General features: G+C 30.6%; 3 protein-coding genes across 3 annotated transcripts; 1 reads left to right on the plus strand and 2 right to left on the minus strand.

Moving 5' to 3' along the window:
* Nucleotides 1-2,528: 2,528 nt before the first annotated feature.
* Nucleotides 2,529-5,934, minus strand: LOC148554789 (uncharacterized). The gene is made up of 3 exons (XM_088490496.1): nt 5,716-5,934; nt 3,150-3,298; nt 2,529-3,081 (listed from the first exon to the last, which is right to left on the minus strand). Exons 1-3 carry the CDS (start codon nt 5,932-5,934, stop codon nt 2,529-2,531), a joined length of 921 nt encoding a protein of 306 aa, XP_088346622.1.
* Nucleotides 5,935-6,106: 172 nt separating this feature from the next.
* On the plus strand, nt 6,107-7,875 carry LOC110263211 (uncharacterized). Its single transcript, XM_088492163.1, has 5 exons — nt 6,107-6,173; nt 6,387-6,756; nt 6,888-7,115; nt 7,335-7,436; nt 7,804-7,875. The coding sequence occupies exons 2-4, from the start codon at nt 6,673-6,675 to the stop codon at nt 7,380-7,382; spliced, it is 360 nt and encodes a 119-aa protein (XP_088348289.1). The 5' UTR covers nt 6,107-6,173; nt 6,387-6,672; the 3' UTR covers nt 7,383-7,436; nt 7,804-7,875.
* Nucleotides 7,876-16,626: 8,751 nt separating this feature from the next.
* LOC148554790 (uncharacterized) lies at nt 16,627-17,441 on the minus strand. Its single transcript, XM_088490497.1, has 4 exons — nt 17,343-17,441; nt 17,054-17,251; nt 16,872-16,952; nt 16,627-16,782 (listed from the first exon to the last, which is right to left on the minus strand). The coding sequence occupies exons 1-4, from the start codon at nt 17,439-17,441 to the stop codon at nt 16,627-16,629; spliced, it is 534 nt and encodes a 177-aa protein (XP_088346623.1).
* Nucleotides 17,442-52,642: the final 35,201 nt, after the last annotated feature.

Genomic DNA, 52,642 nt, shown 5'->3' on the forward strand with positions numbered 1-52,642 from the left:
TCCTTTGGACATTGTTGCTGTATGTGTAGCTGGAAGAACGACCTGTCAAGTAAGATAAGTTTTGGAATCATATCAACAAAAATGAGCCAGAATATGTGAATCAAATAGTGAAGACCTTTATGCATTTGGTATAATTTATTTTCTCTTTTAGTCAAAGCAATGGATTTAGATAATATATCGACAAAGGTGGAGTCAAGTATATAAAGATATGCTGGACAATGAATTAGCTTATGTTCTGAACGGTTAATATTTCGTATCATGTTTTGGCTTCTTAAAGCAAATATATGTATTCATTCTGTTTTGGAATTTGGAATTGGTGTGGCATTACGGGCAAAAGCTTTTGTGGTTAAAGTTGATACGGTTCTGCTAGTAGGAACTATTCTTTAGAAACTACTGGGTAAGTAAAGCTATTAAGCAGTTTCACCTTATGCAGTTGTGTTAATATAATCATGTAATATCTCAAAACATAACTAATAACTGGATAAATGAATTTGCTATGTCAAAAATTTCAGCGGATCATTTTATGACTTTTATGTGTTACTTTTATATAATTTGCGTGAACCCTCCAGCTAAGATATTTATTTATTAAACAACATTGCATAATGACTGTTACAGTACTAAATTTGGTAACTTATCAAATAGGTAGATTCTAGATATGCTATGAATATCCTTATTGTTCTCTTGGGTGCAATGTTGGCTGCAGCTTATCCTCTTTCATCTCGTCAACAATATGTGTTGTCATGGTTAAATACTTTGATTTTAGTTGAGGACATGATGGATGCATATCTGTTAAAAAGACAGTTCTAAAATAACCTCTGTAAGTGCTTCTACTCATCTACCAAATTTCCTAATTTGTTAGGAGGGTTAGTTAAGTTGAGATTGACTGCAAGGTAAAATGTGTCTAATTTCTTTTTTACATATTTGGCTTGTAATACTATGAACGGCTATAAGTTCTTTGTGGATGTACCTGATTTTGCTCCTATATGCAACTCGGATATATAGATGCGAACCTTATTGGCCTGGAATAGGTTTGATATATGTTCTATACAAAAGGTGTATCTTATGGCTTAAATAAATTATTTTTAATTTGTCAATAGACTAATATAACTGACTGTTGGATGAAATAATTGCAACTTGTAAGTACTATACTAGCAAAACTTATCTTGCAACTCACTATAGCATTTCGAGAGCGTCTGGTATTTAACAGGAAGGAACCTTTTTTACAAAGATCATATACACAAAAGCAGTGTCTCTATCTTATTTGCCCACCTGAAGCTGTGGAAGGTAGACACTATATTTATAAATCCCAATTTATTTTTTGCTAGAGAATTAAAATTGATACGATTTCGCTAGTAGGAGCTATTTTCCGAAACTACTTGGTGAGTAAAGGTATTAAACAGTTTCACCTTATGCAGTTGTACCAATATAATAATCTAATATCTAAAACCGTAACTAATTACCGAATAAATGAAATTGCTAGGCCAAAAATCCCAAATGAACATTAATTGACTTTTAGGTGTGGCTTCTATATAATATTTATGAACCCGCCAGCATAAGATATTTGTGTAATTGATAGAATACGGAGTTGGATACCCAAATCTCCCGGGTAATCTAAATCCTTATCTTAATATTTCTAAGTAGTACTTCTACAAGGATTATATGATTCCAATGGTTTGTGGTTAAATGTGGGATTTAAAATTGAGTTGCACCAAAACTCTATACTATGTTGTCAATTACAAAACATTTAGATGCTTTTCTACTATTGAATTTCACGCCTGCTGATAGAAGATTAATAAAAGGATATGTTGCTTCAGATTGATTATTAATTAATAAGGCTATGGTTGTAAACTAATAAATTTTTTTAAGACACTTCGTGACTAGTTTTTGGCTAATGATTATTGGTTTTTTCAGGTCATTCGGGATAGGATGTTAAGAGATTCCAAATTTTATGGAAAATCATTCTACCAGGTAAATTCTGTCATATCAAATTAAGATTTAAATGATACATGCCTAAAATAGTTACTTAAATATCATAAATGTGTCTAAAGGTTGCATAATTAAATAGTCTACATTGGAGCAAAAAGAGTACCTATTTGACGCGATGCTTTCGCCTCGGTTTAATCCAAAATTAACACGGAGCTAAGCAACTTTCTTGTTGTAAGATGCCTTTTCAACAAACATTCCTAAAAACTTCTTTGAATACGACATTGTCTGTCTCTATTCGGTTATCAGCATCATGGCACAATAGTATCTTCAGTCCTTGCCTATTTGTTACTTTAGATACTGCGACATAAAGTTGGCCGTGAGTAAAAACAGGCTTTTTGACTAATCAACCAACCTTTGACAATGATTGCCCTTGGCTCTTATTTATAGTCATTGCGTATGACACCGTTATGGGAAACTGTCTCCGTTGGAACTTGAATGGTATTCGATGATCTGACGGGCTTAGAGTCATCCTAAGAATAAACACCTTCTGACTTTTGTTCTTCCTAACCTTGCTACATGCTTCGAAGAGGTGTTTCCCAAGCTTAGTGATAACCAAGCGTGTACCATTGCACAATCCTGCAGAATAGTTCTATATTCCTCAGTAATATTATAGGAGTTCCAACCTTTAATGTCAACTCATGATTTGGAACCCCTGAACATCTGATTGTGTTTAGGAATTTTGGTGTGTGTATGGATGCCAATAAGTCATTGTTGGATTCTGTTGGGTATGCCTTGTCTGAGCTGTAATATGTTTGTGATTCAATAGGGTTTAAGCTCATCATGTAGTTGTTTATCTCATAAACTATTTGCAATGTTGGCGCTAGTATCGCTCTATCTTCAATATGTTCATCAATATTTTTCCCGCAAAATAGTTCTGGATATGTTACCTTACAGATCGTCTCTATTGGATCAGCCCAATCCTTAACCTGGATGTCTTCTGAGATTTCAATCCTCTCACCACAATTCCTTAGTGTTCCGTGGCTACCATCACCAATACCTAGTATCCAGTCAACAAACTCTTTTAACTCGGATGAATTTGTGTGGGAGTCACCTGCTTTCAATCGCATGTTTTTGGCCAATGACAACAGCTTGCAACTATCCCATATGTACAATGAGTTTATAGTAGCGTTAACAATTTCCTGTCTAGTCCCTTTAGGAATTACTGGGAGAATCTGTCGAAGTCACCACCGAAGACCACTGTTTTTCCTCCAAAAGGCTGATCAAGCCTGTTTGGATTGCTGAATCTTAATATGTCACGCATTGTCCTGTCAAGTGCTTCAATATAAAATCTATTCACCGTAGGAGCCTCATCCTAAATGATTAGCTTAGTTTTTATTAACAAATCAGCTAATGCGCTGTCCTATTTTATATTGCATGTTGAGCATTCATTTAAATTGAGTGGGATTACAAATCGTGAGTGTGCTGTCCGTCCACCAGAAATTAGAAACTTATTTATTATCATTTTAGTTATCTAAAAAGTTATGTACAAAAAATTTTATTGTTTAAAAATTTCACGCATTGCGCGAGTCTAAATTTAGTTTATATCAAGTTGCGGTCACCCCTTAATTGGAAGCAGCTACTTAAAACGCCAAATTGTGTCTTTAATTTCTAGTTTAAATAATAATACTAATAGTTAATTTATTGACTTGATTACTTGTAAAACCCTATCATTGACTTGGTAATTATTGATATGCTTAACATTAAGAGTAAAGTATTGTTTTTATCCCCAACATTTGGGGTAAATTCTAAAGTTGTCCCTAACGTTTCAATCGTCCTATTTAAGTCCCTAACGTTTTAAAATTGACTCAATGTTGTCCTGCCGTTAGGGATCCATTAACAGAATTGACGGTGGGACAAAATTGAGACGATTTTGAAACGTTAGGGACTTAAATAGGACGAAAACCTTGGGGACAAAAACGATACATAGAAATAAATTTTAATTTTATCCTTCAACAATATCAATTTTTTACTGTACATAATATTCAATTAGTGACAAAAACGATACTTTATTCTAACATTAATATTTGCTAGTAACACATTATTCTTATATATAAAAGGAAAATTGATATATCTATATGAAAATAGGTGGTCCTTTCAGTTAATAGGTTTGAGGGAGAACTGCATTTGAGTTTTTAAGAGATATAGCATCCTCCATATAGCATTTTTTTCATTTCAACTGCATTTAACAAACTCATTTGTGAGGTTCCTCTCATATGTATTGTATTGAAATTACATTTGAGTTCTTAATCTGAATTACCCATTTAATTCTTTAAAAAAATGCCAAGTTTTATTTTAGCTTTGATATACTACTAAATCATAGTTTTAGAATAAAAAATATACAAAAAATTTAACAAATAAAATTCTCAATATCATAAGCATGTATATCTTTATATCATTCCAGTAAGTATACTAACACTCTATAACTTTTATATGCTTAGCTGGTAGGTAGGACTTAATTGGTGTCAATATATCTCTAGATTCTGTAAAGTATTTTCTGATAAAATAAATCCTCCTAGAAGCGTATAAGTAGTTAATTTATATTAGATAGTACATAGAACCTAAATCAATTAGTTTTGCACTTCAAATCCCATATGTTAACCATTTACCATACAAATTAATGGATTTCTTAGACTACATCAATAGAAAATTGATATCCAACCTATTACATAACTTCATGATATCCAAAAAGCATAAGCCTTAACATACCTAGGGAGACACTGCGTAACATAAATTTTGCCAAAAACAAATACAACACAAACAAAACATCATGCAAATCAAAAGATAGGATTAGGAAAACATCGTGATATTAAACTAAACCATGTAGAGCCTTTCGACATGCAATGTGATTGTTTTCACATTAACATGCTCCTGCCATGTGCGGTGGGCCAAATTCTCTCTTCTTCCTTCCATGTACCTGAGTCTTGAGAGCACAACATCATTACCTTGTGTGTCATTTGAACAACCAACACCACTCCTAGCCTCCATGACTGATAAGATATCCTTCCCAATAAACAGTATTGGCATGTAAAGAATACCAAAACTTGAAACTTTTATCATCTTCTCCCATTTTATTTCGTTATCCGAAACACCTTTCATTTACCAAACCAGAATCTGTCTTGTAAACCCAGCATTGAAATATGAAACGTAACCAATGCCGTCATTGAAATGAGTAAATGAGTTGTAATTGGATTTCACTTCCGCGGGTATCTCGGCCTCGTGAAACATTCTCTGACGAAGATTGAATTTCATTACTGTTTGTGGCTGGAGGAAGTTAGGACCTCCCCACCCTATCCAGTACAAAATGTCGTCGTTCACAACATACTTGGGACCGATTTTGTTTACTTTTGTATCATATGTCCCTGCGTGAGTTCAATCTCTTTCGAAAGATATATAAAGAGACCAGGATAGTGTTTGTTGAGAATAATGCTTCTTGAAAATATGAAGAATCTGATACTCAACTGTGTCCTCCATAAATCCGAAAGCATATATCGAAACAGCATATCCTAGGTGCTTGCTGGCTTCCACTACAAGATTTATATATATTTGTGAGTATTTTTTAGTGGGGGTTTTTAAAAACCTCTTCAATATATTTTATATGTGGCATTTTGATAAACTCCCACCAAATACCTAACAATAAAATCCTACTGTTATCAATTATCACATAATTAAAATTTCTTTCAAAATCCAAGAAACACTCGAAAAGAAAGAAGGGTGAGAGCTCACTAAAACCCTAAAGCTCTCCATCGCCATCTCCATCGCCACCATCGCCGCCGCTAAAGTTAATCTCCTTTCTGCTTCTGCCATAAAGCTATTGAAATCGAGCCAAGGCGCTTCCTTCATCAACGCATTTTCAGATCTAATTGCAACGCCCAAGCCTCTGAGATCGAGAGAAATCGCTTCTTCGGTTAACTCTCCTTGGCCAATGACGCTCGTGTTTTCCATCGACATTCTATCCTTTCTGTACGCTCTTCTTTTCACTCATTTTCAATTTCTAGTTCTCCTTCTCTTTTTCCTGTTTATTCATTTTCTTTGTTTTTAATTCTCAGATTCTGAATGATTTGTTATGTGATATAACATTTGATGAGTTTTATTATCTCTTGGTTGATAACATTGTTTCAAATTCTCAAGCACTCCAAGTGTTCGATGAATTGTTTATTCTCAAGCACTCCAAGTGTCATGAAAAATAGGTACAACCGGGTAACTAAAACTTGTGAATTATCTGCAGATTTTTTATAACTAGTATGATACTAAATTGCTTGAAATAATCAAATTCAAAGTGTGTTCATGAATAGATTCAGTAATAATATTGTAAGAACTAATGAGAAGGTTCTTATTTATAACAATCATTCTTTTCCACCATTTTAAATGTGATATTGCACTGATGTGATGTCATTTTTCAGGAGAGGAATGAGAGGCTATTTTATAAGCTTCTGATTGATAACATGGAGGAACTGCTTCTTGTTGTTTACACTCCAATTGTTAGAGAAGCCTGCCAGAAATATGGAAGCATTTTTCGTCGACTGCAGGGTCTATACATTAGATTGAAAGTGAAGTATGGTTTTTTATTTATATTTATTGTTCTGTTTTCATCATTTAGCCTTTGAGGTGAAAAAAAGAAAGAAAGAAAGAAAGATAAGAAGAGATACTAAGTGTTTGAGACTCTACAGAGGCTAGATCCTTGAAGTAATGAAAAACTGGCTAGAGAAAAACACTCAAGTTGTTGTCACTAATGACGAGCAAATATTAGGACTCGGAGATCTTGGTTGCCAGGTAAACATAGATACTGATTGTGGTTTCTTTCTTATTTAATTTGAAGTTTTTTGTTTGAATTTCCCATCATCAATGCATCTCTATCTAGTTTATTTTGATATATTAGTATTTGTATATATTTTATTTTGCAGGTTGTTGTTTTCACAGATATTAGTCTTGAGAAAGCTATTGAGTTCAATGATTTTTGCCACACTCATCAGCTTCCTATTGCTTTTATCAAAACTGAAGTTAGAGGTTTTTTTGTAGAGGAAAAGCCAGTTCTGGACTCAGAACTTTGGCATGCATGTGCTGGTCCCCTTGTTTCTTTACCTGTAGTTGGGAGCCATGTGGTGTACTTTCAACAAGGTCATAGTGAACAAGTATGTTGAAATATGATATTATTATTATTATTATTATTATTATTATTATTATTATTATTATTATTATTATAAAGTGATGATCATTTTTCTGGGCTTGAAGATTGTTTCTTGCCTCTTGTCGCTTTATCTTGTATTCTTGTTGCCTTAGCTTAGCATGATCTGATTTAATCCTCTTGGAAGCTCTAATTTAACTAGGCTGATTTTTTCTAATTTTTTCAGGCGAAGTTTCTAATATGTTTCAACTCAAAATATTTTCAAGTTGGTTGATATTTCTGAGTGTATTGAGGCACAGTTATCTAATCATAGATCTTGATGCGGAAGGTAATTAATTAAATTTGTCCACCTAAGTTAAATTCTAAACGAAAAATTATTAGAGTTCTCAGTATATATTATAACTCTTACACTGATGTATTAATTGAATTACAAATTATTAACGAGTTATAATAAAATTATTTTAACCTATGTGGCATAAATTGATTGGAGTTATGTTACTCTTAGAACACCTAATAACAACTCATTTTCCATAAAGATACGATTAATTCATCCATATTTATGTTAACACTTATCAAGTTTGGATGTTCATATATATATATATATATATATATATATATATTCTTTTTTTTTTTTGTTCCCTTTCTTTTTCTTATTTGGTTTTGAGTTTTGACAATGCATTAGTTGCTTCTTGTAGGAACTTGGCATCAAAAGGATTTTCTAGAACACTTTCTCCCTCAATTGCCAAATTGAAATACTTGGTTAGCTTGTATGTTGTTACTGTCATAGATTCACATTTTTTATGAGATTTGATAATTCTGATATTGTACGAATCCAAGAATCAAATTACCATAACTTATCTCAAGTAGATTAATGGTTTTAGCTCTTGAATTTGCAAAAAAAAAATGATTATTTGATTTAGTGCTCTTGGCTAATTTAAGACTGTGCTAATGCAGAAGATGCCTTGCTTCCAATTCCTAAGGTTTCTATGATCTTCTGAGAAAGAGAAGCATTTCAAGACTCTTCAGACAAAAATACAGCAGATGGTTTGTTTCACTTGATTTTATTTATTTATTTATTTATTTGTTGTGTGTGAAAGTGGTTTCCTTTTAGCTGGTTATTAACTTAAACCCTCCCTTTCAGTTTGGTTATTTCTTTATAATTCTTTCTTCATTTTCTCTATAGGAAGATATTATTCTGAGTTGGGTTTGTAAAGATGATTGATCCTTTTAAGTCGAGGTGTTTTCCACAACTTGCTCAGTTTAGGGCATTGCATTTGGCAGGCTATTGCAAAGATTATTTTGTTGATTGTGATATCAATGATTAGTTGATGAATAAGATAGATGCATGACATACATTATTCATCAGTAAGATGAAACAACTTTGTTTTTTCAAACATTTTTCCATTGCTTTATTCTGTGATTCAATTGACTTAAGTGAGTTTGAAATGTGGGAACCCTTCATATATCACTAAATGCATTTATTTTTCTAAATTGATCCCAAATTGCAGAATGGAAATCCTTATCTGGCCCTTTATATGAGGTAATTTACAACACTAGTATTGCAAATATTAACCTGAATATTCTTCTTGCTGCCTATATTTTCTTTTTCTCTACATGTTCTTTTGCATATTTGTGGATGTGTCTGAGCCTAAGAGCCGAAAAAGAAAGAGCTCAATTTCATTTATCATTGCTTCTAATAACCTTTGCTCTTTGTTGTTTTTGTTGTAGGTATGAGAAGGACATGCTTGTATTTATTGGCTGCAGTCACAATGTGACTATAGAAGAAGATGAGCAACTAAGACAACTGAAGTCAGTCACTGGAAGGAGAAAGAGATTAATGGGACTGTGAGGAGATTGCTTGGAGGCTTCCCGTTAACTCCTAGATTCCCTGTTACTTAGAGCACTTGGTTAATGCAGGATGAATTTTGTTAAACTTGTTGACCAATTATATGATATTTTTAGTATGGTTGAAAAATACTCCCTAAAGGTCTTCTAGGATTGCATTCATATTTTCATTTTGAGATTTTTATGTAATTAGATGATATTGAAATATTGAAGTTGTTTTATTTTACTTTTTAAAGAAAAACAATAATAGTTATGTAGAAGAATATAATATGGAATTATGTTTGAAACGATTGATATTGCGAATTTTTTTATATATAAAGTTATTTCTTATATTGAGAAATTATGTTATAAAAGATTTAGTTTTTAAATTTTAATATTAAAAAATAAATTTTTAATTTGAGAATATGTAAATTAGATGAGATTAATGAATGATTTGAAATTAAAAATAAATAAATAATTACAGGGTTGTGGAGGTTTGAAACTCACACAATAGTTTATTTTTGTTAAATTATAAAATCAATTTATGGGGTTTTAAACTGTCACAAAAGTGATTTAAAATTGTCACAAAAGTTTAATATAAAACCCCCCACTAAACACACACAAAACCCCCCACTGAATAGATTGTGGAGGTTTTTAAAAACCCCCCACAAAAGACCTCGTGGCACTTCAAATTTTGGGAGTTTTAGAAACCTCCACAAACTATTTGGTGGGGTTATAAACCTCCACAAATAGGAGAAAAAACCTCTACAAATAAACAAAAATCTTGTAGTGTTCGTCTGTTGCATATCGCCTCTTATGGGTGAGAGGATTCCAGATGAGTAATCTTGTATTTAAGCCACCTATTGAAATCCTCAAGCAGATGTTTCCATGGTTGGAGTCGATGATTGCATAAAATCCATATTGGTTAATGTCCATGGGTACGCTGAATGGCACCTGACGACCTGAATCAACAAAAACTCTAATGAACCAAATGAAGTTCTGATCACTGGGGGGTTAACCAACCCCAATGATCACACTCCTGTCCCGTTGTTTGTTGTGTTGATCATTTTCCTTCACAAAAAGTGGAGTACATAACCTGAAATTTCAAACTTTGCTCAAACTCCTGCACCTCCTCGGGTTTGCCTTCACAAGAATTTTCCAAATGAGATTTTCACCAAGATGAGAAAGATGATCTCTCATGAGTGGAATGTCACTCATTATGGAGATGTAGTTGATTTTTTTGCTAATAGCCTTAAGTGAAATGGAAAATATGCTTCGTTTTGTATTTTTTTTTTTTTTTGTCTTTCATCCTATTTATATATTAAATAAGGCAGAAATGACTCTTGGACAGGTGTCTATTTTGCATACTAATCTCAATTATACACAGAAATTGATGGCACATATTCATAACGCTACATTGCATTCAGATTGGATATAATTAAAAAGTTTAGCCCTTATAATTATATATAACTAGAATGAGATCCGCGCATTGCGCGGAATGGTAAATTAATTAATGATAGTATATAATAAATATTAAAAATTATTATATTTTGTAGAAATAAATTAAATATGTGTAAATTAAAGTTAAATTTAAAAGGTATTTTATTTAAAATAATTTATAGTACAAAAGATTTGAATGTTAGGAGTTGTACAAAGTGACATTTTTATTTGGTGGTTTGATTTTTACATTTATTTTAGTTGATGGACTTAGTCTTCTTATGTAGTGCTCATCTTCCTTTTTCTTTATTGGTTATTGTTAGAGTTGTTACTTTCTTCTTTCTGTCGTAGATTCTTGTGAAGGCATGTTCTTTATGAATTGTTGAGTTGGATGCACTTTTCTATTGTGTTGTTTGTTCCATCTTTGCATATATGTTCTTCTTCCGAAGATATGTCTTGAATTTGTATGGTTTTCTTTCTTCTTAATCTCTTGATGGAGTGGTACTTCAATGTCATTACTTTTCTAGAGTGTCATTAGATTCGAAGCAATTGTGTCCAATAATTTTTTTGCTTCGCCATCAAATAGTACAAAAGTTATTGTAGCACTTTAATCTGAAACATTTAATTGAATTCTGAATCTAAAATAAGTATTGGATTAGTAACTAATAATTTGATAGATAGAATTACGAGAAGTATATAGAGTTACTTTATTGTTGGATATTGTCAGGGACGGTTCCAAGTATATTGGTGTGGGGGTAAGCGCCCCCACTAAAATTTGGAATTCTTTTGAGTAGTATATGATAATAATATTTATTTGCCCCCATTAGATTATAAATTTGACACCACAATAATTTTTTACTCAACTTTTGGTACTTAATCGTCAATTTAAAAATTTTATATTAGATATTCGTTAGAATGATCAATTCTCAGATTTAAACGAAATTAGTGTTCTTTTTTAAAAATCAACTCAAAAGAATATTATTTATCTTCTTTTCAAATTAGCTTTAATTTTTGCGTAGCAATTATATTAATTGAAAGAACTTTTTTAATTATGAATATCAATAAGAATCGGCTTCTAATTGTGTTGGAAAGTGAATTTTTAAATAATTATTTATTAATATATATGGAAAGAGAGAAAATTTGATAGTAGTGTTAAGAAAAAAATTACTTAATTTTTTAAAAATATAAAACCTAAAATAATAGAACTTTAAATTATATATTATTATTTAAATTACTATTTTAGTGTTTTAATTTGTATATTAGATATTTTGAAGATTAATCATATTTTACAATAACAAAATATAATCATAACAATAATCATGCTATATGTACATAAAAAATAATTATCTATATATAATAAATATTAAAATATAAAATACACATTGAAAATAAGTTAAACAATATATGTATTTATACATAGATATATAGTTGTTAATAGATAATTTAATATTTAATTTTTTATATACACATATTATTTTAATTATAGAAATTATTTTCATGTTATATCAATTTTGCCCCACTATCAAAATTTTCTGGATCCGTCATTGGATATTGTGGTGTTTGATTACATGTGCCACAAATGTAGTTTTTTATATGCTGTTTTCGGACACTTTTCACATTCAACATAGTTTTATACAAATTTGTCATCAATTTCGTTTATAGTTGTTAAAATTGTGAAGATCTTTTCCTATTCCAATATTCAATTTATGTATTCATTAGGTATACGGTATTTGAGTAAGTATGAATGTATGATGCATGTTGTGAGTTTTTTTTTTCATACCTGATCATCATATTCTCGTTGCATGGCTATTAGATCTTGGATAGTTATTCGATTTTTAATCATTTTGCCTTGAAAGAATGATGCTCCATTGAATAAGTTTGAGATGTCTAATTCAGAAATAAATTTTTTGCGTTAAATTTGATGTTATTTGAAAGAATAGTGGTATGATACTTATATAAGTAGTTCAAATAGTATAGAATTTGAATACTTGTAACGTAAAATTTATTATAATTAATAATATTATTATGATATTTGTAATATGGATATTTATTACCTTTAGTAACTTATTTATAAAAATTAATAAATTAATTGTTGAGATTATAATTGTTTATAACGGTAAGATATAATAAATATAGGAATATGGATTTAATGTATTGGTACGTTACAAATTTATTGTATTGTATTTTTTAGTTTTCTTTTTTGTATATTTTATTTTTTGTTGATTTGGAAATAATAGTTGATTTGACAAGATTTGAGTGGTTGATTCTAACATTTTGTCAAGTAAGCAATATTGCTGACATGGCGTTAGTAAAAGAAGAAAAATAACTTCAAAGGAATGTTGGTAAACCTTATGTACCTACTTTTATATATTAAGAATAGATATCTTGAAACCACAACCTATACTTTGACCCACTACTTTAATTTGATATATCTCAAAGGAATACCTTCTGTGTAATAATGTATAGTAGTTACTACCTATGAAAATTACTTTTTAACCATCCGATCTACATGTATTATATACAATTTCTTCAGCTTTCTTATATTTGTCCATTAAGTCTATTTTAGCTAATAGCTTTAACAATTAATATAGTGGCTTCATTTTGCACTTTCTTATTTACCTTTCAACCTAACTATATATTAAATATAGGGTATAATTGACTCTTGCACATGTGCCTATTTTTTATACTTCTATCAACGTGAAAATACAAACTGATGCCACCTACTGAGAACACCACCACATTGGATTCAAAGTGGACACATATAAAAAGTTTAATTCTCATAATCATATATATAATATGTTGAAACCATAGTTTATATTTTCACCCACTAATTTATTTTGATATATCTCAATAGAATACCTTTTGTGTAATAACTCATAGTCATTACTATACCCAATAAAAATATTTTTTTTTATCATATGATCTACGCATATTATATACTATTGCTTTAGCTATCTAATACTTCTCTTTTAAGTATATTCAGATTAATCTTTATACATATTTTCACAACTGCTTGCATAATTATGATTTGACGTTATTGCACCAAAACATGTCTAATTACTGTTAAAGGGGTATTTAATTTCTATTCAACTAATAATACTACATAAAAGACCACTGTGAAACTAATAATTAAAGTCTTTATCTAGACTTCCTTAGCTTGGTTAACATCAAATCACTGTACACCTATGCCTGGTTGCTAAGATCGCCAAATATTGACCTAGGAAATAACTACTCATTAAAAAAGATATTTTTAACCAAAGTCTACCTGATGTGACTTTATGTCATATGGACCTTATCCTATAATCAGCTATGTTTGAACTTAATATTCAATAGAATAAACCAAAATTATTTGCTCTAAATCCCCCAATAGTTCTAGCATATGTCTAATTATTGTCCTTGTATGTTATATATATTAGTGCAAATACCTACTAATATATAGGTTAATTTTGCTAATATCTATAAAGATATTAGTATCTCCTTGCTTACAAATTGTGATATAAAGAAAAAAGGCACCACTGATCCTGCGTCGTATCCCAGCTCAATTGCTTTATTATTAGATTTTTTCCATGCTAGTTGTATTGGAAGATCTTTTCATTCTCCAGTTACGGGATCCTGTTGTTGGTGATGAAATTTAGTGATCAATCTACTGATAAAGAAGTTCCCTTAAGACTAAAACATGAACCACTATAGAAACGTCTAATAAATTCATAAATCGAAAAGAGGCTTCGTTTTGCACTTCTTTGTTTATCTTTCATCCTCCTTATATACTAAATAAGGTAGAAATGACTCTTAGACATGTGTCTATTATGTATATTTGTCTCAAGTATAAATATAAATTGATGCCACCTACTCAGAGCACTACATTAGATTGAAATTGGATACAACTAAAAAGATTAATCCCCATAATTATATGTAATATCTTAAAATCACAGTCTATACTTTGACCCACTATTTTAATTTGATATACCTCAATGGAAAACCTTCTGTATAATAATATATAGTAGTTACGATCCATGAAAATTACTTTTTCCCGTCCGATCTACGCATATCATTGACTATTTCTTCAGCTTTTTTATACTTGTCCATTATGTCTGTTCTGGCTAATAGCCTAAAGTGAAATAGAGTAGTTGCTTCATTTTGCACTTTCTTATTTATCACTCAATCTACTTATATATTAAATAAGATATAATTAATTGTTGCACAGGTGCTTATTTTGTATACTTGTTTCAAAAATACATAAAAACGGATGTGATATTAGCAAAATAATTATTTGAATCACTCCCCATTGGAAACTATTATTTTTGGTATTAGCCAAATAAATTTTTTATATAGCCATAAACTTCACTATACATAATAGATAATGTATGGAATCCTCCCATGATGCCCCTTTTTTTATGATAGGTTAATTTTAAAATAGGCAACAACAAATTACATTTTTTGATATGGCATTAGTTTTAGTTGGTACTCTTTCGAATAGTAACCTATCTTGCCATAACTTAATATCTATGTGATAAGCATGTTATAAGAGTTGGAAAACCTTGAATTTTGTTGAGTAGTAAGTCAACTTGTCTGATATTACTTGTCCTCTTGGTCACAACACATTTCTAGGAAACCTCATGAGATTTAGAATTAACTAATTCATGGAATGTATCTGATGGGCATACCTTTGAAGGAGATCTCCAATTCATTTTTATGTCAATAGGTCAACCTGTATCGTATCTTTTTATTGTATACTGGTCATACGAATATCAATAAATGATATTGACAACTAACCATTTAGTATAAAGAAACTTTTGAATTTACACTCATATGAATTGGTTTTTATTATTTTGTGCTATAAGTCAAAATAGCCCGCATATATTGATTGTTGATTGTGAACAATATCCATATCTCACATCAGTCCTTGTAAGTTATACAAATTAGTGTAAGCACCTACTGTTGTATAGGTTGTTATTGTATATGCTTTTTTAAGTTATAAACACCTGCTTGGTGACAAATAGTGTATCAATGAAAAATTGCAACCGTTGTCCATGCATGGCTGTTTCAACTCTTCTTTCATAGGATTTCTACCTTCCATGTTTCTTAGGAAAAATCTTTCAAACCCACAATTAAGGGATCCTGTTGTTGTTGATGTAAATTAGTCATCAATTATAGTAAGACATGAGTATCATCGATATAAAATCAATACTCATTATACTCCTCCTTGAATAACTATACCGCCAAATAATAACACTCACTCTATTAGTCAAATCAATAAAAATATAAAATTTTAGTTTTGGATATCAATCAACTAAACTTTAGAGATAGACAATATTTTTAACATACTTAATTTATAATTATGAATGGATTCCTTCTATGTTAAGTCTCGCTCTTATTTGTGATTGACTAAGCTATTTTTTAACATATATAATCTATATTAAAGAATGGATTTCTCCTATGATGATTCTCTTATTTGTGATTATTTATTTTTTTGATATTCACTTAACAGTTGGCATTTTATTAAATATATGATATATGAGGTGTATTATGTTTATATAATTTGTCCAGGTACTGCATCCACTACATTATACACCTACATGCAAGATATCGTCATTTAATTGCTCGGATAATTTCACAATGTTCTTGATACTCTATCATACTTATCAAGTCCATATATGACTTTGGGTTATTGTGAATCACATTATTTGTTAAATACAAACCTTTAAATGTATAGTGACAACAAATTTAAGAGGTGTGACTCCATGGTATTTATATAAATATTAAGTTCAGTAGTTATGCTTTATGTATTATTATGATTATACACAATTCAACTACATGTGTCAAACATCAATTACTCTGCTTCTTTTGAAAAGTCCAATATTGGTGTGTGCTAAAGCATGTGGATAGTTTGGATGTTGAATGTAAAGTACTTTCAACTTAATTTAGATTTTACTACCACCGGATAGAAATAGGCTACTATTAAAAAGTATTGCATTAATCCATCAATAAAGATTTTTTTCTATCAAACGTCTAATAGTTAGGTATATGCTGCCATCCTCCTAATATTAGCCCATTAAATTCATAACTAAATTATTCATCAAACTAAGACAAACCAAACAACTACTCATATCCAAAATATATAATCCTCAATACATTATCATGTTATCTCCGGACATGATTCACAATTCCTTTGATAAAAATAAAACAACTACCCAAATCTAAAACATATTAGCACAATTGCATTAGGGTCAATTTTCAGTCTCACTAATTTGATTCTTCTACCTCTTTCCATTCTTTCGAGTGAACTTGTTTGTTAAAAACCCCATTTCATCTTCATTATCATGGTTTATAGGCAGAGCTTGCTTTGTCCCGATAGAAGCTCTTTTTGCCGGGATTTTGCATTTTAAGCTTGTGACACTTTCTTCCACACCATCCTGTTCATATATATCGAAATTTTTTTGAATTAAACAATGTATCCAGTCAAGACAAATTTTTAAGGATAGTTACTTAAGTCTAAACTCACCAAAGAAAGCATAGAATTAGTATCATTCTTGCGGTTGACCACAACTGTCGACATGTCAATTGAATCACTATACCCAGTCTCCTACAAAGAGGCACATGTAAATCCTACTTAGAATTTACACGCCACCCAATAACATAACAATTACGTAGTTTCTTTGCACTAAATATAACCTAAACACATACAGTTATAGTAGCAGATGTGGCATTGTGCATTTCCTTAGAGTGATTCATCTCTACGATCTCTTCATCATCGCAGATTTTTATGACTGTATAAACCTGGTTATATTGCTTGATGTTGGCAGTTTTGATATTAACCTTGAAAAGTAGCTTCCTATCCATCATGCCATCTAGGGTTGGGGGGTAACTTTCCGATTCTTTAGCCTTAGCAAATCCCAGTTAAAAATCAATATCTTTTTTTATGTATATAGATAAACAGTTGTTAAACTAAAAATTAAAACACATTGGAACTTACTACTTCATTTTTGATCTGGTTAGCTTGCTTCCCACATAGTTGAACGTTTTCCTTATCCCACTTTAGCAAAGTTATACTTCCTGTTCCATCGTATGCCATTACCTCAACTTTATACCTGAAATACTTGGTAGGAAATCAATACAATTTAAACAAACTTACTCTAAAATATTTAGTATTTAAGAACACACCTAAGTGATGCACTTGCATGAGTGTGGCCACAATTTCCGCACTCATATCTATTACCAATTGGAGTTTCTAATTTTTTCGGATATTTTTTACATGATTTATAAAACCAATCATCATTGCCAGAGTTAATTGAGACAATAGTACCAGCAATTCATATAGGTCCTTCCTGATCATATGAGTTGAGTAGCATTGAGTTATTGTTTATGAGACAATTGTATCAAAACATAAATATATGATTCTGGTAATTGTTTAAATTGTTTCTTGAATATATTATACTTGCCTGAGTTGACTTCAATGCGTCTTCTACTATTTTGACCACCACGTCACCCTTTTTAAGCTCATCGATACCGGAACTCGGACCATGTGAGAAAACCTGAATAATTCTAGCTGAGCCAGATGGTTTTCCAGAAAGCCGCCTGCACATTAGCATGGTTTTTAGGTTAGACAGTGTCATCAAAATATTGTTGTAATTGCAAAATCGTACATGGTGAAAGTCACACCAACCTATTATGGAAGTCTTTAACCTCTTTAATTCAGGATTAATAAGTAGTCTTGATACATCAAAGTGACTCTGCACTGATGTTTTTTCTAGAATAAGCATAAAAATATTGTGAATCATATGTACTTTACCAAGTTAGGAACATAAAACTGCTCATATTTTAAAACCTTACCATTCTACCTTCTGGGTCTAAAGAACTGCGCAATTATTATCAGTGGTTCGACCCTTTCTTCTTCGAGATGTGGGAGAATCTGGTCTACCATTTCTTCAAACAACACACACCCAATACTGTTGTTTCTGAAAAACACGTAGCAAGATCAGTTTGTATCATAATGAGATAACAACAAAGCAAGACTGACATTTGATTACACATTTTTATGAACTTACTCAAGGTCTTCTATTAAAATAGTCAAACGCTTAGTTTCCTTTCCTTTGCTAGTTATCATTTTCCTTGAATCTTCCTTTCCAACCACTTCACCTATGACATCTACACCACATCAAGAGATAAAAAGAAGTATAAACGTTAAGCTAAACCCTTTTTTGGCTATTTTTTATTGAGAAATTTTCAGAAATTGAAGCCTAACCTATTAAGATTGAGTCATCAAGCTTGTCAGCAGCCAGAAACTCCGAAATAGGCTGAAAACAAAATGCTTCAAGTGGATAGCTTGGATGAACTATTGGAAAAACTCTGGTTCTATTTGAAAAGTTTATAGTCCATCTATTAGTTGTTGTATTGACTTTCTCCATTTTATCCACCACAATGAAGTTGCTCATGACATACATGTTGAATTGCACAATTTTTTCTCTCTAGTTCTTAACCAGATGTTTGGGGATTGAAGATTGGATCCTCCCACCCTAAACAATGAGAAAACATCATGCTTAGAAAGCTAAGTTTAAAACAACCATAAACTAAATAAAAAAAATTAACTACAACAAACTTGCCTTAATATATTGCAAAATCATATCTATGCCATTCATCTCATTTTCTTTAAACTTGTTTGGGAGTTCCCATAAATGGACAACATAAACCTCAAATGTCCATCCAAGTTTCCTTGGATTAATATCCATTAACATATCATAAACCTCAGCCATCTTTATGCAGGTATGGAAAGCTAAACAATCAGTTGAGAGGACTCCACTAACTTTTGTAAGGTAACCTTTCTCTTCTCAACACTTTCTGGTGTAACAAAAACTGATATGACAAAGGTTTGGGTACCTTTATATAGAGAAGTTTGAAATTAAAAGTTCCGGGGAGAATACTTTGTCACGCTACTTCAACGTTGTTTATTCACAAAATAGGCAGTAGTAATTTAGTGCCATGTGTCACTTGATGAAATGTACCACTTGTCGAATGTATACAGTTGTACGTGTCAAGCAACTAACCCATTACTACTCTCCTATTATATATTAATAGATTAGATAAAAAAATTTTTAGGTATATCTAATAATAATACTTAGAATAATAATGAAAACTAGAATTATATTTTACATGTTTTTTAATTTTATTAGTTATTGTTAGAAACTAAATTATATTTAGTGTTATTGGAGATTAATATTTAGCATTTTAAAATTATGTTATTATTAGTGGATATGAGACTTAGGATTTTCGGGCGCGGTTGTGGATTTTTTTCTAATACAGATTTAGCATTTTTGAGTAATTAATTATTGTAATAATATAGGGTAAAATACACTAATAAATTATTTCACCTTTAAAATTATGTAAATGTCCTATTTTAATTTTTGTTATAAGTATGTCCTTAATGATTTTATGTAAATCGGATAAATTAGATTTGATTTACATTTTTTCAATGTAAATCAAATCAATTAAACTCGATTTAGCATGTATATGTTGTATAAGTAGTAAATTAAATCTAATTGATTCGATTTACTAGTTGTACATATTATTGACATTTACTTCATTTAAGTTAATTATATTAACTTTAAATATAAATGTCAATATGAAAATACCTCCATTTGGATTCAAATAAAATATCAAAAAAATAAAACGACTAAGAATAGAAATCTAACTTTTATATTTTAGTTCAAATTCTAGAAAATCTACATTTTTATAAACTTATAAATTTAAGATGGAATAATAAACGATTTCTAAAAGTTCATTAAAAATCATCTTTTGACTCATTAGTATCTAAAAAATCATTACCGAGACTTTTGACATTAAAAAAGTATTCCGTTAATTATTTAACTTTGACCTCATAGTGGAACTACATTAAAGCTAAATAAAACTTTTATGCATTCAAATAGAACACTATAAACCTTAAGAACCAAAACATTATTACGCCAAAACGTAGGGAATCAATGTAGTACTTTACCCTAACTTTTTTAACATCAAAAGTCTTGATAATGATTCTTTAGATGCTAATGAGTCAAAGGATGATTTTTAATGAAATTTTAAAAATTATTTATTGTTCCATTTTAAATTCATAAAATTTATAAAAATGTAGATTTTATGAAATTTGAACTAAAATACAAAAGTTGGATTTCTATTTTTTTTTATTTTTTTATATTTTATTTGAATCCAAATGAGAATATTTTTTATTAATATTTATGTTTTAAAGTTAATTATCAATTAATTTAAAAGTAATAAATGTCAATAATCTGTACAAGTAGTAAATCGAATCAAGCTGGTTTAATTTACTATATATGTGTTGTTCAGTAATAAATCAAATCTAATATCGAATCAATTAATTGGATTTATATATATACTATATTAATAGTAAATTGAATCTAATTGATTTAATTTATTACTGGTACAACATATATATAATAAATTGAATCAATTATCCAATTAAAATTTATTCAATTTATATAGATATGCAAACAAGACATATATGTAAAAGTTATTTTGATTTAATTAGGATATTGATATAATATTAGAGACCATTTAATTTGTTTATGTCATTTACCCACAATATTAGTTATATGTGTTAACAAGAGTTAGATATTTATATTTTTATAATTTATTAATTATATTAATTTGTATGTGAATAAAAATTAGAATTCTTTTAGGGTAAAGCTATTAATTCTATCTGTTAGTATGTGATTGGAATTAAAATTTTATGTTTCGGTTAATGGTAATGAAGAAAAATTAGTATGTTAATGAAAAATATAATTATATTGTTTTAATTTTTTAAATGTTATTAGTTATTGTTAGAAATTAGAACTAATTATTTTGATAATTTTAATAATTAAAATTAGTATAAATTATAATTATTTAGGGTTTATGAATAATTTATTAATTGTTTTACTTTGTATGTGAATGTGAATGTGAATTAAAATTGTTTTGGGGTAAAATTATTAATTCTATTTGTTAGTATGTGATAGGAATTAGAATTTTATTTTTGGATAATGTTAATGATAATATTAATATGTTAATAAAAATTATAATTATATTTTTGGTATTTTTTAATGTTATTAGTTATTGTTAGAAATTATAGTTAATTATTTTATTACTTTGTATGTATGTATGTATGTATGTATGTATGTATGTATGTATGTATGTATTTCTTGGATAAAATTGTTTTTTAATTAATTATATTTGTTAGTATGTATCGTTAGAAATTTGTAACAATCCACCTTCTAGCACGTCATGACCAATGCTAGTCGTCAGACATTATTTCATGGCTTTTTAAGAGACTCTAGACTTTATATTAAATATATAGCGTTCAGTATAATTTTGGTCCCTAACGTAGAGGTCGAAAATTTATTTCGTCCCCAGCCTTTTTTTTGCTACAAAATGGTTCCGAAGGTTTCAATTTGTTTTAAAATGTCCTTTTGACCAAATTTTTTATTTTTATTACCAAATTACCCCTAACTAAAAAAATTATAAAATAAAATAAAATAAAATAAAAAGAAAAAAAAGGGACGGGGGAGAAAGAGAATCGGGGGGGGTTCCAAGGAAGAGGGGGAAGGGAAAAAGTCGCTGCTCTATGCCGCTGCCGCTGCTCCTTTCTTCCTAAGTACATACACTAACGACAAGAGAGGAGAGAGCAGAGGGAGAGAGAAAGTGAAGAGAGGAATAAAACCTTCCACAGTGCCGCCGACTACCACGGCGCCCTCCTCGTGGCGATTTGTAGCCCGCCAACACCGCAATGTCGTTCACCGCCGCAGCCCCTCCTCCCCTACCACCGTCGCAACCCTTCCCCTCCGTTTCAATTTTTTATTCCTTTTTTCTTTAATTTTTCGGATTTAAAGGATTCTATTGTTGTTGTTGTTGATGCTTCTGGTTGCTTCTGTTTATTCCTTTTATTCCGTTGTTGTTGTTGATGCTTTGGTTACTTCTGCTTCTGCCTGCTCTTGTTTTTGCTTCTGCTTCTGGTTGTATTTTTGTTGTCACTCTGATTTCATTATCTATTGTTATTGTTGTTGTTGTTCTGCTAATTGTTGTTGTTTGATTGTTGTTATTTTGCTTCTGGTTTCTGCTTTTGCCTGCTTTTGTTCCTGCGTTTGCGCTTCTGCTTTTGCTTCTGGTTATTGTTGAGGAAGAAGAGAGGAGGGAGGGGTATTTTCGTCCGAAGGACGATTTTAAAACTAAGTTAAACCTTTGGGACTATTTTGTAGCGAAAAAAGGTCAGGGACGAAATAAATTTTTGAACTCTACGTTAGGGACCAAAATTGTACTTAATCCAAATATATACATATGAGCCTGTAGTACTAGCCGATATTACATATTAGATATATAGATATAATGGAGTAGATAATAGTTAAACAAATAATATCTACATGAAGCATAGAAAACATAAAAAACATAACAATATCATACATATATGCCCGAAGGCTCATTTAATACATCATAGTTTACACCGGGTTACGTCGTTGCTTATTCATGTAAATATTTACAGATATCATATTTATACTAACAGGCCCCAACTCACAAGAGACACCCTAGTTTGGGACCTGTTCTAACTTATTTATATAGATATTTATAAAAGCACATAACCCTCTAAAGTCTATATAGAGCGAGGACGAAGACTACTACTACTACTATTGCTACTATTACTGCAACTGCTCATTGATATCTTAGTAGCTGAGAAAAAAATATTGTGCTCAAGCAAGGAGAAAGTCATCAGACACACTCATGATGTTGCTGCTCACCTATCCAAATGCGACGAACTCAAAGAAAATCACGTTGGTTCACATCTACGGAACGAGGGGAAGTAAGGGGGTGAGAACTTAAGGTTTCCAGTAGGGTACTACACGAAAAACCTAAGGGGTTCTGCAACCTAAGTCTAAGAGTTCACGCAGTTGTGTCGGTAAGTCATGCAAACAAATACAAGCATAAGTATATAACAGAATAGTAAGCAAGCACATAATACAGGAAACATAAATAAATCACAATCACAAAAAAATGCAGCTGATAAACCACTATTTTATGGTTTATCTTGTGCTAATTTGAGTGGTTTTTATCAAGTCTTTGCACACTTATTCATACAAATTGCATGATTTTACAATTCCTTCCCAATTTTGTTCTATGGTTGAAAACTTGCTTCCTAAGCCTTTAAATTGTGTATTTTAATCCCTCTTTATACCATTCAATGCCGTGATCTGTGTGCTAGGTGTTTTCAGGCTATATAGGGCAGGAATGGCTTAGAGGATGGAGAGGAAGCTTGCAAAAATGGAAGGAGCACAAGAAATAAAGGAGAAAACCAGCGAGATTTGGAGATTTTCACAGCGACGCGTGCGCGTACCTGACGCGTACGCGTGACACGCGAAGAAGACCATCGACGCGTATGCGTGACTGACATGTATGCGTGATGTGCGCCCCGTGCAGAAAACACAGAAGGCACTGGGGCGATTTTGGGCTGAGTTTGGACCCAGTTTTCGGCCCAGAAACACAGACTAGAGCCAGGAAACAAGCAGAGCCTCAAGACACATCCACTTTTACATAGTTTTCGTTTTAGTTTTTGAATCTAAGAGAGAAATACTACTTCCTCTAGGGTTCTTCACATTCATAGTTTTAGAATTTTATGCTTTTGATTTGGATATTGAGAAGAGTTACTACCTCCGTTGAAGTTTCCATCATTCTAGTTTGTCTCCGTATTCCCTTACTCTTTTAATCACCCATTAACCATGTTCAGATGTTACATATGGATATCTATGGTTTTGGAATTTATTAATGCAAAGAACTATTTTTACCTTTAATTAATTTTCAGTTATTATTTTATTTAATTTATCATCTCTTCTTTCTATTCCCTTTATATGCCTGTGAAAGTGGTATTCATGTCAATGGAGTAGACTCCCAACTTGACTTGGGAGTTGATTAAAAGGAGACCCTTGAGTTGGAATACTCAAGTGTAATTGGAAATTGGAAGTTGTTGGCTGACTCTCTAGTCACTAACGCTAATCCTTCCATAGGAGAGGATTAGGACTTGTGAATTAGAGTTGGCTCAATTACTTGACTTTTCTTTATTCGGTAAAGGTTAACTAAGTGAAAACAACAACCTCTTGCTATTACACTTGGGAAAATTCAACAAGGATAGAACTTCCAATTAATCCTCTCCTAGTCAAGGCTTTTTAATTCAAATATATAAAACCTCTTGTTAATTTTCATTGCTTTAATTAATAATTATTTTAATTTCCCGTTCTCCAACTCTAAAAATTCTTAGAAAATTCCTGACCAATAAATTGCACCCTTTTGTCAATTCGTTGGGAGACGACCTGGGAATTCTACTCCCAGTATTTTATTCTCAATTTGTGACAATTCTTTCTAAATTGATAAGCGAAATTTTCGTCGGTTAAGAACTGTACTTGCAACGCTATTTCCTCTATAAATTCTTAATCGGCAATTTTCCGCCCGTCAGCAGCAACCAAGTATGATGCATAACTAGTCTTATGCAGGTTATGAACTCATGCGTCAGTTGATGACTCGCAACCTGACGTTACTCAGGACTAAGCCCGAATATGGTTTTTCCAACTGCGTACGTGCTGCATACACGCCTAATGGACAAAGCCACGTCCATTCTGGCAACTGGCAATCGTCGCAGAGCTTGACGCCATAGTATGACAGTTGGAGAAACATGTTTCAACATAAAGTGGGCATCCCCACATCTTATGGTTTTGGTTCCATCGGAGCAGAAACTCTACCTCCCCAGATAATCTCTTAGCATGGTTATGGTTCCATTGGAGCAGACACTCTTCCTCTCCAGATAATCTCTTAGCACCTTAGGATTTATAGTTTTCTTTTTCTACGGCACTTTTCAAATAAACTTTATCTCTAAGGGACTTCTCTACCTTTTTCTTTTATAAAAACTTGTACCCGGTCTCTATCTTCTAAATCTTTTAGCCTTTTGTCATATTTACTATTTTGCCCTTGGTACTTTTATATTTTTAATTTTGCCCTTTTGCCATAACCTCTCTTTTTACCGCTTCCTTTAGGCTTTTAGTGACGCGTTTACCACTAATGTTATTACTTTACTATTTTATCCTCATATTTTTATTAAAATACCTTCCTATCCTTCATTAAGTTAACTAACCATTTTTACATTTACTTTATGTCCAAAATTACTATTTTATCCCTAAATGTTCTAATTTTTCCGTTTAACCTTATTTAGCGTTAAAATTTTACTGGATTGATCTTAATATTTTTATTAAATATCAACTTACCCCTAGGAAAATAAAATACCATTTTACCCTTTATTAATTTTATTTACCTATTTTAGTTATCACTTTTTACTGTTTTACTTCTAATTTTTACTAAAATTTTTATTTAAGTCTAAAACTTATTTTAAATTTAATTTTGATCCAAATAATTTATATAATTATTATTTTACACCTGATGATACTAATTCCATAATTTTACTGTTCTTTTAATTAAATCATATTTTTAACCATCTTTTTATCGAAAAATGACCATAATACCGCTTTATTCTTACCTACTTGTTCCATAGGATTAAAAATATTTTTCTAACTTTTTTAACTCTTTTTCACCCTAATTTTCGTGCTCTTAGTGGCTAAATTTTTTAAAGGTGCAATTTTTATATTTTTTCCTCCACTTTTAGTGACGTTTAATGCTTGAAACTTAAACCCCAAGTACTTCCATATTTTCGGTTGTTACCACACAAAATCCATATAGGCAAGTATACTTCATATTATACATATTTAGCAAGTAAAAACAGAGATAACTCACGGAATTTTCAGACTTACAAAACAAGCACAAATTCACCATAAAGTGGCTCATACGGACACCGAAAACAAGCACAAACATATTCTAACTAATCCTAACCCTTACCTCTTATTTAATTCAGTTCTTAGACCTTTCACACACTAGAAAAAGTGTATACAAAGGTAGAGGCATGGCTGGTGGTGGTGCAATTTCGTTTTTGGCTTAAAAGTATCATAAAAACGTCAAAATTCAACCACTTTAAACTCGAATTTATTTAGCTCCTTAGGTGTGATCCATATAGACTTTAAGAGAAATTTTTTATACACAGAGGAGAGCAAGAACTTATCATGAATACTATTGGAAAAAATAGAAAAGGAAGGAGAAGGAATAAGAGCTTACCTTGTCAAAATTTCGGTATAAACATAAGAATTAGCAAAAACAGGCAAAGGTTTGTGTTTGTATGGCTTAATTCCTTGAAAAATACTTGAAGAATAATGTAAGAATAGTAGAAATGAGGGCTGGGACGTAGAGAAGAGGTACATAATTTTATTTTTTTTTCTCTCTCTAAAACACGGTCAAAAATTCACAAAATGCATAAAGTGTTTTTGTAAATTTTATGATCAATATTTTCTTAAATAAAAATCTGAGTCTTGGCTGAATTAATTATAGTAAAAGAGGCTGAGAATTTTGTAGTCAAGGGATAGGTATTAATGAAGAAGGAGCTTGAAAGCGAGGAAGCTTGGTCAGCGCTTGCGTGCCAAGCTTATCTACAATTAACCGCAGTTAGTTATTCGGGGTTAAAAACACAGCAGAGAGGGGATGAGATAATCTCGGACCAAAGGTTGAGAGGGAGAGGAGAGTTACTTGGATGGCAAGTAAGAGAATTCAGGGTCTCTAGGAGCCGTTTGCGGAATATTAGTAAAAAATTCGGTTTGGGGTAACTTTTACAGTGTGGTAAAATAATTAATGGCTAAGGTTTATTCTTAAAGAAATAAATCATAAATGGATGGCTAATATTAAACTTGGATACAATTACCAAGATAGAAATTATTTTTACCACTGATTTTGAGTTTTTTTGTTACTAATTTTTTTTCTGGCGCACGCAAAACCGTCAATAAAAGTGAATTTCCGCCCCAAAAAGTCTCTAGTGAGAAAAATAAACCAATAGCAAGTAAGTGTTTATTTTTTACTAGTCAAATTTGACTTGGAGGAATTAATTTTCCACATAAATCAAGTTTGACCTATTAATTATTATTTTCTAATTTTTTTTATCATTGGGCTTGCCTCACTAATAGTTTTTGGGTCATAGTTCTAAATTTTGTGGAATAAATTACAAAATAAATAAAAAAAATTTATCAAAAATCAAATTCTTACAAAATTAGAATTAGATTTTTTGGGTATTCTTAATAATAAAATTAATTATTATGGTAAATAAGTTAAGATTATTTTATTGAGTGATTTTATTAATTATAGTAGTTAGTATGATGTTAAAGGAAATTATTTTTTGTGTAAATTTAATATTAATATTAGTATGTTAATGAAAATTATAATTATAATTTTTTTCAATTTATTATTCATTATTTTACTGTGATTACTTGTGTTAATATTTGTATACGTTGTAACACCTTACCACACTAAGCTTTACGCTTAAGTCATAAAACAAAGGTAGTGTGGTATTACGAGCTCTACAATATAATATATACATATAATAGCAGAAAGATTATAATATACTAGGAGCCTTGAAGAATGGTTGAAATAAAAATCGCGAAATAAAAATGCGACGTTCAAAAAACGAGTTAACTTGCGTGCTAAGAAAGCTGTATCTATCAAACATAAGATAATAAAAGTAGGAATAGCGTGCCAAAGATACAAAATGACAAGCTCCTAACTCAGGAGTCCAAACGCCTAACGAGATGCCTCTCGACCTGCATCTAAAAAACAACAACATAGTATGGGGTGAGAACCAGAGGTTCTCAGTATGGTAAATGTGCCATACACATAATATATAAGGTCTTGGGAATGTCAGAGGCAATCCTAGAACACCGACACTCAGATTATAAAGCTTAAAGTATTAGACAGAAGCCATAAAAGGTGGTTTTCTAAGAGTATCTAAGCCTAACTTAACTTAGTCTTAAATCTAAGTCTCATACTGTCATTTCTCCATACCTCCATCTCCGTCAGTATTCACAGATAAATAAACAAATAAAAGCAAACACAAGAAAGTTACAAGTATTGCAGGTAGCAAATATACACTTAACATAGTAAATGCACTTAGGCAAACCCAGTTAGAACACAAACAAGTAATTCAAGTAATATTCACATGATGCATACTTGTCCTATGGCTAATGAGCTCATCTATCGGTTATACAGCCAACTCGACAAGCTCGGTTTGCCAAACCATTGGACTGTCCCCTGATGTGCATCCCCATGAGTCTATGCATAGCTTTTTCTCATATATATATATATATATATATATATATATATATATATATCAAATCGCTCAATGGGGGTACCATTCCCGGGAATTTATAAGTGTCCGGTCACCCTTACGTCGTAGGGTCAACAGAGTATCGAGTTTTCAACCTGGTACACGTGGTGGCAAGCCACGGTACTTTACCCAGGGAATCTTGTATCTCAGATTATTTAATCATTCAATCCAAGTATCATACATGATTATTCATTTGATTATCAAGCCAAATATCATACATGATCATCCATAACATTTCATAATCAATTCATCACTTTTCAGCTTTACTTCATCTCCAAGTTATCCCCACTTCCTAACTTCATCTGACTATCAGGTTTAATACTATTATTAATGACTAAAGAAATGAAAATAGAGGTTTAGAAGATTGAAATAGGGTTTAAAACTCAAAATCATATTTGCTGGAACTGGGGCCACGCGTACGCGTGGCTCACGCATGCGCGTGGGAGTGTGAAACTGCAGCTCGCGTGCGCGTCACTTTGTCATGCGTACGCGTGGACATGCGTACTAACCCCTTACGCATGCGCATGGGACCAATTGCGTACGCATCACCAAAATTCCATGCCATGCGTACGCGTGGGTATACGTTTTAAAAAAAAACAGATTCAGTACAAAGCTGCAGAATTGTATAAAAAAAACCAGTTTTGAGATCAAATCTTCCAACGCCCATAACTTCTTTGATTTGAAACATTTTTCACCCGTTCTTCGAATGGCATAAACATCACGAACCCAATTTTCATTTCAAAACAAGTTAGAATCAAATTGAGGGTCCAAAAGCCAAGTTATGCCTCGCCAAAGTTTGGCCAAAAATCAACTTTTGTAAACTCACAAAACCTCTTCCTCATTCAAAACAATTCCCATTTTCCAACACAATAACCTACATATGCTAGCACCAAGAAGTCCTTCTTCCTCAACACCATAACAACCATGAAAATCACACTTCACACTAATTACAAGTACATATACACATACCAAATCCAACAACAACAACTACATGTACACATGCCAAATTCCACAACCAAACCATAGTTCATAAATTACATACTTGTGCTCTCAAATCAATGATTAACAATTTATCAATCCTTCAACTAATCAGCACCACATCAATCCATATTTAATAACAAGACACTAAACCACAATATACACATTCGTTCCAACTTATCCTACGGTCATCTAGCCTAAGTTTTCACAGAACATTATATATTAAATGCAAGAAACCTAAACTATACCTTAGCCGATTTCTTTGTAATGATCAAGGCAATTTAATTAAAATTAAGACAGCCCCTCAAAAGCTCAATAAACTCTAGGCTCAGCTTCCTCTAAGTTTCATTATTCACAATTTCAAGCTCTAATTATTTATTCACAACCTAATACACATTCATAACACATATATACCCAATTTAATTCCCAAAACACAAATTCAGAATATTTAGATAGAATTATTATATTCTCACCTTACCTAAGCTTTACATAAGCAAGAGTGAACGTTTTCCTCAAGTTAATTGGATCCTAAAACATCAAAAAGTAAAGAAATTCAATACCCGTACAATACTTTCAAAAATTGGGAGAAAGAAGTGGCTGAGAGTAATTAATGGCTTACCTATGAAATTGTTCTGATAGAAATGTAGAGCTCGACGTGGTGGTCACGTGGCCGCAAACGGTGCGGCGATCGGAGCTCAGACGGAGGAGTTACGTGAGTTGGAATTCACCGTAGGGGTTATTGAAATATTTTCTTTCCTTTCCTCCCCTGTATGCTTCAACGTTGTTGCAGCTAAAATGGGGAAGAAAAGGAATGTGGGTTCATTTAAAGACTGACCCAGTTTGGAATCGGTTCGGCATTGGACTGAATCTTCGTAATTAGTGTCAAAATTCTTGTTTCGATAAGCTCTATCCTAATTTAATATAATATTCGCATTTCTAATCTTCGTTATTAAAAAATAATTTATTAACTAATTATTTACTAATTTAACGGAATTTACATATGTTTTGTAGGATTTATGATTGTTGTCGATGAATGACACTATGATCAAGTTTGATAATAAATTAAAAACATCTCTTGCATGTTTGCTTCATCGAAGATATATTTCGTTTAAAATTGAATAAAACCACCAAACACTGATGCCTATACAAAATATACGACACCCTCCTCAGTATTTGATGATCTATTTTTTTCGCAAATTATACCCTTTGGTTTGATATTATAAAAAAAAAAAAGAAAACAAGATTCGACAAATTTTTACGTACAAATCTCATCCCTCAAGCATTTATAATAAAATTTGATCATTATAGTATATTATTGGCGTAATTCTATTATCTATTTTTTTCACTTAATGTCAACTTTTTTTTTTTTATATATCAGAGAAAATAAGAAAGAAGAGAGATGAAGAAGATGAAGTAGGAGAATACTCAAATGAGTAAGGACCTTGTCAAAGAATTCAAGATCATGTAAATTGGATCCATTGATTTGCTTTCTAGAATTTTAATATTTCAATGCTAAATCAAATTTACTGTTTTTTTTTTTTTTAAATATAGTAGATGTTTTTCATGGATGAAAATAGACGATCCAGATTGGATTACAAACAAGGTAAAAAAAGTAAATTTCATTACAAATATGTAATGCTTTAATCAATGTGAGAATAAGAAGAAGAATAAAGTGACCATTAAGACCTGAGAATGTCGACTCTAGACAAATTAATCCTTAAAGAATAAAAATAACTAAATAAGTCCTCAAAAATTGTAAATATTGGACATATTACATCCTTACCTCAAGTAACATTGTGAAATGGAACTACTATGCTTAGTTGTTCCATTATATAGACTGACTTGTCCTGTTTTTGCAAGCTTAAAATTAGAATGAAAATTATTGGAGCTTTTTTTATATTGTGTGTTTTTTCATAACTCATCACATATCTCTTTTATCTACAAGCCCCGCTGCCTGAATTTAAAGACGGTGATACTAATGAGGAGGAAATCCTGGGAAGAAAAATAAGAAAGAAGGATCGAAAAAGAAAAGGTGTTGTTTAAAAAAAAATGTATAAATTACAAGGAGTAATGTTATTGGTAATAGCAACAAAGGTGAAAGGAGTACTGGAGTCAAAAATATTAGGACAAGGCCTAAGGTGCACCCAACACAACATGGCAACTCACCTCTTGGTGAGAAAGATAATGAGGCACAAATAAAGTTTGAGGGTGACCCTTTTGTTGGAGTATTTCATGAAGAAATTCCTGCTTACAACGAGTCTAATGAGAAAATTTTATTTAATTATGAATCTGAGTACCTTCACATTCCTATTATGCTACGATAAACTTTAACGGAAATGTTTGGTAACCAAAGAAAATTAGTTAAAAACAGTCATAATTTGCCTTATTTAACATTTATTAATTGTTATGATAATTAATTAATGCTAAATAAGACAAATTCTGACCTTTTTTTTTTTGTCTAAATGGCACTGACTTTGAAGATGCTCAAGTAGGAAATTTGGACAATTATGATTTGTGTATTTTTATAACTCAATCAAGTTAGAGGATTAAATTGTCTCCAACATTTAAAATAATTCCAATGTGGCATAGATAGACACGTCAATTAGAGTTAGGTTTAGTTTGATAAAGTTTTTATTTTTCAAAAGTTATAGTATCTATATTTGGTAAATTAAATTAAGAGATAAATACTAAATCGAAGATTCTAATGCTGACAAAATAGTACATGACTTTTATTATTTATAGTTCCTAAAAAATTTTAAAATTTGACAAGCGTGCCTCGGAACTCGCCGGAGAACATCTCCAACAAACACGATGCCGACATGACCACCATGTTTTGATGACCTGGCAAAAACTCTCCCCAACCCTAATCCCTCCCCTCCCTAACGCACTCTCCCCATTCCACCTCCCAAATGCACTCTCCACCTTCCGCACTCCCCCTTCCTAACACACTCTCCCCCATCCCCAACATAGCATCCATTCCTATCCGCGCAACTCAACTCTCTTCCCAGAGATCGTAGAATCTCTCTCTCTCTCTCTCTCTCTCTCTCTCTCTCTCTCTCTCTCTCTCTCTCTCTCTCTGAACTTCCATTTATAGACTCTCACAGTAGCACCAAGTTTCCTTCTCACTTTTATTTTGGGATTTTGTTGAAGCAATAATATTTAGAGCTTTGGATTTTTGAAACTACTCTTGATATTTTCCTTCCTCTCTCACTCCAACATGGTTCCTGAAGACAGTGGTGAAGGTCGCACTGGTGGTGGATGAATAGAGAAGACCACACCGAGGGACTGAGGGCAGCGGTTGAGCGGCTGGCAGTGAGAGCAGGGCGAGGGATTAAGGCAGCGTAGATAGCAGAGGCACGGTGTGGGCGATTGAGGTGTTGAAGGGATGACGCAGTTGAGAAGCTCAGAGAAGAAGAATAGTCATGAGCACTCCAATGAGCACTCCAACGGCGCCGATTGCTTCTCTGGATAACTAACCTTCCATCTTCGTCAGAGAACCGACCCGCCATCTTTGTTACTGTTGCTGGAAAAAGCAAGAGAATAAGAGTGTGATGGCAAGAGAGTCCATTGAGGAAGGGGCGGGGGGACTGCGTTGGGGAGGGAAGGGATTAGGGTTGGAGGTTTTGCCAGGTCATCAAAACACGGTGGCCACGTTAGCATCATGCTCGCCAGAGATGTGTTCCGACGAGCTCGAGGGCACGCTTGTCAAAATTTAAAATCTTTCAAGGACCATTTTGTCAATAACAAAAGTCAGGTACCACTTTATCAACGCCAGATCTTTCGGGTACCGATATGGTATTTACCTCTTAAATTAAAGATGGTTTCAACAAGCATAAGCAACAAGGTTTGGTTTGGTAAAGCTTTTCAAAAAGGTTTTGTATTTGATAAATTAAAAAACTCATGTAGTTGTGCTTGCAGCATTTAAAAGTTAACGTGCTTTTAAAAGCACTTAAGAAAAAAAATTTTAAAGTTAGCTTGTACTTATCAAAGTTAAAAAGTTTAATATAACATCATCCATTAATTAATATCGAAATTAAATTTTTACATTTTTGTGTATTTTTAAAATTTGAAAGCTATTTTACTAAACACACCTAAATTTTCAAAATAAGTCCTCGAAAGATTTAAAAATACGATAAAAAGAATTAGATATTAAATATTTATTCTATTATATAAAAATCGGATTACTACACTTAATGATGGAGCTGACGTGGCATGCTTCTAAGAGTGTTTTCCGATTTATTTCTTTTAATTCTGTAAAGCAAATCAATTATAACTAATTAATGATATTAATTAATTAATTTGATTAAACATTCAAATTTCACAATTAATTATACTAATTAATTAATTTATTTAATTGTGTTAATTATTTGATTTGATTTGATTGGAGTAAATAACAAATTATTTTAGTAAATGATAAATATGATAACGAAATACATGAATTAATTTAATTAGTTTATTTTTTCAATGTCATCTATTTATACGAAATCATAATGTGTTTTTTATTCATTCCTTCTCTTTTCTATCTTTCTTTCTCTCTTTCTTTCTCTCTCTCTTGTGTTTAGAGTATAATTTTTGTAATTTATTTAATTTTTATTTCTTTTATCACTACTTATACATTTTATTTTTTTATATTTTTTAAAGATTTTTGTCTATTTTAGTTGTTCATTATTAGGCACACATTTTTTTCCTTCTAACTTTTGATTAACAAAAGATATGTGTCTTTTTTACAGTATTTTTAAATAATCTTACTATAATTTTGTTTTGTAATATTCTCTTTTATCATGTGTACTTTATGTGTTTAAAGAGCTGACTTAAAGTTATAATATGATATATAAAATTATAGTATAATTTACAGTATGCTAAAATATTAGGACATTATCGTATAGATATTTTTGAATTTATCCATTAAATTCAATCATATAGGATCTTGAAAATTATGTAATTATTTAATTATTTATTTTTTCATATAATTATTGTATTAAATCATCTTAGTCATTTAAGTTTAATTCTATTGAATTACTTATTCGAAGTGTCATCGTTATTTCTATTTTTAAAGATTTTTTTCAATATTATTTAACAATTATAATAACATGATAATAGTTAAAAAAGGACAGAACAAAAATTTTTTTAATATAAAAATAGGGCAAAAAGAATACATTTATTTAATAACTTTAATTTTTTAGAATATATATATTTCTTCTTTATAGATAATTATTGTAAGACATCAAAAACTCTAACAATTATTAAGAATAAATGATTGTTATAAAAACAATGCCAATTTAAATGATATACAAATAAACCATGCCAAACATAACCTACAACTTAAAAGGGTTACTTATGAAAGAATATAGTTTATAACATTTATTTCTTTTTTACTATTTATTTCAAAAAAAAATCTTAATTACTTAACGATATTTATTTTTTAAATTCAATATATATATATATATATATGCAATTTTACTCTTTTTTTAATGATAAAATTCTACTTGTGATGTTAATTCTTCTAATGATGTAAATACGGATAATTATATTTTTACTTTTTGATATAATCGATATATTATTAATAATGAATAGTAATTAACCCCTCATATTTTTAATCAAAGCATTTTGACGATAGTTTTTATTTATTGATGTTAATGGTTGATTGTTTCTTTAAAATAAAATGCATTATAATTTTAGGTTATTTCATAATTAACAATAATGCTTGATTAATTTTTTAAAAATAAATTACATTATGATTTTAGGTTATTTTTTTTTTGGTGACTTGATTTTAGGTTATTTTACGATACATAATTAATGTTCATAATATTAAATTACTCTAAATTGTCTATTTTTTATGGTTAGTAGTTAATTCTAAATTGAAAAGATTTTGTTGAATTGTTGAATAGTCCAAGTATAATTGAGGTAGTTAATTTAGTTTATTTGTTTATTAATATATTTGATCGAAAGCATGAATAATAAATAAGACAAAAAAATAATTAAAAAAATAAAATGTTAGTAATTACTTAAAATAAATAAAAAAATAATTTATAGTATATTATTTTATTTAAATTATTAATAATTAGAAGAATAAAAGGTCAGTAATTATTTTAAATAGATATTGAATTTATTTTTATGGTACTAATTTATTTGAATTGTTAATAAATTTTATAATTTTTAGATTTATATCTATTCTATTTATGTATTTTATTTTATTTTACTTTAACAAAAAATTAAAACGTGCCCTTTTAATTATTTTTTTAGAAAGTATAGTAAAATGAGTTATATCAATTATAATTAATTATCTATAATTAAACTAATTGATTGTGTTAATTTGTAAGATGAATAACACATAATAAATGATGTGAAATCAATTATAATAAGTTAATAATTAATAAATAAAAAAATAAAAAAGACTCTTTTATTGTCTTTTGATAACTATACATTTTTATTCGTTCACTTTTTCTTTATCTCTTCCTTTCACATTTATTTCTCTTAATTTATTGAACCAAATCAAGTATACTAATTATTTGTATTAGCTAATTAAGTATTTTTTTATAGGCTCTGCTAACTGTGCCCTTAGAGCATAGGCTAAAAATATTATAAAAAAATATTTTATAAAAATTATTGAAAAATAAATATTTTTAAAATGTGTCCTTAAGAGACAACTTAGCTAAATTATTTTTTAATTTAATGTGTTTGATTCATTCAACTGTATTAATTATAACTAATTAATTATATTTAATTTGATTTTATAAAATAAAAAATATTTCATCATTTAATATTTTATTTGCTTCATTAAATTACATCAATCATAACTAATCAAATATTTAATTTAATTAGAATAGATATTAAATTATTTAAAATTTTGTTTGATTCATTAAACCACATAAATATTAAATGATTTAATAAAGAATATATAAGGCGATGAAATAAATGAATTTATTGTTTTTAGTAATTATTTTTAGATATCATTTCAATTTCTTTAATTTAATAATTCAATAATATATTTTAATTATATATAATTAGAATGTGCTTTCTATCCCTTTTTTCCTTTTTATTTTATGCTTCGAGTGTAATGTTTGTAGTTTTTTTTTCTATCTTAATTTTGCTAAATATTTTTATAATTTTGTTTTATATCAATTTTTTTATGTATTTTGATTAATAGAATTATTTTTTAAAGACGTTTTAAATTTGTTATAATATTTTTATAAAAGTTGATTAATAGGTTTTTCTTCAAAAATTTTTTCTTAAAATTTATTTAATGAGATCGTATTTTAATTTTTCTCCTTTATCTGTTATATTCATTGATTATATTAATCTTCTATTACAATACATTTTTTATTTATTTCACACATTATTTATTTTACCTTCTCTTACTTCTTTTAATTGTTTTCTTTATTTTATTTTTATTTTTTATTTTACTTTTAGTCCTCGTATATAAATTTATTATAATTCATTACATGCATGTTCTTTTTGAATTTAAGTAACTTTTTTAGGTTATATTTTACCATTGATGCTCTATATTATTTCGTGTGTTTTTTTAATATTTTAGTTATATGTAAATATATTTATAAAAATATGATTTTATTTTGTCCAGTATTTACTACCGTGTTTAGTAAATAAATAACAAAATTTTCATTTATTGTTACATTGATTGAGTTTGAAGATTTTATTTTTACTTTTATACATTTGCTTATATTGTATGATTTGTATTTGTGTTAGTGACATCACGACGGTTCATACATTTTAATATTTGTATAATAGATCTTATAAATTATTTTTACAAGTTATAATTTATTTTTATTTTATTTGAATATTCAATTTTTAATAATAATTTTTATTTATTTATAAATATATTATTTTCTATTTTTATTTAAAAAAATTATAAAATAGTAAATATAAATTTTTTAATTTTATCCTTAATATTTAGTTTTAGTTTTATTCTTGATATTTTAATATGTTTCAGTTATACTACTAAATAAATAACATTAAGAATAAATAATTAATTATACTAATTATTTGATTTGACCAAAATAAATATTAAATTGTTTAATAAATAATGAATAAGAAAATGAAATAAATGAATTTAATTTAAACTTTTTACCTATTATATATATATATATATAATTAGAATGTATTTTATACTTTTTTTTCTCTTTTTTTTTTTGTACTTCTGTTATAATTTTTTGATTTTGCCAAAATTTTCTATGATTTTATTTTATATATTTTTATGTATTTTGATTAATAGTTTTTAAGGGGTGTTACTATTTTATGAGAATGATATAGCTTGAACTTTGGTTATTTAGGAATTTACTAACTGGCTAGAGTAGTTTCACGCCAAAACAAACCAACAAATGTTAGCAATTGGAATGATAGAAAAACACTAGCCAATCGGGTACTAAATGGGGATCGATAAAATTTTTACAGGTAAAGACCTGTTCACGTGAAATTGACTGGGATAGGGTCACATAAGTACCCTCTTCAAGGGACCCATTGATGACAAGTCATCTTAGCCTAGTTTCACTAGTCTTTTCTTTTGTTTTCAATTGTTTTTATACACTTTCTTGAGCCATAAGTAAGTGGGTAGAATTTCATATTTCCTTTGATTCAATCAACCATGGATGAATTAATGCAATTTCATGAGATTTTGTGGTATAATTGTCATATATTATGAAAGAATAACAAACTCATGATTTTGAGCATAGCTTTGATGTGTTTGATTGATTGATGATAGGTGAAAAGAGCTTTGAAGAAGGTTGAAGAAAGAAGAAAGGGCAAGGAGCAAGAGAGAACAAAAAGCTTGAGCAAAAGCTTGCCTCAAACTTTAGCTCAAGCTTTTGGAAAAGTTGAAATCACCCAGGATGGAGCAAAAGCTTGCGCCAACGTTTGCCTCAAGCTTTTTGGCAAACGTTGGCGCCACACATGCATACACTGGAGGAGAAAAGCTTGCGCCAACGTTTGCCTCAAACTTTTTGGCAAACGTTGGCGCCACACATGCACACAAGGGGATCCACGTTTGGCTTAAAGTTTGACCTCAAACTTTAGCTCAAACGTGGATATCAGCAAAAGGGGGTGGCTGATATAAAAAGCTTGAGTAAAAGTTTGCCTCAAACTTTGACTCAAGCTTTTGTGCTTTATGTCCCGGTTCACAATGGGTTTCTCTCCAACTCCAAGTGCAATCAACAGAGGCTTTTGTCAACTCAATTCCATCAAGAGCAAAGGGCCAATTCAAGGCTTGAAGACCATTTGAAGAAAGTGCATAAATAGCTTAGGATTTAAGTTTTCGGGGAGCTTTTCCTTTAGAATTCTTAGAACACTTACAGAGAGCTCACCTTTACATTTTTGATTTGTTGCTTTAGAATTCTAGAGAATTAGGAAGGAGAATTGATCTCTCTTCTTCCTTGTTCTTGCTCGGCACTCTTTACTTTTCTTGCTTTGGATCTTGGGTGGAGAATTGAAGAACTTCTGTTTCAATCTCACCTTGAGATCTTGTTTAAATTTTCTGCATAATTGAATTTCCATTTCTGTTAATTGCTTCTTCCTCTACTCTTTCTACAATTTACATTTCTTTGAAATTGTCTTGCTGGATCTAGGAAGGCAGTGAGATCTAGACTCATCTATCTAGTCTCTTGAGTCTTGAGATCTACAGTTTTAAATTTCAATTTCCTTATTTCATTGCTACACCAAGCTCTTTCTCATTTCCGTTTTAGATCCGTTTTAATTCAAGTCATCTTCTACTTTTCTGTTTATTGCATCTTACTTTTCCTTGTTTAATTTCTGCAAATCCAATTCCCAATTCCCTTTACAATTCAAGCCATTTACATTTCTTGCACTTTAAGATTCTGCAATTTACATTTCTTGCAATCTAAGTTTCTGCAATTTATATTACTTGCACTTTAAGATTCAGCCTCTTTAATTTCTTCTGCACTTTAAATTCTTGCCAATTGTCCCTCTCCCTTTTAATTTCATGCAATTTAGCTTCTGTCGAATACAAACCACTCAAATCAACTCTTGATTCGCTAGACTAAGTCATCCACTAAACTAAAATTGCTCAATCCTTCAATCCCTGTGGGATCGACCTCACTCCCGTGAGTTTTATTACTTGATGCGACCCGGTGCACTTGCCGGTTAGTTTCGTGTTGGATCGTTTTCCACACATCAAGTTTTTGGCGCCGTTGCCGGGGATTGATTAGATTGACGATGATTAAGTGAAGTGGAAATCTAGATCAAGCATTTTTTCTTTTCTGTTTCTTTAATTTTTGACTAACCCACTAACTGTTTGAATTTTCGCTTAAGCTAACTCAAACTTCATTCTAGCAATGGATTGAAGTGTCACTGGTTTTTGTGTGTTTCTTGTGTTTTGCTTGTATGTCAGATACAAGAAGAGAGATCCCTACCTTTCATGAAACTGATGAAAGAATCCTCCGAAGGCTAAGAAGAGAAGCAAGAGAAAAAAATGTTGCTGGAGAGGAAGAATCAGATGAAGAATATCATGAATTAGAGGAACACTCAACAAATCCACCAGTGAGAATGGCCAACAACAATGGTCAACCCCAGAGGAGAGTCCTAGCTTCATATACACTTGCTAATCCAAGGCATTGTGGGAGTAGCATCCTTACCCCAAATGTCGATGCAAATAACTTTGAATTGAAGCCCCAACTCATCACCTTGGTGCAGAACAACTGTTCCTATGGAGGAGGCCCCTTGGAAGATCCAAACCAGCACCTATCCACCTTCCTGAGGATATGTAACACAGTGAAGACCAATGGTGTGCATCCTGACAGTTATAAATTGCTGCTATTTCCATTTTCCCTCAAAGACAAAGCCACTCAATGGTTGGAATCCTTCCCAAGAGACGGCATCAACAACTGGGATGATCTAGTAACCAAGTTCCTTGTCAAGTTTTACCCACCTCAAAGAGTTATTAGATTGAAGACTGAAGTACAAACATTCACACAAATGGATGCTGAACCCTTGTATGAGGCATGGGAACGATACAAAGCTCTAATCAGAAAGTGCCCTCCTGAGATGTTTAATGAATGGGATAAACTCCAAAATTTCTATGAAGGACTGACAATGAAAGCTCAAGAGGCACTTGACTATTCAGCAGGAGGCTCAATGCAACTCATGAAGACAGCTGAAGAGGCCCAAAACCTCATTGATATGGTGGCAAACAATCAATATTTCTTTGCTCATCAGAGACAACGCCAGCCATCACAAAGGAAAGGAGTGATGGAGTTGGAAGGAGTGGACTCAATTCTGGCTCAAAACAAAATGATGCAGCAGCAAATTCAACAACAATTTGATCAAATGGCCAAGAGGATTGATAGTCTGCAAGTTGCAGCAATCAACACAAGCCAATCATCAACCAAATGGGGGCAAAATGAAGAAAACCAAGAAGATCAGCAGCAGGAACAACCTCAATATGTGCACAACCAAAGCTGCGGCCAAAATAAAGTTTATGGTGACACCTACAATCCATCCTGGAAGAATCATCCAAATCTCAGATGGGGAGATAACCACACTCAAAACCAACAACCATGGCAAAGAAATTCAAACCAAAACAACTCAAGAAACAACCAGAACAACAACCAGCAAAACATAACCCACAATCCATATAGAAAACCCCAAAATAACCATCATCCACCTTCCACATCCACATTCCACCCACAAAATAATCCCACAAATAGTTCAAACAACTTCCAGCAACAACCATCTCATTTTACACAACCACAACCAAATCCAGACTCCCAAAGAATCTCTAGTCTAGAGATAATGATGGAGAAACTCATGAAAAATCAAGAGATGGCAAGACAAGATCAAGAAGCTTCAATCAGAAATCTTGAGAGGCATATAGAGCAAATGGCTAAACAAATTGTAGAGATGGGTGAGAAGCAATCAAATGCATCCCCTAGTGCCACTCAAGACCACCCAAGGGACAAAGGAAAAGCTACAAAGTGGGAGGAGTGCAAGGCAATCACAGTGGGAAGTGAGAAGACTGGAGGGAAAGAAGTCATCAATCAGGAAGAACACAACAAAGAAGTTCCACAAGAAGAGACAGAAGAGAGAAGAGAAAAGGATAGAAAGACCAAGAATGCAAAAAGCTCAAAGAGAGACAAGAACATCCTTAAGCCACAGCTACAAGAGAAGAAGGAAAGGGTGAAGCCATATATCCCCAAACTTCCATACCCTCAGAGGTTCAAAAAAGAGAATGAGGATAAGCAATACTCAAAGTTCCTGGACATATTCAAGACACTCAGCATCAATATTCCTTTCTTAGAAGCACTTGAACAGATGCCATTGTATGCCAAATTTATGAAGGAAATGCTGACAAAGAAAAAGTCCCTAAAAGAAGGACAAATTGTTGAGATGACAATGGAATGTAGTTCTATTCTCCAAAGAGAATTGCCAGAGAAGAAAGATGACCCTGGGAGTTTTTATATACCTTGCACCATAGGAAACATAACAATTGAGAAGTCATTCTGTGATCTTGGTGCAAGCATAAATTTGATGCCTTTGTCTCTAATGAGGAAACTCCAAATTGTCGAGCTGAAATCCACACGAATACTTCTTCAAATGGCTGATAAATTCATTCAGCAAGCACTTGGAGTTGTAGAGAATGTGCTGGTAAAAGTGGGAAAATCTCTTCTCCCAGCTGATTTTGTCATTTTGGATATGGAGGAGGACCCTAACACTCCCATCATCCTAGGGAGGCCTTTTCTTGCTACGGGCAGAGCATTGATAGATGTTGAAAAAGGGGAATTGTTGCTGAGAGTGGATGATGAGCACCTAGCATTCCATGTTTTTAAAACCCCACATGAGCCCACTTAAGAAGAAGATTGTATGAAGGATAAGTCCAAGGATCAAAGCTTAAAGGAGGCATTCAATGAGTTAACTCCAAGACTTCTACATCCATGCTTGAAAGAAGTAGAGATGGTGCAACAGACTAAAGAAATCAAGGAGGAACTAGATCCAAAACCCCCAGATGAGAACCTCAACATTCCAGATAAAGAACCACCAAGGCATGAATCATCTCCTAAGAAAGAAGAGAAGAAGAAGAGGCCAAAAGGGTGGAAAAACAAGAAAATCCCACTGAAGGCTTTTCACCAGGGGATAAAGTAGTGTTAAACACCCAACCAATGAAGGTGTCCCCATAATCATCTGAATGTTATACTGTGAACCGGATCCTTTCACTTGAACACCTAGAGATCATCAAAGAGGAGACCGGAAGAAAGTTCACAGTAAGAGGAGAAAAGCTGAGGCACTATGATTTTCAACCTCCATGATCAAAGAACAAGATGTCAAGCTAGTGACATTAAAAGAGCGCTTGTTGGGAGGCAACCCAACCTGAGGTAGTTTTCTTTTCATTGCTTTTTCAATAAAAATGTTGAATAATTAAGTATGTATTGCAAGGAGCTAAGTTTGGTGTTGCACACCAAAACAATTTAAGGGAGAATGAAGTATTCTAAGTTTGGTGTTCCACCAAAATCTCATTTAAAAGCATACTCTCACCTCCTGCATAATGCTAGCTCCAAGAAATCAAACAAATTATTCAACCATTTAATTGCTTTTTAGTTTTGGTTCCATAACCTTTAGCAAGGCCAAAAGAATTCATAAGTGGACAACCTGTTGCATTAGAGAAGTGGCAAGGAACTAAGTTTGGTGTTCCCACACCAAATTAAATCCAAAAGCCGCACTCAATTCATGCATACTAACCAGTCACCTAAGGGCTTGAGAAGCAAGCAACTTCTGAGAAGTATGCAGGGAACTAACCACCAATTGAAGACATTATGCACCATGACTCAAAAGGGGACCAACAGAAAGAAGGACAAAAGAACTGCAAACCAATAGGTTGTATCTATACTTAACTTCAGCTGTTGAGAGATGCTATGATTTATATCCTGCTAAAGTGTTCATCTAATACAAGTAGAATCAATTTTTTTTTGAAATAAATAAGCTAGTCGAAGTGTGTGCTTGTGTGTTTACTTTCACTTAACTAAATGCAAACTTTGTCCCCTGCATCTGTAATTCAATAAAAGAAATGTTTGGAATGAGAAGTCAGATAGTTCTCTGTTAGATAGAAGTACAATAATAGTGAGTGGTGGTATGAATGTATAATTGTATGATAGCTCACTTTTAAGGAATAAAAGGACTAGACTGTCTCCTTTCAAGTAGAAAATAGCCCACTGTCTATGAATCTCAACAAAATAAAAATCCTTGGTTAAAAAGAAAAACAAAAAGAGAAAAGAAATAGCAAAAAAAAAGTGGCAATAGAATAAAAGAAAAAAAAAAGAAGAAGAAGTAAAGCTAGACACCAATAGCTTGAACCTTAGGATATATGCCTATGGTGTCTTTGTACTAGGATCTGCTTGGATCATTAAGTTCTTTGGAGTGCATCAACACTTGGTGACTTGGGCTAACTAACCCGGGATCATCAGCTGAAAGTCCACTATCAAGAGCAACCTAATTACAAGGCATTTAGTAACCCAAAGAGGTGCTGGGCATCAATGTTCTAAGAAGGAATGTGAGCCAAGTGTCTATAGTGAATAATGTGTCAAGCATAAAGAAAGAAAAGAGCTTGTTACACATGACACTGAACTAAAGCTCATAGAAAAAAAATAATAGCCAAGGACAAAGTAATAAGTGAGAGGTCATAGCAGTGTGTTACTTGATGCTTGGAGGATACTTTCTAGGCCTAAATATCAATAAGAAGTGAGTGTTTACATATCTACATGAAACCCCATGAGCTACCAATAATACTCTGCTAGCATAAACATCCTCTTCCTTTTCATTCTTTCTTCTCAATAATTCCTTTCTTGCTTGGGGACAAGAAAGCTTTAAGTTTGGTGTTGTGATGACAAGTCATCTTAGCCTAGTTTCACTAGTCTTTTCTTTTGTTTTCAAATGTTTTTATGCACTTTCTTGAGCCATAAGTAAGCCAATTGGGTAGAATTTCATATTTCCTTTGATTCAATCAACCATGGATGAATTAATGCAATTTCATGAGATTTTGTGGTATAATTGTCATATATTATGAAAGAATAACAAACTCATGATTTTGAGCATAGCTTTGATGTGTTTGATTGATTGATGATAGGTGAAAAGAGCTTTGAAGAAGGTTGAAGAAAGAAGAAAGGGCAAGGAGCAAGAGAGAACAAAAAGCTTGAGCAAAAGCTTGCCTCAAACTTTAGCTCAAGCTTTTGGAAAAGTTGAAATCACCCAGGATGGAGCAAAAGCTTGCGCCAACGTTTGCCTCAAGCTTTTTGGCAAACGTTGGCGCCACACACCAACACCCTGGAGGAGAAAAGCTTGCGCCAACGTTTGCCTCAAGCTTTTTGGCAAACGTTGGCGCCACACATGCATACCCTGGAGGAGAAAAGCTTGCGCCAACGTTTGCCTCAAGCTTTTTGGCAAACGTTGGCGCCACACATGCACACAAGGGGATCCATGTTTGGCTAAAAGTTTGACCTCAAACTTTAGCTCAAACGTGGATATCAGCAAAAGGGGGTGGCTGATATAAAAAGCTTGAGCAAAAGTTTGCCTCAAACTTTGACTCAAGCTTTTGTGCTTTATGTCCCGGTTCACAATGGGTTTCTCTCCAACTCCAAGTGCAATCAACAGAGGCTTTTGTCAACCCAATTCCATCAAGAGCAAAGGCCCAATTCAAGGCTTGAAGACCATTTGAAGAAAGTGTATAAATAGCTTAGGATTTAAGTTTTCGGGGAGCTTTTCCTTTAGAATTCTTAGAACACTTACAGAGAGCTCACCTTTACATTTTTGATTTGTTGCTTTAGAATTCTAGAGAATTAGGAAGGAGAATTGATCTCTCTTCTTCCTTGTTCTTGCTCGGCACTCTTTACTTTTCTTGCTTTGGATCTTGGGTGGAGAATTGAAGAACTTCTGTTTCAATCTCACCTTGAGATCTTGTTTAAATTTTCTGCATAATTGAATTTCCATTTCTGTTAATTGCTTCTTCCTCTACTCTTTCTACAATTTACATTTCTTTATTTCCTTTGCAATTGTCTTGCTGGATCTAGGAAGGCAGTGAGATCTAGACTCAGCTATCTAGTCTCTTGAGTCCTGAGATCTACAGTTTTAAATTTCAATTTCCTTATTTCATTGCTACACCAAGCTCTTTCTCATTTCCGTTTTAGATCCGTTTTAATTCAAGTCATCTTCTACTTTTCTGTTTATTGCATCTTACTTTTCCTTGTTTAATTTCTGCAAATTCAATTCCCAATTCCCTTTACAATTCAAGCCATTTACATTTCTTGCACTTTAAGATTCTGCAATTTACATTTCTTGCAATCTAAGTTTCTGCAATTTATATTACTTGCACTTTAAGATTCAGCCTCTTTAATTTCTTCTGCACTTTAAATTCTTGCCAATTGTCCCTCTCCCTTTTAATTTCATGCAATTTAGCTTCTGTCGAATACAAACCACTCAAATCAACTCTTGATTCGCTAGACTAAGTCATCCACTAAACTAAAATTGCTCAATCCTTCAATCCCTGTGGGATCGACCTCACTCCCGTAAGTTTTATTACTTGATGCGACCCGGTGCACTTTCCGGTTAGTTTCGTGTTGGATCGTTTTCCACACATCACCCATTAAATCCACGTGAATATAAATTACTGATTTATCCTTATATATATATATATATATATATTCATTTTTTAAATTTGGTAATCCTAATTTTTGTCTCTAATTTAAACTCTTTTTTTCTTTCTAAACTTATCATTAGCCTTGATTTTGTATCTACTCTTCCTCTAACTCACTTTCTCCGCCTCTTAAGTTCGTCATTATGTCGCTCAGTCTCGCTCTAAAATATTATATTATGTTATTTTTTTGGAAGATGTTTTTATATTTTTTTAAATGTTACTTTTTATAATGAATATATTATGAGTTGTGTTCAATTATATTGAATTGATTATTTTATTATTGTTATATTATAGTTTTTTTGTTATTTTTTTTAAAAATTTTCAAAGAATATCCATAAATAATCATGGATATCTGCATTCGCTAAGGAGATAATTAAATAGGGGGACTTGCGACGAAAATGAAGAGCGAACGGGGGATATTTTTTTTAAATGGGAGCGAAGGACAGAAAAAGGGGTCTGCCGCTGGGCCCACACGAGTATCTATTACTATATCTAACTAACAACGAAAATTCAATTTAAGCCGATTTGAGATAGGACACGTGAACTTTATCTGCATCGAGTTTTAAGACAATGAACCTAATTCGAATTTAGGATCCTAACAATAGACCTAGGTTGATCTTACTCACTTGACTTAATATTTTGAGTCATTACTGTAATAAATACTATATACTATTAAATATGATTATATTTAGTATATATAAAAGTTAAGTATACTTATAATAGATTTTATTATAATCAAACTAAAAAAAAATCTAATTATCTTTTTTTTTTAATTTTAAATATTATTTATATTACTATCTTATTGAAAAAGTGAATAATAATAATCACTCATATAATTAAAATAGATAATCCTAATATACACATGACACTACATATATCAAGGATTATTATATGTGATAAATTATTTTTTTATTTTTCTAAAGATAATTTATGTGTAAATTAACTAATCTTTATAACATACGATATATTGCATAACTTTTCTCCTCTTAATATGGATAAATTGATTAATTTAATATATAAAATATAATTTATATTATTTAACATACGAAATAAGTAACTTAAGCCAATTATCTAAGACAATAAATATAATAGTACAAATACCTATATATTTATTAGTATTAAAAAAATATACAAATAATATAAACATGATTTTGTTTGTAGAAAAACAATAATAAAGGTTATTAATTAAGTTAATTACATAATAAAAAATTATAAATAATTTTTTAAATAATAATAAAAAATAAGATCACTATTTTCACATACTATAAAGTTTTTAAAAAAAATTAGACAATAAATCAATCATCAATAAATTATACATTAGTTCTGTTAAAAAAATTAAATGATATATTAGATATTACTATTTGTGTACTAATATATATACATACATATATATGTATGTATTATCGATTATTAAGTTATAATTAATTTCAAATTCAATTTTTAGTAATTAAAATTTAAATGATTAAAATTATTAAATGCTAAATATTTTGCAGTTAACTAATTTTGTTTTTGTTATTAAAATTTTAGAAAAGGTGAGTTGTTAATCAATTCTGAATTTAAATTTAAATTTAAATTTGTGTAAGAAAATATTTTGAATTTTTTTTCACTAACCAAAATTAATTTTAAAATAAAAAATTATTTTATACATCATATTATAAAATAGTATAGTCATTCATTTTTTTTAATGACAATTATTGTCAAATAAAATGATATAAAAATAGAAAAAAAAATATATTCCAATCTAGGAATAATAATTTATTTTTCAATAGAATAAATTATGTATTAAATAACAAAAGTTATTATAGTTTCTTTTTACATAATTTAATATACTCAACTACGGTGTTTTAGTAATATTACCAAAAAATATTAATCAATCTAATAGTTTTTTTAATGACATAAGTTTATAAGTTTAGAAACTTGAAAATCATGTCATAAAATATAAAGTTTTAACTGGTAATAACGTTGATCATATTGGTTGACTTCCTGAATGAATATGATACCAATAAATAAAACCGTCCCAGTTAAATTTCAACAAAGGCAAATCTCAATAAGTATTGCTATCATCAATGAGAATTGTTCTACTTTCAAGACAAATACTATTTTCTTTCACTATATTTTCCAACTCGGCGGGTCGAGAACTACTCCTCCAAGGATTGAAGCTCCATTTATTAAGGGTCTGTCGATATCCAATGAGTTGTTACATACACAAGGCGGAATTCAAAACTCTAATACTTACTTAGGTAGATGAGTGAGATGACCACTCAATCAATCCAAATTAGTTAAGACAAATACTAATTATTTTTAATATTTTTAACATTAAAAATAATTAAATTTTGATTTTAATTATAACTTTGTAAAATATTTATAGTAATAATTATTATATATATCTTTTGTTTAATTTCTTTTAATAAAAAATATATATTTTTATTAATTATCTCATACAGTGTATATGGAAACATACACTAGTATATTCTAAAAAACGACTTTAGATATCAAATTTTGATGCAAAATTTTGGAATCATTATTAGAAAAATAAGATATGTTCATATTTAAAATTTGATAATTTTTTGTCATGTGAATATTTATAAAAAAAGACTTTATTGTGAATGACCATATTTTATTGAAAAAAAAATTAGAGATCAAATTTTGTCCCGAATTTTTTTATGCATTATCTAAATATTTATTCAAATATTGTCACAAAAATTTAGATCTAACGAATAAAACGTTTACTAAATATAATTTTTTTTGTTACTTATAAAAAATATAATGTTTATTAGTTCTTTTTGTTGTATTTTCAAATCATTCAAAAATTGTTTTGTCCATAATTATAAAAACCAAATTGGACCAACCAATTCGAATGAAAAATCAGTAAACCAAATCTCAATCCGATTCGATTTATTCTTTGGACCGTTCAAGAATGAAGACCGATGTGAACCAATAAAAACCGATACAAATCGGTTAAAACTGATAGGAACCGATGAAAAGAACTGGTCTGTTATTTTGAAATTTTTTTCCAAAATGGTAATATGCTAAGGTTCAAACCAGGAACCTGAGGGCTAGTGCACTCTCCACTTGCCACTCGGCTATTATGTTTCCTACAATTAAATATGACAACAATTAATTATATAGTAAACATTAAATTAAATAATTTTATAAAAATTTAATTTAATTTTATTTTTTATTTTTTATTTTTCGAATTAATTATATTTTTTATGTATAATTATTAATATATTTGATTTATTTCAACGATAGTATTGTGATTAAAGTTATCTGTTTTGATATTTAATATTAAAATTTATTGATATTATAGTTAGATGATAGGCTTTGTAAATTAATTGTTACTGTTATTGTATCAAATTAAGATATTATTATAGTAATACTCACAAATTTTATGTTTATTTTTATATTTGTTATTTTTAGAATTTGAAGATATGATTTCAAATTTGTTATTAATTATACTATTATTGTGAATATATGTATTTCAAATTTTAATTTTAAATTTTTGACTATTTTATACTTTTTTTTTTACATAAGATCTATTTTATCGGTTCAACTAGTATTTTTTCGGTTGAACCAATAAACTAATGAACTAGTAACTTGACCAGTTCGATCACCGATTCGATTCTGACAACTATGGTTTTGACTATAACCCCAAGAAAAATCAATACATAGATCAATCCCCAATGTTTTACTCCGGCAGACAAATCAGTCCCATTTCATTTTCCGGTAGAGTAATTACCCAAATCAGTCCCCAATGATTTTAAAAGTGGACATTTTAGTTCAAAAAAAATTAATACACAGATCAATCCCTAACGTTTTTCTCTGTCAAACATAACAGTCCCTCGTCTATTTTACTTTTACTATATGTCAACCTTTATTATTATTAACTTAACTTTGTGCATGTGGACCATGACACTAGCATATTAATACACTCTTTTCGTTAGAAACAAGTAAGGTGAATAATGATGTTTGAAATCCAAATTAAAATATTTTCTTTTAATACAAACATATTTTTTAAAATAGGACATCTTTTGATTATATTAAATACAAAAATATCAAATAGTTTCAACCTTGAATTTCTTATAGAATAATCTCTAATAATTTGTGTATTATTATTATTATTATTGTTGTTGTTGTTGTTGTTATTGAGTGATATATATATATATATATATATATATATATATATATATATATATATATATATATATATATATATATAGGGTTAAGTACCAAAAACACCTCCAAATTATTTAAACATTGACAAAAATGTACCCAAATTTTACTATCGACAAAAATATCTTCAAATAATTTTAAAATGCGACAAAAATGCCTAACAGTAAATATATATTTTTTGTTAGAGATTGAATTTTGATGCAATTTTTTTACAAGTATAATTATAAAAATGAGATATTATTATCCTTATAATTTGGTGATTTTTTATTAAATATATATTTTTTTGTAATTTTTTTGTTAACAACCAATGATACTTTAAAAAATCACAAAAAATATATACTAAGCAAAAAATTACTAAATTTTAAGAATAATAATATATCATTTTTTTAATCATACTTGCAAAAAACTACATAAAAATTCAACCTCTAATATATTTTTTGAAAAATATATATTTAATGTTAGATTTTTTGCAAGATTATCTAACAATAAATATGTATTTCTCAAAAAATATATTAGAGATTGAATTTTAATGTGATTTTTTACAAGTATGATTATACAAATGAGATATTTTTATCCTTAAAATTTGGTAATTTTTTTTAAGTATATATTTTTTTTGTAATTTTTTTGTTAACAACCAATAATACTTTTAAAAAATCACAAAAAAATATATACTTAGCAAAAAAGTCACCAAATTTTAAGAATAATAATATCTAATTTTTTTAATCATGCTTAAATTGCATCAAAATTCAATTTTTAAGGCATTTTTTGAAAATACATATTTACTGTTGGGCATTTTTGTCACATTTTTTTAAATTATTTGAAGGCATTTTTGTCGATAGTAAAATTCAGGTATATTTTTGTCACCATTTAAATAATTCGGAGGCGTTTTTAGTGGTTAACCCACATATATATATATATATATATATATAAGAATCTAATGAATAAATTTATCATTATTTTTGTCCAAAAAATTATGATACAGTATTATTGTGTAATTAATAATATATATATATATATATATATATATATATATATATATATATATATATAAAAGAATCTAATGAATAAATTTATCATTTTTTTTGTCCAAAAATACAAAAAATTATGGTATAGTATTATTGTGCAATTAATAATAATAATAATAATAATAATAATTTTTTAGACGAAGGACTATTATGTTTGACAGAGAAAAACGTTGGGGATTGATTTGTGTATTAATTTTTTTGGGACCAAAATGTCTGTTTTTAAAATTTCGGAGACTGAACTCTACCAAAAAATGAACTGATGACTAATTTGTCTGTTGGAGTAAAACCTTGAAAATTAATCTATGTGTTAATTTTTCTTAGGAATAAAATATTCGCTTTAAAATTACTGAGGACCGGTAATTACTTTAATTTTTATATTAGAAATTGACAGAAGAACAAACGGGGTCTAACATTTGCAATCTTTGAGAACTTATTTGATAACTTTTATTCTTTAAGGACTTAATTGCACTTTACTCTAAAAAGAAATAAGGAGAGAAGCTTTCAGAGTCTTGGGCGTTCCTCTATGTCTTTTTTTTTTTTTTTGAAAGGAAGAGCTCAACACAACAAGTGGAACAAACGAAACAACAAACAGAAAAATCACTAGTTAAAAGAAGTAAGTTACTCAAAGAACACTAATAGATATTCCCTGTCATCTTCGGTATTGCCATCAACAACAGAAGAGATCCACACCTAACCACTCCTTATAGTTCATGAAGGATTGATGGATAACATCGTCAACCCCTTTTCCTTTATTCTGAAAAATTCTTCTATTCCTTTCTAGCCAAATATTCCAGATAATCGCATAGAAATATACCATCCACCTCTTGCACTCCTGCTTACTAATACTAGTTGATAGCTCAGTCCAGCTTTGAAAATGTTCCTTTAACGTCCTTGGGTACGACCATTGCCTTCCAACAAAAGACAGCCATGCACACCAAACTTACCAAGAAAAATCACAACCAAGGAACAAATGGTGACCATATTCAACACCTTGATTACATAACACACATACAACATCTTCCTGGTTAACCACTCCTAACCGACTCAGCCTCTCCTTCGTATTGACCTTTCCAGTCAAGACAAACCAGACAAACAATTCAATTCTTGGTGGGACTAGACCTTTCCAAACTGTCTTAGTAAAGCTGTAACTCGCTATATCTTCCAGAAGCATTTCCACCTGCAAAGCTTGC

Source organism: Arachis ipaensis, chromosome B6 (assembly GCF_059453495.1).
Source record: "Arachis ipaensis isolate K30076 ecotype BB chromosome B6, ASM5945349v1, whole genome shotgun sequence".
NCBI lineage: Eukaryota > Viridiplantae > Streptophyta > Magnoliopsida > Fabales > Fabaceae > Arachis > Arachis ipaensis.

Bases quoted from the DNA above. Each gene is read 5' to 3' on its own strand.
- LOC110263211 (XM_088492163.1), top strand. From the start codon at position 6,673: ATGAAAAACTGGCTAGAGAAAAACACTCAAGTTGTTGTCACTAATGAC. The intron at 6,757-6,887 runs GTAAACATAGAT...TTTATTTTGCAG, and splicing joins TCGGAGATCTTGGTTGCCAG to GTTGTTGTTTTCACAGATAT. The intron at 7,116-7,334 runs GTATGTTGAAAT...TAATTTTTTCAG, and splicing joins AACAAGGTCATAGTGAACAA to GCGAAGTTTCTAATATGTTT.
- LOC148554789 (XM_088490496.1), bottom strand. From the start codon at position 5,934: ATGTCGATGGAAAACACGAGCGTCATTGGCCAAGGAGAGTTAACCGAA. The intron at 3,299-5,715 runs GTTTTAGTGAGC...CTAATCATTTAG, and splicing joins TGGCGATGGAGAGCTTTAGG to GATGAGGCTCCTACGGTGAA. The intron at 3,082-3,149 runs GTAATTCCTAAA...CATATGGGATAG, and splicing joins GACTTCGACAGATTCTCCCA to TTGCAAGCTGTTGTCATTGG.
- LOC148554790 (XM_088490497.1), bottom strand. From the start codon at position 17,441: ATGGCATACGATGGAACAGGAAGTATAACTTTGCTAAAGTGGGATAAG. The intron at 17,252-17,342 runs GTAAGTTCCAAT...GGATTTGCTAAG, and splicing joins ACCAGATCAAAAATGAAGTA to GCTAAAGAATCGGAAAGTTA. The intron at 16,783-16,871 runs GTGAGTTTAGAC...ATATATGAACAG, and splicing joins CTAATTCTATGCTTTCTTTG to GATGGTGTGGAAGAAAGTGT.